Here is a 66417-nt window from a genome sequence, read left to right on the forward strand (position 1 = left end):
AGAATTGCTCAAATTAATTTTTTCGAATATCAACTTTCGGCAAAAGTTTGTTTGTTGTTATAGATTTCTTAGGCATATACCTTATTAAATATACCATGTCAAAAATATACCTAAGGGAACCCCACCCATTCTCGATTTTAATTTTTCAAGATTTTCAATGGGCTGGTAAATCAATACCAATGCTTGTTAATGTTTGTAACTTTGCACATATATATTTGAAGATTTAAAAGAGAAGAAACATAATTTACAAAAAAATGTGTAATTGTTTTGTTGTTGTTTTTGTAATTAAAGAGAATTCGTTATTTTTGACGGCGGGCATGATAACTGCTCACTGGAACATCGGAATCCGAAAATTCCAACGGTGTTAGAAAGAGTACATGTCTGGCTCTCGTATGAACTAGGATTATTGACTTCGCTCTAAAATTAAAAAAATGGTGGACCTTTGAAAAAATATTTTTGGAAAATCGCCGATTTTTGACCAAAAACCAAGTTAAAAAATAAGGAAGACCTTCACCGATTGGCTTTATCCTAGTTCACTCACAGAGAAACGTGTAAAAATTTGGAATCGATTGGGTTATTAGTTTTTGAGTTATCGTGCCTGCCATTCGCAAAAGAGAAAAACGCGTTTAAAGTTTGAGAAGCCCATTAGCCGTCGCTTGATGCTGACACAATAAATCGGCTATATCTTCAATAGTTCTTGAGATTTTCACTTGAAATTTTGGAGGGACATTCTTGAATTAGTGTAGATTCGCATTAAATCAAAAATTTTGACCCCGAGAATGGGGGGTGGGGGGTGTGGTCCCCTTAAATTCAGAATTTTGTGCGATTTGTTCGCTGGTATTCGAATATTACTTTTTTTAATGACCCCATATGAATACCTATTTGGGTACTACGAATGTGGTAAATAGTAACGTAAATTACATACATTTTCGACGTATAATACCCACCCAAATCCATTAGATTTTTGACAAAATAGCTATTTTCATTAATCAATTTGGAAATTGTGTACGCTTTACTGAAATTCATATCAAATTTCAAAAATTTCTTCTCAAAAAGTTTAGAATTTTTTATCAGTTCTACTAAGGAATAGTCAAAATAATATATATATTGTGTAAAAATAATATATATTCCTGAAAATAACTGTATGTGGTGATAATGTTGAAATAAATGACGTTAGCTACATTTATTACATTTTATACAGGTATATGACGTTTTCGACGTTTACATTTTTTGACCGTCGAAAACCTAAAAATTCGTCACACGGACCATCCCTGATTGTGTTATATAGTCAGCCCAGTCCTAGATTGAATCTCTGAATCTATTCTGAAATTTCGAAAAAAACAACCGAAACAGCCTGAATGAAAACCGGAATTTATTGAGCTGGATGCGATCGTTACATTGTTTACTAGTCTACTTCTCTACTTTAGTTTCCATAATTATCGTATATTGCGTGTTGACTTTGTCGTAATTTCGGAATTGTCTTCCAGAAACTCCGTGGAGTAACTAACGCATTGGTAACATCCTATGGTCGCAAAAAAGATAATTTACGGAGTGCGTGGAATTCCATCCATGAAATTCCATCTAAATGGTGGAACTTATTCGATTTTAAATAATAGATTAAAAATAAATTATATCTACGAAAGATTTCTGCCAACATCAAGTATTAGGACATTGTTTCTCTGTTTCCGAACCTGTAATTTTTTTGTTTATAAATTTGAACAACTTTTGATTACGGGAACATCCCATATTTAATTTGGAAAAGTCTCATTGCAATTGTAAAATATGTCTTCCCACTGCCAACGTAAGTAGTCGTTTAAATTGCAGAAGATTTCATTTTATTATCAAAACCGTTTCGTTTAATGTAAAAAATTTCAATTTCATAGTACATATTATTGTAACCAACATATTTCATCTATGTTCGGCATTTCCGAATCATAATTAATTTCGTTACGGAACAATTCTAATCCAAAATTTACCTGACACGGTCCGCAACCGTCTGCTGATATTATTAGTGCTTGCAATTATTAGTACGAAAATGTAAATTATCCGCAACACCGCTTCTGATTCCTTTGTTCCATTCCAGAATTGTGGCAATTAATAAATTATGAATATCAGTTTTAAAATTTGCATGAAGCGTATCTGAATCCGAGTTTATTTCAATATGATCGACGTTATGAAGGGTATGTTAATTGAACGGATACTTGTGCCAGGGATCCGTATAGGAAAGGGTTGTTGTGTGGATATTCTAAATGCGTGTCTATGTAGATAATGAAACACAACCCAGCGCGAGGAGGGGCATGGCATGAGGTCAAAAACTAAAATAAAATCGGATATGTTCCATTTCATGTCAATTGATCGCATCACTTGCTGTCTATATGTCTGTATACATGAATACGAAATACACATTTGCGTATGCGTGTATATGTCAACGCCCGGTATAACGAAGTTTTGAAAGTTTAAATTTTATTAGAAAAACAAAAATAGTAGTTCATATTTCAATGTATTTCTAACAAAAAACATAATAATTAATATAATAATAACATGTTCACCATTCGTTTTTGCACCATTCGTTATAAACAATATACAAATTTGGAAAACGTTCGTCATATGTGGACTAGTTTGTTCGTTCGTTATATCCCGAATTCGTTAAACTATGTAATCTTTATACCGAGCGCTGACTGTATGCTCATCTGATATTCCAATTGAGCAAATGCATGTCTTTCCCATCAAATGTGGTACATTGGAAACGATGCTCACTTACAATTTTGCCTTTTGACATTTTAGATAATTTGTTTTTGGGAAAAAAACGTATCGGTATTGCTAGTTTAAGCAATACAGATACGTTTAGCGCATTAAATTACCTGACTTTTGTATAAAATGCATTTAGAAAAATATATGAAATTTTTGTTAATAATTTCATATTTGTATATAATAAAAGGATATTTTGGTACTTTCGTACGCATAGTGGATATTAAGGCTGTCGTCTCTCTGGCCTATAATTGTACAACATAAATACAATTTTTTTCATTTATGGTGCGCCTTTTATGTCCAACTCAATATGTCTTTGTATTACTGCAATAAATACGAAAGAATTTCGATCATTCGAAAGAGAAAATTGTATATTTAATAATTCTATATTATTAAATATACAATAATAACGTTGTTGTAAAAGATATTTTGAGGTCATATCCTGTTTTGTTTGGTATTTCGCGATTAAAAAGTTGACAGCAAGTGAAGACTAAGGCATGAATTCGTCATTTGCCACGCGGTAAACACTATTTGTAGACCATGCAGTCAATAAAGACTTCGAATTCGCCTCCCGGTTAGCCTTATAGATAAACCATGTGTGTGTATTCTTTTGAATATCATGTCCATGGCCTAATAAATAAGGTCTACCGGGAGGCGAATTCGAAGTCTTCATTAACTGTCAAATATTTTTATTGGAACCAAAATATTCGTGCACACTATTATCATTACGTATTTTTGAAAGATATTTTGAGGTTTTATCCTGTTCTGGTTGGTATTTCATGATTAAAAAATTGACAGCAAGAGAACACTAAGTCATGAATTCACCTGACAGTTAACCTTATGAATAAATCTTGATCATGTCAAATAAATTCAAATTAAATCGAAAAACATATGGGAATTTTAAATTTTCTTCTAAATTTTTTTACAATTCAAATATACATGATTTTAGACACCATTGCTAATAATGGAAAAACTCTGCGAATTGTGTGAATATAAAAAATATTCTTTACATGAATAAGAGATATGAAGCATTATTATTGCTCTTTCAAAATTTCAAAATTTGACATATCCTTTATTTGCGAATGTTTTTCCTCCGTTACTCAGGCAACGTTTTTGATTTTTCAGTTTTTATTTTAGCAGTGTCTGTATTGCTAAGAACAAGACGAAAAAATGAAAAATATGGTCTTTCTAACACAATTAAAGAAACAAATACTTCGACTTTGATGTAGTGCAGTTCATCAATGTCCAAATGTCATTCAAACAACCAAATACGCATATATTGACAAAAATAAGCAAAAATAAGTGTTCTATAAACACGACTGCGCAAATTTGAAGGTTATGTGTTAAATCTACAAATTAGTGATGTGACTGTGCGCCGGAGATTGATCGAAAAAATGTAAATGCCAGAATAATGCCAACGCTAAGTTGAGTTTTGCAAAATCTCAAATAGGCTGGCCACTAGACAAGTGGCGTGACATATTATGGACATTTGAAACAAAAATTGTGTGGACAATGCCAAACCAACAACAAACACCCAACTATGGGATGTAGTTCATGAAGCACAGGCCAGCCCAGATACCAAAACAGCGAAGAAAGAATCTTATCAAATCTATTCGTGCCGTTGCAAGGCTGAACATTTTTGGTGTTATTTTTATTAGCATAGCTAACTTAAACTATTTTATTTTATTAGTACTTTTTTAATAAAAAAATGTATTTTTTTCCGAATAAAAGTATTTAAAATAATAAATAGATGTAAAACTATTTATTTGCGCAATTTAATTGGAAAAAATTAAGCTTTTCTAACCAATCTTACAGTTGAGTACTAACACCGCAACTGCACTACTATTTAGATGAACACAGCTGCATATAAACATTGAATGACAATTTTGAATACGAATGCAGCATTCATTATGCCGAGCCCTCTCCGCGAAAATGTTATATGCGACAAAAACAAAATGTTATTGTGTAACTTTTCATATAACAATTTTCAAATGTAATTGTACAGTGCCTCTCTACTTTTATAATAGGAAATTAAACTTTTAAATATATATATATATGGGCAATATTGCCAATTTTTTAACATAGCTGAAGCGGAGGTTCACCCCTTTATAACTCGGGAATTACTTAATTATATGAAAAAAGTGAATAGTTTTGGGTTAATTGGTCTGTCGTTGCAAACTGTTCATGATATTGACCTCCAAACTTTATTTTGGTGGAAGCTGTGTCTACTTTAATGTAAAAAAATGTGTAAAAACAGGTTGAGGCGAACCAGTTTTTTTATGTTCTCTATCGATTTGTGACTAAGCCACTCATTTCACGGTCTTCGTGTCAAAGTAAAACTAGAAGCCAACAAAATGGGGAGTACGCCCCTTATGTATCATTTTTCAAAATTTTAACTGCATATACCTTTAAATGATGCTGACATTTTGAAGCTCGATTTTGAGTGTTTTTTTAATTTTATTTCTAGCTTTAATACGCAAACAGGAATTTCTAAAAATCGATTATAAGATTATTGTAGTCGCAAATCTGCGTAATTTGATATGTATTTTGTGTATGTAGTATGCACAGCTTCAGAGTAATATTCATCCGATGGTAAAAAATTTTGTGCGATCGAATTTTTAAAAAAACTATTTTTCGGGCCAAATTTTTATATCTGTCAAATGTATGATATGGGTACCCGCGATCAATAAGGTTTTTTACGTTTCGGATGATATAAAATCTTCTTCGTGAAAATCCACCTACTAGAACGGCGGGAACTGGCCTTCCAAAAACACGAAATTTTGGTAAAAAATGTTTTTGAAAATATCGCGAATTTATTTGCGTTTTCTGTTGATCATTTCTGCTTCAATAAATGACCTCATACGGATTTTGATCTTTTTCGGAAAAAGAACTTTAAAAACTTCAGCCGAAAGAGAAATGTACCCAATTTATCTCAAAAATAGTGTGAGCTGGCACATCCATGGTTCTTAACGGACCACATTGAAATCGGTATAGATCGATGTATTTTTTTAGGGTGCACACCGAAATCGGATGCGCGTTTATGTCATATGGAGTATTCGGAAATTATTCGCGTTTTACGAGTTTTTGGGTACTTCAATGCAACATGTGGCACATCTTAGTCGTCAAATAAAATTTCGCAAAACATACATGGATTGGAAGATAAACTTCAGTACTTCCTTGAAACCGCATGCGCATCAAATGATTTTGATAATTACGCGATTTAGACGCAATTTAAAATGTATATTTCATAATATAGTTTTATTTTAAGATTTATTTCTACTTACAGAACCCCAAGATTTATGGGAAGGGTCTTGGTACAATCCGCAAGGTGTATACTTATACACATGAAGTGATTATTTTTATATATGGCAATTTTTCGCGAAATTCAGGTAAAATAGAAGAATAATCCCAACATTTTTTTTCTGAAATTTCTTTTATGAAATTAAAAAATAGATATGATGACATTAAATTTTCCAACCAAAAACAAATATTTTTCCTCAATATCTTGTTTTGTTGTCGCTGTGATTTACAAACCGCTCACGGACTTGTGTGTTTTTTGATATCATTTGATTCATCATGGTGTTTTGATTATGTCATTAATATAATGAAAATATTTACGTAATCTCCTATATTTTTATTATTTTTCTCATATTTTGCGAAGATGTGCAACTTTATCGTGATTATTATAATATATTCATATTCTTATGTTACGGAAGAAGATCTATATCAACGTTTTAGGTCAATATAATAAACGGCGTAATTTTAAGATTTTTTCTTATGCCCAAAATTAAAACCTCGATAAATATATATATATATATTTACTTTTTAATATGCATTTGCATTTCCTAATGCCAAATTATTTGATAATTTCATATGCAATTTTAAAGTTTTTGCTCAAATATGATAACGAACGATAACAAGCGTAATTTATCCGTTAGCATCAAAGCAGCAATATCAAAAAAATGGCGCTTAGAACATTTTCAAAGATAATAATAAACATTTGTGGGTAGGAACATCCAAACCGCATGGACGAAAATAGAATGAGGTGCGGCTCACAAGTTGCCACTGACACGAAAGGGTGATGCTCATTTTTTTTTTTTTTTTTTTTGGCACAGGAAATTATACGCACTTGAAAAGGGGTCGAGATGCGCCTAATTTGAATATTTAATGAGTGCCTTATTTATGAACCCTCAATTAAATCAAACAATTTTTGGATTATATTCAAAGAAAAAAACAAAAACTTTTGGTAGAAATGAAATAAACGTAGACCAAAGGCAGTGATACATCTATGAAATGAACAATCGCATTTGTTACAGCTGTTTAAGGAGTAAATGGACTTGAGGAGAACGTAAAATAATAAATTGCGTTCTCATTGAACAGCTATGTACACCTATTCTATATCTTTTTAGCAGAAAATCGAAATCGGAAATCAAGACCGCAGTTAAGTTTTTATTATTTTTTTTTTATTTTGGATTTACATATCAATGTGGAATTTTAGGTAACTTTTTATAACCTCCATCATGATTTTTGAAACACCTTATTGTAACTGTTTGTTCGAGGATTCCACACCCAGAATATCAAATTAGAGCCAATTCGTTAGAAAAACTTATTGAGCCATGTGTTTTCCTTTTGACTACCAAACAGTCGTAAGAAATTGTGGGACTATTCAGAACACAAATTGTTGACGAAAATTGAAATTGACGAACATTTCCTGATAACACATCAGAAAACCTCGGAAACATTGTGACATCAGAATCCTCGGCAAATATTGTTAGCTAGGCAGTTTTATCGTTATCTAATTTACAGATGGTTACGGTATTGCACTTTGGGCATAACATGGCATTGGGGTTTCAAGTTAAATGTAGCTCGAATTGGACAAATTAACGTCTGCGGGAAACGTTGCGTGTTTGGCACAAAAGATCAGCAGTTCCAGCAGCGGTTTCGACTGAATCCCTACAAATTTACCAATACAAGCTCAATGCATCCAGGATGCATATTCGATTTGTCCGGCAAACAAACAGACGTGCTGATTTTTTGTTGCTGCATTAGTCTTTGTTTTGTGCAAATTGGGAACACCACGAGAACCGGTGGTGGTTTTTGGCAACTTCAATTGTTTGAAAAAAAAAAATCTGCTTTTATTTGCTTATCCTCCCGATGACAGTAGCACTCCGTTTGTCGGACATGCTTACGTACATACATACATGTATTTGTATGTTCGGAAAACGGGGTGGGTATGGTAGTGTTTGTTTATTTCATTATTCCATTCCATTTGAGATTTATTGTATTTGTTGTAATTTTATTTTATAACAATATAAAGTCCACAAAAGTCAGTCAGGCATACTTCATGGGTTTCGATGGAGGGATTTGTAAACGCTGCAATTGGCAAATACATCTGAAGCAGCGCAGTAACGTCAAACAAAAGATTGAGGCCATTCGAAATCGAAAGTACTACGTCGTCGAAATAGATTCAGTTATCATATCCTTGCTTACGTTTTGGCCCACGCATCATCAAAACAACCCTCCTGAGCAATCATGTCTAGGACACACAAGCGCACCAGACAAACGGCCAACCGGCAGACGTACATATAACGTCTATGGCGACATGACAAGCAAACAATGAGTAGGGAGTCCGGCCTATTGTCCGTCAGACAAGGCGTAAAATTATTACTGGTCATGTAAATTATGACGAGCACAATCCGCAATCAATGTCCAATTTTAATTTCCAACATTGATTGCATAGTTTGTACCCCCTTCCGGACGGACATTTGCGTTTAAATCGAAATTACAAGTTAATCGCATTTGTGGAAAGTGGTCAACAACGTCCGGAACGCCAATGGCATTAGGTACGGACGGTGGATGAAGGACTCATCTACGTGGAGAGTTGCAGTCGACTTTAGTAGCAGCAATGTCAACATTTTAATTGCCCTAGGCGTTTATTGCCTGCCTATACGTACATGGTCAGTATATGCGGTGGTCAGTACGTTTTCGAATAGTCCAGCAGTTGCAGCTGTCAACAAGTCGATTTTAGAATATGGCATGTGCGTTGGCTTAGTACGCATAAGCCAGTTGCCTTGGCTGCGGTGACCACACAAAATTGATCGTGCGTTAATGGGCCAATATCCATCCAATGCTTACATTACCGCTGTGCCCCGCTATGCCTCACAAGCAATCGTGCTCTCAAAAATGACTCTTTTATTTCCAACTGTGAGAGGGGCGTTGTCACATATTTTTTAAAAGTATATCCGTGTGTATACTAATTTGACGCAACCATCCGTGCACTTAGGCATGCTCATTTTTTGGAACACATTGTGTCGATAAAAGGATTTGAAGCCATTGTCTTGTGTGGCTGTCGCTAAAACCATGTCTGTGGTTTGAAGTGTTGGCACTCCGTTTTAGGAAAACAGTTACGATCTTCGTTCCGTTGACATGAGAATAAAATATTGTTTTAGGGGTAAAATTGACTAATTTCCAATTGTTTTCCCTCTTTTTTTGTCCCAATGGTGATTTATTGCTACCCTATCCAGGACGATCCATAATAGATCAGGCTAATAAAAATAGGGTAGATATTTTTCGCAAAGGTTGTTACAACACCACGCTTTGTTGAGACTCGCTTCAAAAGTTATATTGCAGAGAAGAGCGATAAACATATAGACACAATTCCAGACCTGCTGATTCCACTAAGACCAGCTGATTGTCCGATCATCTGTTATTGAGATTTGAATTTCTATGAACAAAATTAACAAACAAAACCTTTGGGAATTTTCTACTATTGATTTGTTCGCTCAAGCTAAAATGTGAGCCTATATTGAAAACATTTTGCAAGGAATTCCAATATCGTCTTACGTTTGTACGTTGTTCAAGCCGAATGACTAATGAAATATTGTTTGCAAAATATAAAGAAACTTACAGATTGAATTTATTATCAGTATTAATATAAGAATTCGACCGGTCCGCACTTTGGTTGGAGTAAATAGTAAAAAATTATACAAATAGCATTGCCCGGGGCAATGCGGATACATCTTTTGATTTAGACATTGATCCCAATGGTGTAGTACAGATAAATCGACCCACCGTTCGCCGTTCCCGCATTCAGTCAAGGGAATTTATACCGGCAAACACACATCAATGTAAAGTAGGCATAAAAAGACTGTATTGAAAACATTATCTGCTACTAATTCGACAGGATCTAGCACATTCTCCGACAGCTGGCGCAACCGTCATCACCACAGCAAAGTCACAAGAATACATCATAATCAAGTACTCGATCCTGTGAACCTTCTATGCAAACATATTATCTACTGTACGCGACAAGCTCATCCTTAAAATCTCTTGTCACTGTGTGATTCTACTGCCCGCTGCGTCAATTCTAACCAGTTTCCACTCCCTCTTCAGACTCGCACTCGAAACAACACAAAAACACAATTAAAAATCGGGCCAATATTTTGCCGTTAATGTTATGTGACATATTCGCTTCGAAAAACAACAAACACGCTGTTTTTTAATGAAAAAACTGCATGCGTTCCGCACACCACAATAGGGGTGGATGTGGGATTCGACACAACAGCATCATCATAACAAAAACAAATACAAGAACAATTCGTGCTCAAATCGGAGATAATCGCGAAGCATTTTGACCCTGCGCTGGTAATAAAAATAAAAAAATGTAGACCTACAAAGGCGAAGCAGCAACAGAAACAGAAGGATTTTTACGAAACAGGACTGCACACATTTATGTGGTTGTTAATTTGAATGTGGACGTCCAAGTGTTGTTTTGACTGCCGTTTAATGTGTTGTACCAAGATTAAAATCTTAAAAAGAGTTTTTCCTCTAAATATGCAATCGTACATGGTTGTCGGTTTTGCAATTTAATACAAGAAACCTATGCGAATCCTAAGACTTAATTAGAAATTAGTTTTCTATCTGCAGGTACATTCGTTGACTGGAAATTTTGTAGGCGACCTTTTACCATCGGAAATACACGTTAGGCAACGGTATTTAAGCTACCCGACTATTTGCATACTGCATTCAGTGTGTTTTGGCAACAATACCGCATAGAGTTTTAGATGTTAGTTCTCCTGTTATCTTGCATAATAAAGAGGTCATTAAAACTCGGTTATTGTTATGCAATACGCTTTTGGTACCGCCTCATTGTCATGCAATCTAAATGTTGCAGATTATGAAACCAAAAATGAGAATTTCGTCACCATCATGCGGGTTAAGGCGATTTCCTGCTCACGCCCAATGAGTAGAATTGCTGCAAAACAATATAGACCACAATACCAACGTCCGTCCACTCTCTGACGAGTCCGAACAAACAACTCGAGGGTGAGCGAGTTCATCAAACAACCACTTCACAAATGAACAAAACACGGCACAAATCCTTTTGTTTCCAAAATACATTTTACAAACAACAAAAGGATTATAAGTACATTTGTATCGGTCACGTTTACAAGCCTTAGGCGTGGAGAGCTGAGGACGTGTGATCATACACCGGCAACAGTCGACCCACCCCTATAATGCAATGCCGTAACATTCGGAGTTTATGCGTCGCTTTATTCAGTTCTGTTCTGATCTGTGATGTTTAAGAGCAAAGGTCTGGCGGACAATGTCGTTCTCGTGTATCAACTCGCAATTCGATTTCTGTAACGTAACTAACAATTACGAAGCTTACGAAAGCTACGTTAATTTCAGCTAAATGTTGTTCCACTTGAGTGTTGACTGAATGACTGAATTTTTGTTGAAAACAGGACCGCATAGTTTTCATCTTAAAAATTTGTACATTGCACTATGGGCCATGAATTCATTTTTTTGTTTGTTCAACGTATGTATTACTCAAACACGCAAGGACCTTATTTTGAAAAATGTGTAAAAATATTAACATGAAACGACGGCCAATTAAACAGGCGGAACTGGTGATTACAATGAAGGAGAAAATTAATATAAATTTGAAGATTATCATCAAAAAATTCGTATGTAAATCATATAAGTACCTTTTCCCCAAATGTTTCTTTACGAAATGCACGCGAAGTTCTAAATACTGTACCATTCATTTTGGGATATCCAGCAGAGGTAAAATACTTACATTTGGCATGGTATATTAAAAATAACTTAAATGTTCTAAATATTGTTATACGCTACACAACTATGTTGTACGGGTATTATAGCTTTGTGAATATAATATATACATGCGGAGAAACTTAGAGCTCAGTGTAAGTTGCGAAGGGTGTCATATGGTCGGCCCCGTACGAATATACTGTTCCGCTCCCTAGTTTCCTATTATATGTGTGTACAATACACAAAATGTCGTGAAAACATTTTTTTGCATTCATATATATATATATATATATATATATATTTCATAAACCAAAGTTTCCCAAAAGTGACCGCACTAATTTCAGTCATTTTCGTACACGACATAACGCGATACATATACCGACATTCAATAATCAATGGCTATTTCTTCGCCCCTTACGAGTAGAACAACCTCGTTAACTAAACCCTACCTACACATCAACAAGGATCCCCGCAACAAAATGCAAGATTCTACCTATATTCGTGCGTAGTACATTTTAGTACTTTTGATACGAACTTCCGAAATCTTTGCTACATATGACATCCACGACGGCTTGACCCTTTTTACTTCTTCACAGTGAAAACCATTTCATTTTCTTTTTCATCATATATATCCAATGATGAACCCTTCAACATTAAAATGTCAAAATTTATTGTTTTTTATATACAGACGACATTCAATTGTGTGATTGCGACGCATTTGATCTACCTAAATCCGATTTATTTCGCAAATTATAAAATGAACATAGAGTCGGGGTTGTGCGGTTGTGCACAGGCCAAACAGAACGCAATACTCAACTAAAGGGTACAATTTACGACTGCTAATACTAATGTACAAGTAAGTCATGGAAAACCTCTCTGGGTAGTCAACCCTTCTGCAAACACTGTCCAATAAAATACATCATAATCTCCATCTCATAAGTGTCATTAAATCTTAAATGTCTAACATCTTTATTGTATTTACAAAGCAGCCCCGTAAAACAATTTAAGTATTTTTTTTTAAATCTCTTGAACCATTATATTTTATTTTCAGTTTCTCAAAAATGTTTGTGTATATGTAAAGATAATATTTTTCGAGAATGTCCTAAAAGAAAATCCTAACTGAACAACAAGATTTTTGATCTGGTGTCATTTATCAGGCTATCTATAGGTTATGGGCCTAATTAGGAAAATATTCCACGACTAAAGTACCACAAAAGATACAATACGGAATTATCACCATTTATAATTCAAATAATCTCAATATTCATACAGATTCTGTCAACACGGATAATTATTTTGTAGTATTTGTGGTGCCTCCCCTACAAACTAAAGCAACTGAAATTTCATAGATAATAAATGCGCTACAACCTTTTCAGAAATCAGGTACTTTATTCACTTTTAAGAAAACAAAAGCTAAATTAATTTTGAAATAAATAATAAGGCATGGAAAACAAAATTGAATTATTTGTTGCATAGACAAAAGCAAAAGCAACTCTAATGTACAAAGGATGAGCTCTAAAAATTTAGTCTTTTTTTACCTTCATATTTACTTTGATTTTGTTATTACAAACATGTTTCTGTTGGGTTTTAAAGCTAAATTGTTCGTGTAAAAGATAGAAGAGAACGCATGGATCATGTAAGTTCCTTTATTCTTAATAATTTCAGTTAATATCTTCCAAAATTTTCAGAATTTCACGTGCAAGGTGGTTCAACAACATCACAGGGAATAGATATTTATAACATACATATATACAGTTTTGAAATAAAATTCCCTTTCGGTACATAACCGACTTCTAGTAATATGGCTGAATATTTTATATGAGTGTATACAGGCGTGGAACACATGTTTATATACGAATGTAACGTTTTATAGGGGAGGGGATTGGTAAGAAAGTTTGGTATTTAACAAAAAATCCCAAATACAGTCAATTCAATAGAAAAACGTTTCCAAATTGCCCAAAATTCCGAAATTTAGAGGATACCATTACATTGGAACTAGCTGTGCAAATTAACCTATATTGATAATGGTAATCCAAAATACAAAATTACAGCCAATTCGGTTGAAAAACGAACCCAAACGAAGGTCCGGAGGGCAACAACGACTTGTTCAGAATATATAAAGCTTTTCGAAGGATGACCGAAATTTGGAAATGGCGATTTCCCGATTGAATGACAACACAGAAACACATAAAACCTCTTTTAAATCAAATCCTGTTCAACCCTTTATAGATGGAACATATTTTGAAGCCGAGTCGAGAAGATCGACTCAGTTGAAAACTGATTGTTGAGACGTTTGTGTTTATGTTATACCGCACAACTTCTTGAATTCACTTTCTTTCTTTCATTCTTTCTTTCTTACTTTCTTTCTTTCTTTCTTTATTTTATAAAAATAGTCAATCTTTAATCTTATATTAAAAGATATAAAAAAACATCAATGAAACAATCCCATGGAAAGCGCATCTCTGCATCCGAACTATGCGAATGTGGCTTCTAATTCGAACTAGGCGAAAATATGATTGGCCTCCCTTCCCATTGGCCTCCGAAGCAATGTTATCGAACTTTTGTAAAATGTCATTATATATATTTACTCCGCGAGTCCTATTTTAGAGAGTAGACAGTTTTATTCTCTTCTGCAATAATACTGAGAAAAGTAAACTGACAGCATCCAGTAAGATTTTGCAAAATATTCCGCAGTTTCGCATAAAATGCTTGAATTTTTTATTTAGTAGAGAATAAATTTAATAAAATAATTTTTTTTTTTTTGACATTGGTCAAATTCATGGCATAACTATACAAGGTAGTTTCATTTGAGAAGTTGATAATTGCAACCCTTCTTAATATGGAATTCATATATAAAGCCCGACCTAAATTCAGTGCTTTGCGTACTAAAATACCCACCTTCTCACCTATAAAGGTATTACCCAAATACGCAAGGACCTTATTTACTTGTGTGTCAATTGAAAACGGCGAAAATGGATGAAAACATTTTCTTAATTAATCCAAAAATGTTTACATTTATAGAAAAACGATTTTTTCAATGACTGGAATTCTTCGTTTCGTTTTTCACCACAAAAGTAGAACACATGTATTTATATGAATGTTACCGAAATACGTCGACGTACGAATTTTCAAAGTTGAAAAAATTCAACTATGACAAAACGTAGTTTTGTTTTTTTATTTTGTTGAAAAAAATAAACAAAACATAAAAAAATATAATTTTTTCAATAAGAATATGAAATATTTCAACATATTTTTTTAAATTTCTTAATTTTATTTCGCGATTTTGTTTAGTTCGCTAAGAGAAATGGGTTCGACGTATTTGGGTAATACGGCCGTACAAAACATTTTGCCATAGTGGGGAAGTTGAATATTTTTGTACGCTTCGTTGAATTTTAGGTAACGTTGTAAATTTTTATACCCAATGCCATGGTATAACCACATGGAAATTTGTTGTTGTAAGTTATGCTAGTGTCAACGTAATTTGACAGAAAAATGTAAACAAACAAACAAATTATCGACAAATATTTATTTTGAAAATGAAATATTTTCGAATCCTCAAAATTAAATTTTAAGAACATAAATAAAAATCTATCAAATTTATATTTCTATCGCTTCCATATCTTTCCTATAATTTAGCCATTGCCACTTATATGTGTAACACATATGAACATGCAGGGAATTGCGAGTTATTCCATGAAGAAAGATTTGCTTCCTTAAACCTTGGTTTTAATTAGCGTACAAATCAAGAAAAAAATGTGCGGAAACTCAAACAAAAATTCTCCAAATTTTTATATGTGACAGTATGTGATATTTGAATTGAGAAAATATAAAAATGTATTAAAAACAACAAAATTTAAAAAAAATGGAAAACATGAATGAAAAGTAAATAGCTTTGGGTTTTTACTATATTCAGGGGAAAGAGAATATTTTTTTCTATTTAAATTCATAGGTACTACACACAAATATGTTGAGATTTCGACATGAAAAAGAAATGACATGAATTAAGAATGGTGTTGTATGGACGGGTTAATTTATATAGGTAATTCTGAGAGCGATCTACGTTCGTCAGAACATGGTATAAACGCGAGCAATTCTGCCTAGCCTTTTAATGCCATGTTCTGAGGGGCATTCGAACAACGTAGTTCGCTCTCAGAATCACGTACATGAATTAACCCGTTCATACAACACTATTCTTAATTCATGTCATCAGATTTTTTTTATTTCAAACATTTTGTTTCTTGTTTTACACCAAAATTGTAATATATTTGCGTGAATCACATATGGATCTAAATAGAAAAAGTAATTCTCTTTCTCCTGACTATAATATCAACCCCTATCTCTTTACTTTTAATTCATGTTTTCCATTTTTCTGAAAATATTGTTGTTTTCAATACATTTTTATATTTTCTCAAATCAAATGTCACATTTAAAAATTTGGAGAATTTTTGTTTGGGTTTCCCCACTTTTGTTTCTCGTTTTGTACGCTAATTAGAAATGCATATTGCATTATGTAGACAACAAAATTTACATCCTTCTGCATATATAAAAACTAGAATTTTATTACTTTTCATTCATTATTTTCAATTTTACTGAAAAAGTTTGAAAATTTTAAAAATACATGCTGTCAAAATTAATTTATTTTCGATAAATTCTCTCAATTGTTAGAGATGGGACAAAATTCTTGGTGATTCAGAGAGTGATTCGAATTGAACAACGTACAAAAGTCGGTGTTCGCTCAGACAACTTTGTATGGGGAACTAAGTAATTACTTCATTATTAAGGGTCGAACAACGAATGAGAGTGCGAACAACGCTCGTCTGTACATGGCATAAAGTTGAAAATCGATTTTGAACAGGTTCGACAAAATCAAAAGATGGAAAAGTCGACTTTTCAGTCGAAGCCAAAAATCGAAAAGTCTAAACCGATTTTTGGGTCAGAGGCAAAAAACGAAAAATATAAAGGTCGAATTTTGCCCTCTCCTACGTATTCCTAATATCGAGTACGCACACAGAATTAATGTGTATGTTTCAGAACTTGCAAAAACCAAGTTCCAAATATCAACTTTTGCCCTCTCCTACGTATTCCTAATATCGAGTACGCACACAGAATTAATGTGTATGTTTCAGAACTTGCAAAAACCAATTTCCAAATATCAACTCTGCAGACTAAGACAAAAGTTGTACTTGGAACAAAAATTCTATTTGGAAATTGTTGTTTATTTCCCACATTTAAATGCCACCACACACATTTTTACTAAACAACTAATTTGTTTTTTACATGATTTGAAATATATTTTAATATTTTAACAAATTTATTTTTGTATATGTAGTATAGTGTAAATATGCCGGTACTAAAAATTGCAACTATGCAAAAGTATCATTAGCTGTCAAGTTGCATCTGACTCTTTCTTCTTAAATTAGTGATCGATGTAAGCACACGTTGTAATAAAAAATATACATTTAATTTTCTAAATAAATAAATGAATTACATATCATATTAATTGGCGACGAGGATCAAATGCAGGAAGAGGAGAGAGCATCTGTACCAGAAACAAAAAGGATGGCTACAAAATTTGGCGATTTGTGTTCTTTTAATGTCGCTGCCGGTAAATGGCAGGTTTATGAGGAACAAATGCAGTTTTTCTTCATGGCCAATGGGATGGTCGATGATAAAGTGAAAAAGGCTATATTTTTGTCATCGTGCAGAACAGAGACATATGCTCTGTTCAAGTCGATTGCGACACCAGAAAACATCATTGATACATCTTTCACGTTCGAAAAAGCAGTAACGCTATTGAGAAAACATTTTTGCCCACATGCAAATATAATAATCCAGCGATTTCAGTTTTACAGAAGAGACCAGCTTGAAGGTGAATCGATTCCAGAGTATTTAGCAGCTCTTCGAAAATTATGTCAAAGCTGTGATTTTAAAGATTTGGACGAAATGCTGAGAGACAGATTGGTTTGTGGAATGAGAGACACGAATGTTCAGAAAAGGCTGTTACCTAACGAAAAGCTGACATTAGAAATTGCGGAGAATGAAGCAATAGCCACTGAAGAAGCACAGAAAAGTTTAACAACACTGAAATGTAGTAACAACGTACAAGCTGTAAACTTAATACATAGCAAAATCGCAAAAGATACAATCAAATGTTTTAGATGTCATGGTAGACACTCTGCTGATAAATGCCGGTTCAAAAACGAAGAATGTTATTTCTGTAAGAAAATGGGACACATTGAGAGAGCATGCATAACCAAAACAAAAAAGCAAAAGTCACAAAATCAACAAAAACATAATCGCCGCTCAAACGTCAATCAGGTTTCGGATCAAAAAGGAGACAACGAGGAGTATATTTTGTGTGTCTCTTGTCAAAACACATCATCTTTTATACGAGAGGTAAAAATATATGACCGCGGCGTGAAGATGGAAATTGATTCCGGGGCCAGTCATTCTATTATGAGCCAGAGAAAATTAATCGAATATTTCGGAAAGATGCCGCTCGAAGAAAGTGATATAGACTTACGTCATGGGGTAATGATAGAAAGCTGTCTATAATTGGAAAAATTCTGGTTCCAGTATGTACATCGGAATTTATGGGTAAATTGTGGTTGCTGGTTGTATCAGGGAATGACCTGTCATTGATTGGAAGAAATTGGTTTCATGAATTAGGAATTCAAATAGTGAGCAGTTGTAACCGGATCGATGTCAATATTCCAGAACAAATTGAAATGTACAGCGAAGTATTTAGTGGGGGTCTAGGCGACTATAAAGGAGACAAAGTAAAACTCAACGTAATGGAAGGTGGTAAGCCAAAGTTGTATAGATTTCGTCCGGTGCCATTTGCCCTAAAACCCAGAATAGAGAAGGCTCTACAACAAATGATTGACGACAACATCATTCAACCAGTAAAGTACAGCGAGTGGGCAACACCCATCGTTCCAGTGGTGAAACCAGATGGTAGTATTAGAATATGCGGGGATTACAAGTGTACGGTAAATCAAATTCTGTGTAATGAGACGTACCCCCTTCCGACCAACACTGAAGTTTTTGCAACACTTTCTAACTGTAAGTGGTTTTCAAGGCTAGATCTCGACAGAGTTTATACCTAAGTAAAAGTTGATGAGGAATCTACAAAAATTTTAACATTGAATACTCACAAGGGATTATTTGTAGTAACCAGATTACCTTTCGGAATATCAACAGCACCAAGCATTTTTCAAAGGCTAATGGAAAGTATATTAGGCGATGTTCAAGGAGTAGTTGTTTATTTAGACGTTATTCTGATTGGAGGGCCAACAATGGAAGAAATGTGGAGACGTACAAGAGAAACACTTCAGCGCATACGAGATGCAGGCCTCAAATTGAAGAAAACAAAATGTGTATTTGCAGTGCCAGAAATAACGTTTTTAGGCTTTGTGATAAATCATGTGAAAAAGTAAAGGCAGTTTCGAACGCACCCAAGCCGACAAATAAGCAACAACTCCAGGCCTTCTTAGGATTACTTAATTTTTATGACCGATTTTTCAAGAACAAAGCAGATTTAATGGAGCCATTATACAGATTGCTAAAGAAGGATGTTTGTTTTAAATGGGGTAGCGAGCAGAAGTCCAGTTTTATGAAAGCCAAAGAAATTTTAAAGTCTGAAAAGGTATTGGTACACTACTTGCCAGACTTGCCACTTATATCATCGGGAGATGCATCACCATATGGAGTTGGAGCCGTTCTCGCTCATATGATGCCAGATGGAAGAGAGGCACCAATAGCATTTGGTTCGAGGACACTGCAGCCAGCAGAAAAAAATTATTCTCAGCTCGACAAAGAAGCGCTCGCCATTATTTTTGGGATAAAGAAATTTCATCAATATTTGTGTGGTCGAAATTTTACAATTTATACGGATCATAAACCACTACTAGGGCTTTTAAATCCTAAAAAACCAATTCCACAGCACATATCACCCAGGTTGTTAAGATGGTCGTTGATGTTGGGAGCGTATCAATACGAAATTAAATATAGAGAGGGATATAAAAATCAAAACGCAGATGCCCTTAGTAGGTTGCCATTGGTGGTTGATAAAGGTGTTCCAGTGAATTTAAACGTATTATACCACATTGAAGGTGAGGAACAGTTTTTAATAACATCGAAGGAGATTGCGAGAGCAACAAGAACCGATCCAGTAATATCCAAAGTCATGTTTACGCCACAAGAATAACTGAAGCCGCTATGGGGAAGCCGAGTAATAATTCCAAAAAAACTTCGTGGGAAAATGTTGACAATGTTGACAGTTACTTCTGGTGGCCGGGAGTAGATAAAGATATTGAGACCTTAGCAAGAGGATGTGAAAAGTGTTGCCAATATAGCAAGAATCCTCCAGCAGCAGAGCCGAAACAATGGCCAGCTACTCGAATGCCAGGGTCCAGATTACACGTAGATTATGCAGGTCCATTTTTGGGAACAAATTTTTTAATTGTGGTTGATTCTCATTCAAAATGGGTCGAGGTAAAGATTACGAATTCAATCACATCAAGTAAAACAATTGAAATGTTACGTGATATATTTTCGACACATGGCATACCTGACACAGTAGTTACGGACCACACCAAACAACAACAACATGACGCCTTCCGAAATGTTGATGGGGAGGAGGATAAAGACATTAATGGATCACATACATCCAGCCAATTCAAAAATGGAACAAACCGTACCACAGACGACAGTAAGGAAATTTAGAACAGGTTATAACGTTTGGTACAGGAATTATGGTAATGGGGAAAAAAATGGTTGCCAGGAACTGTCCAGTCTACCGGTTCGAGGAATTATGAAATTATAGATGGAAATAATATGCAGTCAAGGCACATAGACCAGCTGCGTAGCCGATTACCCGAAACAACAACAACACCTTTGACAACAACTGATTCTATTGGACAACAAGGAAATACACCAGATGAGACCGAACAACATGCAGTTCCAGACAGTTTGCCACTTGAAAATACAACAACTATAATAGACACTACACCAACAACATTCCAAGGTCCCGAGCAAACACCAAACCGAAATCGTCCAGTACGCACAAGGAAAGCTCCTCAGAGATATGGTGACTACGTGATGGGGGAGGAACTGTAGTATAGTGTAAATATGCCGGTACTAAAAATTGCAACTATGCAAAAGTATCATTAGCTGTCAAGTTGCATCTGACTCTTTCTTCTTAAATTAGTGATCGATGTAAGCACACGTTGTAATAAAAAATATACATTTAATTTTCTAAATAAATAAATGAATTACATATGAAATAATCATATTAGTATAAAAAAATCGTTTCTTTATTTTTGTTAGTCCTGATTTATATTAGGCGAGTTTACTTGCGGCAATTATTATCGTTCCCTTTTGAACTTGCCCCATGCGTCTATACAAGGCAATTCGGTTTCGAAAATATTCCTTTTTTATTTGATGTCAATAGTTTTTTCACATTTAAATAAATATAAAATGTCAACAAATACGAAATACACAAAACGAATTGCCAGAAAATTGTCGGTACGAGCAATTTTTTTCCATTTCTATTCCCCTTGCCCCTCTCTCCTACAGTCAAAGACTTGCCGCAAGTAAACTCGCCTAATATAAATTGGGAATTATTACATGGTACCATGTTGTATACTATAGGTTTTTATTGATCAAAATCAAAATAACATAGTCCCAATTTAGATTAGGCGAGTTTACATGCGGCCAGTTTTTGTTTGCTGGAGAGAGGGCCAAGGGGAATAGAAATGGAAAAAATTGTTCGTACAATTTCTGGCAATTCGTTTTGTGTATTTTGTTTGTAGTGTCAGTAATTTAAAATACCAATCCAAAACATTTTCGAACATAAAAAAACATGCACAAAATACAAAAAAAAACAATAGTTTTGAAAACGAATTGCCTTGTATAGACGCATGAAGCAATTTCAAAAGAGAACGATAAAAATTGCGGCAAGTTAACTCGCCTACTCTGAATCAGGACATACAATCGAAATCGCAAGGTGTATTTAATAAGGTGTAAGTGACAATCATATGGTTTTAAACTTTTTTCATATTTGTTTGTGAAGCAAATTGTCAAACGCAATTTTGAAATAAAATTTGAATTATTGTTATTAAATTTAAAATGTCCTATTTTATTAATAAAAACGAAAATGATGTCCGTAACAAAAGAATTTGCTGGTAGAACGGTTTATTTTTAGTATCTCAAAGGACAATAAGGAACAAATTTGGGGGAAATATACGATATTACCCCTTTTATAATAATAATAACAGAGTTACGAGACGAAATTCTGACTTTAATACGTCAGAAGACCGGACACCAACAATATCTTCACAATTTAAAAGAGGATTCTATTGCGCAGTCTGTGTCGAAATCAGTTCAACCACTTCAAATTTTCTATTCAGAAGAAAAACTTTGGAATCGCATGTGTTGCATGGACTTTTGGCGATAAAACGATGTCAGCATCCAGATAAACATGTTTATTTTTACCATATCAATGAAAACTGTTTCATTCCAATCATTAAAAAAAAATAATGTCCACTAACAATTTATAAAAATGCATATTTCATGCGAACGGCATTAAAACCATCGCACCATTTCTTATAACTCTATTTATCTGGAAAAAATTAGATCATATTTACGATGTTCATCAGATAGTTTAGAAATTTTTAAGTTGATACTTTTGATATCTTCGACAACAATTTCAGTTTTACCACTGGCCAATGCATCCAAATATTCTTCATTTTGTTAAACGACAACGTTTATGAATATTCATAATTCATTCAGAGGGGCATACGTAAAACGACACTGTATTTTATTCTAATAAACGCAACTTATACCGGTATGTACCAATAGGCGGCATCTGTTTTATACAATTTCAAATAACTAAAAAAACCTATAACTATGTATGAAAAATACCTTGAATAATCTTCAATAACACTGCGATCTATCTCTGTATAAAATTTAATCGAGCTAAGTACATTTATTCAGTCAAAATTTGGCAATTGGTCAATGAGGTTTCTCAACACTAGCGATAATTCATGTTTCTTAAGAAAAAAAATAGTGGGCATGTCGATTTTAAAATACTTGTAACCATGGTACAATAACACAAGGTAGGGCATCTTGAGGTGAATAACAAAAAAGCAACTATGCACGTGTGGCCTCTTCTGTCAAAAATAAAATAAATGTACACAACAAATGTTTGTGTTTATTTGACATTTTTTCAACACAAAACTAAAAACGCGAAAAATGAATGAAAGGTTATGATTTCTTCCCAAAATCCAGTAGGAAATACCATAAAATGTTTGTTTCATCCATAATAAAGCAATTACTTCCAGACGAACTTGATCAAAAAGTCATTTTCATTTCAATTAAACTTGAATATATTTCAATTTATTTTGAATTTATTTGACATAGTGTTCAAAACAACACACACATATACACAAAATATGTATTTTGATTTGATGGAACAAGCACCATGAGAAAAAAATTGTAATCAGTTGGTAACTGTGCCCTACCTTGTAATAATTATACCATGCTTGTAACTATATTAAAAATACTTTTCACAAGGATCTTTTTCGTAATTGTAAAGAAAATAAAGGAAAACACTTTGGAATTTAAAATCCTGAAAAAAATATTGGTAATTATGATATTTATATCGATGGCGCCCTTAGGAACAAAAAATTTTAAGGTTTTCCTATAGTCGGCATATGGGTGAATAATAAGCACCTTTCGATAATTTTGGCTCAAAATTGGAAAAATTTTAAATAAGTGCTCTAAATAACGATTAATTTATAAAAAATCAGTTTTTAGTGGTTTTACATAATAGAAGACATGGTTTTAATCTTAAATTCTTTTAACCTATGAAATTAATTTTTTAGCCATGTCGAGAATTGGATAAAAGGTTCCCGAAGTTTTATAATTGTAATATTTTAATAAATTAAATTATTTTATATAATTTTTTTAAAACAACACTGATGGAAACGTCCGATAATAATAATTTATTAATGAAAATAGCATACAAATTAATTAAAATGTATGTCATTTACGTCAGAAACAGTGACGTAAATGACATACATTTCCGACGTATAATACATACGTCGGAAACCTACCCAAATCCAGTAGGTTTTTTACAAAATAGCTATTTCCATTAATTAATTCGGAAATTACTCATGCTTTACTCAAATCCATATAAAATTTTAAAATATTGTTCTCAAAAAAAATTATAAATGTTTATCAGTTCTAGTAAGGAATAGCCAGATATATGTAAAAATAATATATATTCCTGAAAATAACTGTATATGCTGATAATATTGAAATAAATGATGTTTACTACATTTATTACATTTTATACAGGTATATGACGTTTACACCTTTTTGACAGTCGAAAATCTAAAAATTCGTCACACGGACCATCCCTGATGCCGATTGGAACATGACATGCTGACAATTGGCACAAAAACATTATTTTACCAAATATCAATTAATCTACTTTAATAAAACATTTTATTGCATCGATGAGTAAACACAATTTGGAAACATATGAACCTAAATACAATATAGTGAACAATATGCCCTCGGAATGGTGAAACGTTTAAAACGAAAGTGCCGACTATTGGTGCACTTACCCTATGTATATACTTTGTGGGACCTACGGTGAATATTTCGAGGTGTTACAAACGGAAAGGCATATTTAATATACACTACACCTTATGGTGGGGGGGTACAAAAAAAGAGAATGAAAACCAGGGTCTATTCCCATACTGCAAGTATTTAAAAATCAGAAATCATTGACTGCATTGAAATATTCTCTGGCACAACTAAAACAAACATGAAAAGGATTAAACTGTCGATTCACACAGAGTAGCTCGTTATCATTATTCGCTTAAAAGATATGACCATGTTAGCGCTAATGTTAAACAATTCCTTGGTTGTACTTTTTGGAGATTTATAGACTGTAGATTATTAATGCTGTTTTATAATGTTACTAAAGACCAAACTCCTGATTTTTTACTACAAATGTGTCCATTTTGTCGGTCAAGCAGAACCAACCAATTAATTGTTCCAAGAGCTATCGGTCAGATGAATAAATCATTTTAGGTTCGAATTGCCAGAACTTTCAATAACCTCCCGCATTCATTGCAGCAATTTTCATTATCAAATGGCACATGTAAATTAAAAATTATAGACCGCTTCGGTTCTACTTAATTATTTCTACTCTATAAAGATCATTTTTAATCAACCCTTTCCCCAATACCTTCGAAAACGAAAATCGGGTATGCTTAAATTGATTTTATGTCTAAAATATCTAAACAAATTCTAATTTTATTTACCAATATTTTTGAGTAGTTCTCAATTGTTCTGCCTTAATGAAAGTATGTAAACTTTTTTACACACAAAAATTTTAATTCTCATATTTTATACTATTTTGTTAATTACTATATACTGGACATGTGATATTAATACACTTGAGTACTTAGTAACTTGTCAAACATTCAAAAATACTATTATTATTAGAATAAAACTTATTAATATATCATTAAGAAATCATTGTTACATGGAGTACTATAGTTTGCAATTAAATTGAAATCGGTCTTAATGGCTTCAAATTTCACTTTTTGGAATAAATAAATATGAAATCATTGTTAGAAATATACCTAATACCACGATTTTATCCATCCCAGCAATTAATAAATGATTTTCAACGAATGTTACCCATGGTAATCAACAAATGTGTAACTTTCTTGCTGAAAAACGTCGAATTCAATATACGAGCCTAATATGACTATAAAATGTGAACTTAATAACGAAATACATGGAACAAATTTTTACTGCACGTTAAAAAATAAACCATGGCCTATATTTTTAGATAGCTATACAAATGACACTTTATTATATTAGTAGCTAAGGGTTACTTCTTATCTTCGAATGAGGCAAATGAAAGGCTGGATCCTCTCAGTATGTTTTCGCTAGACTTTGGCTCAGTAACAGTAGCTGGGGAACGCGCGATATCGAATGCCCGGTTATCCTCCAATACAATTGTTGTATTCGGATAATGATCCAATTGCACGAACAAATACCGGTATTCCATCTTGCCTTTGTTATTCTGAAAGCACATTTGACGTAACTAAAAACTCTTTAAAATTGAGCTTTACCCAGACTAACCTCTCTACTTTCCAAGTGAACAGTTCCTTTATTTCGTAGACCCTGTACATAGAATTTCATCCGAATATGCGGTACTCCATTCCTTTCAAATGCTGTGTGCATAACATGCTGCCGCCTTCCGCGCCTTGATTCTTCTCCGTAACCTTTTATAGGTGCCCCGATAGCATCTTGCACTCGGTAATCCTAGAGAGGGGGAAACTCGAGTAGAACCAAGAATCATACGTACATATATTTGTTCACGATTACCTCCTTTACTCTTTGCAAAGCATCAGAATATATATTATTTGGGCTAGAACTTGAGAACAATTCTCGGAATATAGCCCAAAACATAACGGCCGTCACACCAATCCCGGCCAAAATAACGGCAGTATAGCTTGCCGTCTTTGTGGTTTCTTTAATTTTTTCTCCCAGTGGTCGAACATCAGTCGACACTTGCGAAGACCTATTATCTTGGCTGCCTACCTGCAGGCTGTTGTTATCATTGCTGGATTCCCGTACTTTTTGTTGGTACGAACATCTAATTATTTTATTGAAACTGATAATGCGTCTAACATTTTGGGTGTTACGTAGAAAAATTATTTGTGACATTTTTTATTTAATTGTATCGCTCCGCAACTAAAGTTATGTCGTTCAAAAAACAAACCGTGAAAAGAACGATCGGAACTATTTCCAGCTCATTCGTTTAACTATTTCCTTTGGTTCACCTACATATGTATATGTATTAACGCATTTACATACACCCTTTATATAAAGTGGATTTACGAAATCCTGAAAATAAATTAAGAATGCATAATGGCGATAATTTCTGCTATTCAGAAAAGTTATTATAAGCATAAAAAGTTGTGACCCTTCGATAATGCCAGATGACTTCACCCGATCTGTCAAAATGCTTTCAATTTTGACTAAATCGCGTGAAAACGTAAAGAATATCGACGCATGGTACAATAATTCAAGGTAGGGCACCTTGGTGAATAACAAAAATGCAACTATGCACGTGTGGTTTCTTCTGTCAAAAATAAAATAAATATTCGCAACAAGTGTTTGTGTTTATTTGACATTTTTTTAACACAAAACTAAAAACGCGAAAAATGAATGAAAGGTTATAATTTTTTCCCCAAAATCCAGTATGGAATCACATAAAATGTTTGTTTCATCCATAACAATGTAATTACTTCCAGGCGAACGTGTTAAAAACATAATTTTCATTTCAATTAAATTTGAATATATTCAAATTTATTTTGACATAGTATTCAAAACAATATACAAAATATGTATTTTGAATTGATGGAACAAGCCACTTTGAGAAAAAATTGTAATCAGTTGGTAGCTGTGCCCTACCTTATAATAATTATGCCATGCGTCGACGTACGAATTTTCAAAGTTGAAAAAATTCAACAATGGCAGAACGTATTTTTGTTTTTTATTTGTTGAAAAAAAGAAAAAAATAAAGGTAGGACACCTTGGTGAATAACAAAAATGCAACTATGCACGTGTGGTTTCTTCTGCCAAAAATAAAATATATATTCGCAACAAGTGTTTGTGTTTATTTGACATTTTTTCAACGCAAAACTAAAAACGCCAAAAATGAATGAAATGTTATTATTTTTTCCCCAAAATCCAGTATGGAATCCCAATGTTTGTTTCATCCACAACAAAGTAATTACTTCCAGGCGAACGTGTTAAAAACATAATTTTAATTTCAATTAAATTTGAATATATTCAAATTTATTTTGACATAGCATTCAAAACAATACACAAAATATGTATTTTGAATTGATGGAACAAGCCACTTTGAGAAAAAAAATTGTAATCAGTTGGTAGCTGTGCCCTACCTTGTAATAATTATACCATGCGTCGACGTAGGAATTTTCAAAGTTGAAAAAATTCAACAATGGCAGAACGTATTTTTGTGAATATTTCATTTGTGAATATGAAATATGAATTTTTCAATAAGAATATGAAATAATTGGACATATTCGATTTTGTTTAGCTCGCTAAGAGATATAGACTCGACGTATTTTTAAGAAGAAAAATATGTTTTGTGAATGAATCAATATGTAAATCACATCCCCAACTCGATTTTGAAAAGAAAACTTGGCATTCCATTAATTTTTCGCGTTTTTGGTAAAATGTTAAATGGATGGATAAATCGACATGTATTCTCATATGCAACCAAAATAATCACCCGTTTCTCATATTTTAATAGAATGCCAACAATTTTTTAATAATTGAAGAATAGAAAAAATACTTGATTGTTCCACAAAAGTATTCTTGCATCGAATACGTCTAGCACTTAATACTCATAATGTGAATGACATCTAATTCAGAACCATTATATATTTAAATATCTAAACAAACATAACCTATTATCATAAGTCTTGTAAATATATTCTTGTATATCTATTCTAACTATCTATATTGTTAATTTCCGTGCGCACAAGGTCTTAGTTACTCGGCGCCTTTTCCATATTTTATAAAATATTATGTAAATAAATAAATCAGTCGTTCTGAAATTAACTTAAATTGTTTGAAGGAAACAAATTAAACGGAAATGCATATACAAGTGGTGAGCACAAACGTCAAAGATTATACCCTACAAAATCTTTGAGTGCAAGAATAGTCGCATTTTAAACGTTTCAGCATTCCAAGTGCATTTGTATTTAGGTTCATCAGTTTCGAAATTTTGTTTACTCTTTACTGCCATAAACATTTGTCGATTTTTCTAATCGATTTTTCGAGTATAAATCTATTATATCTATTCTCATGTGAAAATATTGAAAAATGTTATGTTTCATAATTTGAAGTTGTTAAGAAATCGGATATAAAATAACAAATTTTATATATTTCATGCTTTATACATTGCATATTGCTTTATATCTCCGTTAAAAATAAAATATTCATATTTCTGCATTGATGAAAAAGTTACTCTACCTATTTGACAACAAAATACAAGCATGATAATTCTTCCTGAGTAAATTTTACCAGTAAGATTTTTTTCAATACTCAGTACACAAATGCCAAAATGTCTCTCTTAACATACTCTCATTTACTGAACTTTTAAGTTATTAAACAACGATCAGTAATAATTTGTAAAAATTGTTACAAATTATTGGAATATCAAACATACCTACACATTCGGCGAATATGACTTTTTTTACAAAACTGTAACAATTTTTAACTAATACTAATATATATATATATATATATATATATATATAAAAGAGCTTAGTGTTAAGTGAGTGAGTGACTGACAGATCATCGCCCAGACGAAATGGCTAAAACTAGAAGCTTGAAATTTTGAGCGAGGGTTGCTGTTGGTGTGTAGGCGTGAGATAAGACTGGGTTTTTGGGAATTCGAACTAGAACGGTACGAAAAGTACTAAAATGTACCAAATATGGTACCCTTTGTATTAGGCGAACGGGAAGAGACAGAATTCTGAAATTTGGCATGTGGGTCACTGATGGAAAGTTAGAAAGATGCACAAAAGGGTTTTTGGAAATTCGACCTTTAAGGGTACTAATTGTATATGGGCAATATTGCCAATTTTTTAACATAGCTGAAGCGGAGGTTCACACCTTTATAACTCGGAAACTACTTAAGTATATGAAAAAAAGTGAATAGTTTTGGGTTAATTGATTTGTCGTTGCAAACCGTTCATGATATTGACCTCCAAACTTTATTTTGGTGGAAGCTGTGTCTACTTTAATGTAAAAAAATGTGTAAAAACAGGTTGAGGCGAACCAGTTCTCTATCGATTTGTGACTAAGCCACGCATTGCACGGTCTTCGTGTCAAAATAAAACTAGAAGCCAACAAAATGGGGACTACGCCCCTTATGTATCATTTTTCAAAATTTTAACTGCATCTACCTTTAAATGATGCTGACATTTTGAAGCTCGATTTTTAGTGTTTTTTTAATTTTACTTCTAGCTTTAATACGCAAACAGGAATTTCTAAAAATCGATTATAAGATCATTGTAGTCGCAAATCTGCGTAATTTGATATGTATTTTGTGTATGTAGTATGCACAGCTTCAGAGTAATACTCATCCGAAGGTGCGAATTTTGTGCGATCAAATTTCTAAAAAAACCTATTTTTCGGGCCAAATTTTTAGATCTGTCAACTGAATGATATGGGTACCCGCGATCAATAAGGTTTTTTACGTTTCGGATGATGTAAAATCTTCTTCGTGAAAATCCATCTACTAGAACGGCGGGAACTGGCCTTCCAAAAACACGAAATTTGGCAAAACATTTTTTTGAAAATATCGCGGATTTATTTGCGTTTTCTGTGTATCATTTCCGCTTCAATAAATGGCCTCATACGGATTTTGATCTTTTTCGAAAAGAGAACTTTAAAAACTTCAGCCGAAAGAGAGAAAGCAATTTATCTCAAAAATAGATTGTGCTGGCACATCCATGGTTCTTAATGGACCACATTCAAATGGTATAGATCGATGCATTTTTTTAAGGTGCACACCGAAATCGGATGCGCGTTAATGGCATAAGGAGTTTTCGGAAATTATTCGCGTTTTACGATTTTTTGGGTACTTCAATGTAACGTGCGGCACATCTTAGCCGTCAAATGAAATTTCGCAAAATATATATGGATTGGAAGATAAACTTCAGTACTTCCTGGAAACCGCATGCGCATCAAATGATTTTGAGAATTACGCTATTTAGACGCATTTTAAAATGTATATTTCATAATATTATTTTATTCTAAGATTTATTCCTATTTATAGAATTCTAAGACTTATCGGAAGGGTCTTGATATAATCCGCGAGGCGTATACTTATACACAAAAAGTGATTATTATATATGTCAATTTTTCGGCGAAATTCGGGTAAAATAGCAGAATAACCCCAACATTTTTTTCTGAAATTTCTTGTATAAAATAAAAAAAATAAATATGATGACATTATTTTTTCGAACCAAAAACAAATATTTTTCCTCAATATCTTGTGTGATTTTGATATCATTTGATTCATCATGGTGTTTAGATTATGTAGATATTTTTAAAGTAATTTTTAGGTGTGTGTATGTCATTAATATAATGAAAATATTTATGTAATCTGCTATATTTTTTATTTTTCTCATACTTCGCGAAGATGTGCAACTTTTTCGCGATTGTTATAATATATTCATATTCCTATTTTACGGAGGAAGATATATATCAACGTTTTTGGTCAATATAATAAACGGCGTTCAGAACATTTTTCTCTATGTGTGTACCAAAAATCATTGATGTGCCACAAAAACAAAAAAGCTGATTTTTTGAACATGGAATAGTTCTCAATTTTTCTACCTAAACTAAAGTATGTCATTTTTTTTTATAATATACAAATTTAAATTTTTTTTTATACAATGCTGTTTATTACTAAATATTGAATATGTGATATTAATACACTTACTTGAGTAGTTAGCCACTTGCCAAATATTGAAATATATTATTATTTTTAGAATAATACCTTCTAAGATATCATTAAGAAATCTTGTTAAATGGAGTAGTATAGTTTGCAATTTAAATGAAATCGGCCTTAATGGCTTCAAATTGCATTTTTGGAATAAATAAATATTAAAAAATTGGCAATATTTCCCATATATATTGAACATACATATATAGCTAGAATCTTGAAATTTTATATGGAATACACGTTGGGAAGTGGTGTTGATGTATGGAAGTGATGTAAGAAAATCGTACTTATGTGTATAAAAAGTACAAAATTGTACTAAATTTGGTACTATTTGCATTTAAAAATCGGAATTATTGGAGTACAGGATTGAACAGACGGAGCTGGAGTCTTCAAATTAGTACTAAACTGCACTAGATTTAGTACAATTAGAATTTGGAAGAACGGAGAGAGGTGGAAACCTAAAATTTGGAATAATGGTTGCTGTTGCAATATAGAATTGAGATATGGAAGCATAGTACTTATGTATACTAAAAGTTACTATATTTGGTCCAACTTGATTATTTGAGAAGGGATAGAGCTGGACTCCAGAAGGATTGTCGTAGGTTAGGAAATTCTTAATTATAGAAGCAAAAGGTACTAAATGGTACCAAATAGTTTGAAATGTTTAATTAATATTGCTGTTGGAGTTGAGGATGAATATGTCGGAAGTTTTGATAGAGATTGAAAACTTACATTTGAAATGTAAATTACAGAATTAAGGTAATATTGGAATTTCGTACGTATGGATACGAAAAGCACTAAATGGTACTAAATATGGTACAATTCGTTTTGTGTGAGCGGGAATCCTAAAATTTGAAATTAAAATTAAGGTTGGAGTGTTGGATGAGACATGGAGGTAGTTTTGAACATGCGTAACTATATGTACTAAATGGTATTATGTTTAGTACAATTTAGATTTGAGTGAAGGATAGAGATGGAAAACTTATATTTTATTTTTTTATTATTTATTTTAAAATAAAATTACTGTTCGAGTACAGGATTGAGACAGTGTTGGAATTCGAACTCTTAAGTACTTAATGGAATTGAGTATGTTTTAGAAACTCGTACTTAATTCTACGAAAAGTAATACATTGTACTAAATTTAATACAATTTGGATGCTGGTGAACGGATAGAGCTGGAATTTTTAAACGTGGACTTAAAGTTATTATTGGAGTACATGACTAAGATAGTTTTTGGAAATTCATACTTATTGGTGCAAAACACAATATTTGGTACAACTCCAATCCTGAAAGTTGCAACTTAGGCTGCTGTGGGAGTGTAGGATTAATATAGGTTTGAAATATGGATACGAAAAGTACAGAATGGTACCAAATCTGGTACAATTTGGTTTTTGGGGAACAGACAAAGCGGAAATGTTTAAATTTTGACTTACAATTACTATTTGAAAGCAGGTTTGGAATATTGAGATAAGTTTAGAATATGGGTATGAAAAGTACAGAATGGTACCAATTTTGGTACAATTTTGACTAATTGGAATTCTGATCTATTTTTAATGGAAATAAGAAAGATATTTCGGATAATAGTCCTTATGTGTATGAAGAGTACTAAATGATAATAAACATGATATTATAAAGTATTTTATTCCCTTTCCGCATACGAAGTAGCGGGCATTTTACTAGTTTATTATATACTAATTTAATACTATACTTCTTTATGGAGCCAAACAAGTAAAATTAATATACCTTAATTAACCTAATAAATTTACTTAGATAAATTTCACACAGAGTAGTTTACAATATTATTGAAGAGGACTGGTACATGCCGACATTAGGAGCACTTTCCCTAGGACTGTTTTAGTTATTCCAAATTATTTATAGAACAGATGCCGACTATTGGTACATGTCGGCCTTAGGCGTACTTACCATATGTAAAATATCAAATTTGACATACAATAAAAATATCGTATATGCGAAAACTGACACCACGTATCGCTAATTTTCAGCCAGACCGCTGTAAATCAAAAATCGTGATTTTTGCGTTAATGAACAGACTTGTTCCCTATACCAGACTTCAGGTTGTATAAACAATAATATAATTTTGATTGAGAAGCTGTAGAAGTTCCTTTGTTTCTTGTATTGTGTGATTCAATTAAACTCTGCAAATCGATTGGCATGGAGGAATCGAGTAACAACAGCTTTAGCTATTGCAACCTATGTTGGTTATCAATTAAACTGTTATCTTAAAACTGCATTATTCTCACAATTTGTCTTTCCATGTTTTGGGGATAAGGAAACCGACCAAACTTAACCACTTTCTGCCTTGTTACCCATTAAATGTTACCGCTTTGAATTTATTTAAACCCGTATGACAGCAGAATATGCCACAAAAAAAATTAGTAATTAGTGATGGTCTGCAATTGTTTTAATAAATTTAAATGATAAAAGATCCTCATTCTTGATTAGTCTAAATAATCCATTATATATATTTGCTTACCCTAGGGTGCATTTCGCTATAATTTGGACAAGAAACACCGCTCGCATTTAACCAGCACTTCACAAAACCAAAATAATTCCGAGGAAAGCCAAAATAACAGTTGAGAAAACTTTTACGCGAAAATGCAAACCGAAACTCGGAAATCTGAACTACATTGGATGACACAACACTTTCTGATTTAACTATTATAACGCGGGATAATTTACACAACAAGACATTTAACTATTCTTTTTTTCTCGGTTTATTCGTTACTTCTATCTTGTTGCTGTAGATAGAAGAATTATTTGGCCACAAAACGCCACACAAAAAATTTAACTATTCTTACACAAACCATTAAATCTTTGCAAACTTGATTACCGTTATTTAGTGATGCTTTGTAAACCAAAGGCGATGATCTTAGACTACGCCGGTGATTACAGAATAATTGACTTCGAAGTACTTAATGATCGTACGACATTGTATACGACACGAAATAATTGTACAACAACGAATCGAATAACACTCACCTAAGTCAAAATAGTGTCAGTTCGTCTTCGGGTGGTTCACAAGAAAGAAGCATTAACCCGGTAAAAAGTTCTAATATAAATGCCATTTAAGGGACACCGAGAATGGGGGGTCCCCTTAAGTATAATATTTTTCAAAAAGTAGAGATAGTCGTATGTGCCGTGCGACTCATTTAAAGAAAAAATTTGAGCCATCCGTCACGTTATGTGTTATTGAGAATGCAACAACCACGATAACACTAACACTAAGCAGAATGCTCGCGTTGAGCCATCCGTCGCGTTATATTTTCGATAACATATAACGCGACGGATGGCTCAACGCGAGCATTTTGCTTAGCCCATGGTCTATAAATAAGGTCACCAAGGGAGACCAGCTGATTATCGATACCTCTCAAGTTTGCTGTCAAAATGCATTATTGTGAATTGACTTCCATTATGAAAACGTAAACATTATGAAAACGTAAACAAAGTCGAAATTTTTGACATTAGACTTGATAAAAAACAGCTGTTTAGCGATTTCGATTTCGATTGCTTGGTGACCTTATTAATAGATCTTGGCTTAAGGGCTAAGCAGAATGCTCGCGTTGAGCCATCCGTCGCGTTATATGTTATCGAAAATACAACAACCACAAGGAAACGATAACACAAACGCTCGAAGTTGATATGCGCTGCGCTTCGGAGTTAAATATATTTTAACTTTTTGCGTGCGTTAACGCGATAACAAAAAACGCATACAACACGCATAACATTCTGTTTTTTTTTAAAAGTTTTACCCAAAAATTCATAAGCGTTAGAAAAAGTATTATCGTTTCCTTGAGGATGTTGTACTTTCGATAACACATAACGCGACGGATGGCTCAACGCGAACATTCTGCTTAGTCCTTCAGACTTTTTCCAATTTTGTCGAACCTTCAAAATCGATTTTGACTTTTACTGACTTATCGATAAAAAAAAGTTCTGGAATATGAATTTTTTGGACAAATTAGGGATTGCGATGATAAACCAAGTATTTATAAAAAATCGAAAGTCGACTTTTCGATTTCCTCGAAGATCAAAAGTCGACTTCGACCTTTCCAAGATCTATTAATAAGGTCACCAAGATAGCAATCGAAATCGGAAAACAGCTGTTTTTTCTCAAGTCTAATGTCAACAATTTCGACTTTGTTTACGTTTTCATAATGGAAGTCAATTCACAATAATGCATTTTGACAGCAAACTTGAGAGGTATCGATAATCAGCTGGTCTCCCTTGGTGACCTTATTTATAGGCCATGGACCTTTCAATACAAAAAGTCGAAAGTCGATTTACCTATCCCTAACCGAAAGTCAATCTGGATATCCCTTTTTTGGAGGTGGCACAAGCAAATGGTCCAATAACCAAGCCAAATGTTTAAACTTATTTTCTCAAGTTATGTGTAATGTTGCCTAAAACGCCGAAAAGTGGGTTCTGGAAATTTGTCAAAGGCAGCGCCAAGACACTTTTTGTTATTGAAGCAGTTTGTTTCGCTGCATCTTATGCCGTGTATTATCGTATGAATACAAATCGAGGTGTGTATATTTATATAACTGATACTTGACTATCTCGAAAGTTGGGCATTCATTGCCAGAAAACTCCGTGGTGCACCATTCTATTTGGATTTTAGTTTTTGTCGCCAATTTCCCATCAGATGTAAATTTCTGTTTTAACAAAGAAACTATTATGTGACGTTGTGACTTAAGGAATGACTCACCTCCAGTGATGCGAAATGCCGACTTATTTGTAAAAAATATTTCAGTCTTTCCAAATATACTACTACGGTGGTAAGACATATGATAAATATCCGCCTACTCTATTTTAAAATGTACTTGTCAGGTTATAATGTTTTTTAAAAAATTGAGTCTTTCTCTAAAAGAACATTCAAATAATTTTTTATAATAGAATAAAAAGAGATTGCATCCATTACTTTCTTTCCAGACTTCCGACAACACATAAATGAAAAATATCCTTTCGTATTAGACTATTATTACAAGGTTGGTGAAATAATTGGAAACAGCAACTTGCGCGAAATCGACGCTACAGTCTGGAGATCTGAACAAAGAAAGGATAACTAAAAATAGCTATAACATCCAACAACACCAATAAATATTAAATAACTAGATCTGAAAAGTGTAGAGTGTAAATGGCTTCTAACCCTTATGTGAAATCATTAATATGGTTAGTGGCTTTTGGCGGCATTGGTTATGGGCTTTTGCGACTAACTGAACCATCAGAGGAAAAACTAGCTAAAATACGTTCCACAACGGCTGGTGTCCACTTAAGTGAAGACGAACAGAAGAAGATACTGTTTTTAAGAAAATTGCAATCTGCAGCTACCGAAAACGCTCAAGTATATTTAAAAAATAGGGACGATAATTAAATAATAATTATTGCTCATTTAAGTCGGAACACCTCTGAACTAATGAATAGTGCACGATTCTCGTTACCCAACATGGAAAAGGAAATTTTAGATGGTGCCACAACCTCGAAGAAAGATCAAATATTAGAACGCCTGAACAAACGAAATAAGGAGCGGCAAAATTACTTGGATGTAAAATTAGAACAACGTCATAAGGAGTGTTCAGATGCAGAAGGCGCAGATTACTTCTCACAGGCCTTTGCCGATAAAGTGAAGGAAATCGAGGCACGCATAAAAAATCTAAGCGAAACGTCGGCAAAGAAGAATCAAGGCGAAAACTCAAGCATTGATTTAGCTCGACATTTCACAGAAATAACAATGGAAATACAGGAGTTGCAACGATACCTCACCAATTCAACAATGTTTCTAACGGATTTTAAGATCAAGGCGTGTCAAAGTATTGTTAATGACCTATCGCAGACATGCGAAGAAGCAAGAATTAAACTTTTGCCAAAAAAGAAATTTGGATTTAGTGGACGCAAAGTGACACCCAAACCATCTCTGAATCCCAAACTAGCCAAATCGGACAATGTAGATGGTATTGCAAACAACGAACACCTAAATACTATTACTGGTAGCAAAGTTAGCTGGACATTGAGCAATAAGGCTAATGAGTATATTTGCCTCAAAGGCGAAGACGTTCACAGTAAAGATATAACTATTGCAAATTTGAAAAATTGTTTCGTAGAACTGCAAGGGTCGGCCGGTTCAGTCCAAATATCTCACTGCACCAACAGTACTTTTCTTTGCGGCCCAATTGCTCGGTCTTTGTTTGCTGATTTTTGTACAAACAGCACACTAACTGTCGCGTGCCAGCAAATGCGCCTACACTCGTCAGTACAATGTCAAATATATTTACACGTCACCTGTCGAGCCATCATTGAGGACTGCAATAGAATAGAAGTGGGCCCCTACAACTATGACTATTCCGGCATTGACGATGATTTTAATCAGGCAAACATAAAGAAAGATGTTAACAATTATGCAGATATAGCTGATTTTAATTGGCTGTCATCTGAAGTTCCATCTCCCAACTGGCATTTGATCAAGGATTCCCATTCCGTCAATTGGAATCAGAAACGACAAGATTTTTTGTCGCGGGACGCAGACAATGCCACATTATAGTCCAGAACAATACACAAACAAACTATTCGCAACCTATTTGAATTATGTTCGTGTGCATAGCCCTGTACTGCGTGTTACTTTGTATTTCCAAATTCAAATCACCCTCTTGCGTTATAACTTATACTTTGCCGCAGTTCTTTGCTAGTAATGCCTCTTACACATCTCTCAACATTCACGATCTTTAACCAAACAAACGTTAACACCCACAAGGATGTAAAACACCACTATAATTTTACTTTACATTATTCACTAACAAATATATATGATTATTTTCAAAATAATGAATAAATAAATTCTTCTGAACAAAAAATATCTTGTGAATTCCGAGAAATCAAATATAAAAGTCGACTTGAGCACAAGACACAAAAAAGTAAGGAAGCAATCTACCATGTCTAGTGCGTTTCCACGACTGTCTGTCACCTCAGTCCATTGTGTAAAAGCAATAGGGCTACTACAACAACTACGTCAACTTTGCTCATGTAAATTTGTTTAGAACTAAAACTATTCAGTTCCAATAATCGAGCCAAAATTATTTGGCGGACCGAATTATAGTTTTTTCTCACAACTCAAACCCCCCATATACGTATGTATAATGAGTTAATAGATTTGTCCGATAAAAAAACAAAAATGGGCACAGCGTACTGAATTAAGTACAGATTGTCATATGTGAAATTTTGTAGAAAATAGATTATATATATCTCAAGATATATTTTATGTCGTCATTTAAAAAATAGATTTTTTTCATAAGGAAGTTGTACAATATTGAACTCTATCTTTGGAAATTTGGAAGCAACTGGCTCATGCATTAGTAATGCCTATCGTTCATTTTATATTGTATTGGTTGCGATTTATAGGAAGGTTTAATTATTCTTTAATCGCCTGATTCGTTTTGTTTATTCGCTAAATATTTGGTAGCATGCGTCGCCATATATATTTTTATGATACGTCAACGACTATACGAATTGATGTTTGCTCTTTGACCACTTGGTACGCCATGAAAATAAAAGTAGAAACAAAAATTCAAAAATTGCTTTTGTATTTTATTAGGTACTTTGTACTTAACAAAGAAATCTCAAGATTAAACGATGAACTCTTTATTTTCTGAGATAAAAATAAAGAAAACAAAACAAAAGTTGAAGAATAAGAATATCCCTCATACTCGCATCATTTCTAAGCAACTCTGCTGCTGCTCTCTTCGATTTTCTTTTGAATTTCTTCCCCCTTGTCACTATTTATACCTCTCTCTTCTAAGAACTCTGCAACTTTGCTTACAAAAGTTGCATGTGTAAAACCAGACTTACTGAAAAAAATGGACTGAGTAAATTTTTCACAAGGTGTTTTTGAAACAATATGTTGAAGTTGAAGAATAAGAATATCCCTCTTACTCGCATCATTTCTAAGCAACTCTGCTGCTGCGCTCTTCGATTTTCTTTTGAATTTCTTCCCCCTTGTCACTATTTATACCTCTCTCTTCTAAGAACTCTGCAACTTTGCTTAAAAAAGTTGCATGTGTAAACCCAGACTTACTGAAAAAAATGGACTGAGTAAATTTTTCACAAGGTGTTTTTGAAACAATATGTACATGATGATTTTTTACAACCTCGTATCCCTGTATCATATTTTAATGAGTTTTTACCTACGATTAGATAATCGGGTATGTTCTGGAACACACGGTATGTGTGTCTCCTCAGAAGTTACCTCCTGATCTGCTTCTCACGTGAATTGAAATTTTTATTTGTTGATTGATTTAAGAGGAACCTTTGATAACCTTATCTTGTTCGAGCTTATTTCAAATCAGCTATTTGTGTCAAGCGAGAAATTCATTTGAAAAAATGCAACACAAACCTTTTATCTTAATTTTGTGGTTTTAAACAAATTGTACGCAATAATAACATATGAATCCATCACTACGTGAATTTTTTATTTTATTAATAATATTCTTTTATATAGCAAATCATGAATGCACCCGACTCTCACTATCAAATTTGTATGTGTAAATAATTCCCTTCAAAAATGTGAAAAGTGTGTTACAGAAATGGTGTTCGATACACTTCTACCGTTGAGGTGAATACCAGAACATGCCCGGAAATTTCATTTATAAAGTTTTTTACAGAAACTGATTTGTTGTCAGCCGGCGAAATTAATAAGTCATTTCTTAGTGGATTTATGGCATTTAAAATATGAGCGTTTTTCTGTACCTGTGCAAGTTCAATGGTCATTAGTGAGTTATTCAATTTGTTGTTGTAGTTTTTATAGACATTTGTAATATCCATTACAAATTTATTTATTAAGACATTGCTTTGGTTTCATTACAATACAAACACATACATACATAATATTTCACTTTCATCAAGACGCAAAATGAGGACATTTGATATTGATCCCGATTTTGATTGCTTTCGGATATTTAATTCATACTCACTCACACTAAGGATGACGAAAGATATAACACAAATTCGGATTATTTGTTATATAAATGTTAAAGAAATTAAAACTGAACTGAAAGAGTAATATTATTTTTTTGCTGGCGTCGTCTCGTTTAATTCCAAACTTTCAATGTGAGTAAATGTGACGGGTAACAATATGTGACTAAATGTAAATAAATAAAACTTATTGAATAGGGACTGCAAGCACACACAATTATTTTACAATTTAAAACTAATCTATAATGAAATATATTCGCATTCCAATAGGAACCGCTTCTTCTTAAAAAGTATATACCTCCCATAGATACGGAAAATGGGTTCTCAGACGGAGTGGCAATTCTATGGAATATCTCCTACATTACATATATCACTTGTGTCTCCCACATAAGAGAAATTCATAAACTATGAATAAATGCTGAGACCACCCAAACTTATACGTCATGACTTAGAAGGGGTGTATCATAATAGCGTAACGAGGACGATGATGAAAAACTCGTACATGGACAAAGCCAGCACATGGGATGTCCTCTACCAAAAACATCCGCGAGAAGGTAAATTTTACGCCTGTTAGGTCTGTACGACCCCTTCTGTTGGGCCTGTTCCACTGCTGTCTCGTCATGCAAAATGGCGTGCATTTGGTCCACCATTATAGCCAAAACGAATAGACCAAATAGAGCTGACTCCAGCAACAAAATGACACTGTGCAATCTGAAAAAGTACGTTTAATTCGTAAATATTATATACACACACAAATACACACGTAAAGTACAAAGGAAAATATCATATAATTCGCCGATAACCGAAATATTATATGGTGTTTAAGCCAAGATTCAAATTATACCAATAATTTTATACAATATAATTGAAAAAGTTAATTAATCCATAATTGGATTTGTTAATTAAATCTAATTTTGAGTAGTTGAATACTGAAGATAAATTTCTGTAATTACTTAATATTTTACATTAATGTTTTTGTAAGTCAATTCAGAGTAGTTCTTATTCAAATGATTTTTATCTATTACTTTTAATGAATAATTATGGAGCTTGAACAAATGTAACATGAAAAGAAATACTAGTGTTTAAAATTTATATTTTTAATTTGGTCTAAGTTTATTTTGTAGTATACTGGCCATATAAGGCTTTTTGGCTTGGCTTTGAAATGAATAAAATTAATAATAATAATAATTATTTACCTTACCCCTAAGGTTCATAAAACGATGTAGAGCTACAAATAATTACAGAGGGATTGGGAAACACCTAAATTAGATTCCAATAAAAATAATTGAACACGCCTAACCCATTCGAATGCTATAACGAAATTACTATGATTATATAATTTTTATACTTTGGCTGGCAAAAGTTGGTCCACTCGATAAAAGTCTACAATGTGTGGCAGATGAAAAGGGCGGCCACACAAAATATTAAAACTATGAAAATGTAATATTATTTTAATATAAACGTAATTTTACGAAAGTGAAAAAAGTTAATTGACAATGTTAATAGTACGTTTACATTTAACCGGATTTCGTTAACCCAGTGGTCAATTCCTTTGCATTTATGTCAAATAAATCCTCAAAAAGTAAGTTAACCCGGTAAAAAGTTCCAATGTATATGCCGTTTAAAAATTTAATATTTTGGGTTTTTGTTATATTTTTTTATGTTTTGAAACTGAAATTTTCCATTTCTTTTGCATTCTATGCCTGTATAAATATGGACAATATTGCCAGTTTTTAGCTGTTTTAATAACCACGATAACATGATAGAATAACTTTTTTTAATTATTTATATATATTAAGCTATTTCTGCTCGATCTAGTAGAATCTTAGTTGCAGTCAGAATTTTTGTTTGTACATGGATTGGAAGATAATCTACATCTCTAAATCTAAATTTATGCGTATGCGTACGAATTTATTCACCTGAGAAGTTAAATACATGTATTTCAATGAATGTTACCCAAATACGCATTGCGTATCAAAATATAAAGTTGAACATTTTCAACATTAACAATGTGTATTTTTTTTTTTTTTTTTAACAGAATTTCAGTCATTGACAAATTTGTGTTTCTATAAAAGTAAACATTTTCGATCAATTAAAAAATCCATTTTCGCCGTTTTAAATTGGCACAGATGTAAATAAAGTTCTTGTGTATTTTGGTAATACGGACGTCTAACAAACCCTATAAAGGTGAGAAGGTGAAATTTCAGAATCCCAGCTCAATCGCTTCACACCAAATTGTACCAATTATAGTACGATACACATTACTAACTAAAATCAAAACTACGTACGTATCGGGATCCTACACTTCGACGGTTATGTTAATTTTGAATTTCAGAAATCCGGCTCCACCCCCACGTCCAAATTAAAATTGTACAAAATTTTGTACCGTTTATACATAGTTTTTAGTACTCACATCTACCACAGATTTATAAAATAAAAACAGCATGGTACCATGGTTATTGAACTACGTGTACTTTTTAGGTTATTGTCCGCAGCGTTAAAAATTCTTAATCACCATTATTACGGTTGGCGTAGTCGTGTCCAAAATTGTGCACTGCCGTATTTATATTACAAATCGGTATTCTTAAAGCCACTACAGTATTTCAAAAACATGTACGGATTAATTGTTACATTCGAATTTGTTTTATTGAATTTCTCAATATCCATAAGAATTCAACTTGCCGGGATTTGATTTGAGAACAAACTTTTCCAATACAATATAGAACAGAGTTCTAAAAATACAAGTTTTGCTTCAATTTTTTAACAGAGTAAAGAAAAAATCTATTACAAAATTTGGCGTAGTCGGAATTTTTTCATAATTCCGACCAAGCACGACAACGCCTACCGTAATAAGAGCAAATATAAAATAAAAATTTGCATTATCATGGGTTGGAAAATTAGACAATCTTGCTAATTTTCTGTAAGAAACATGGGCTGGACAATTGGACAATCTCTCAAACTACCGAAAATCCGATGGTATTTTCATATGGGGCGTACTCCTGTGTAAATATTCGAGCTACATTTAAAATATTGCGAGCTTGTTTGACTCGGACATATCTACATTCTAATTAATGCATAGGCATTAGATTAATGTTTGTCCCTGCAGTTCTTGGAATAATAATGTACGTTACTTACAGTCTTGTTTGTGCTTCTAGAGTATCTGATTCGCAATCTGCACAAGGGTAAATCCATGAGCCAACCACCAATGCGATGGAGTACAATGCCAACATTCCCACATATACAAGAAACTGAAGAAAGAACTTTTGGTTACGTTCGCCAACACAATTGTTTATCCATGGGCAATGATGATCCATTCGTCGAATGCATCGCTTGCAAATGCGGCAATGGTGTGCTCGCGGCGGCCTACATGAATTTAAGATAGGTCTGAGAACCATTTTTTATGTGTCATGTATTCCATTACCTGTAAGTCTCGCATCTCGTACAAACTGTCCAGTCATTATGACTGTTGCCGTTGTTCTTTCCCACAGTATGTAAGTCAGAGAAATCCAAACGATTGACCGGTAAGGGCACTGTCCCCGGGTCTGACAAAACCGCCTTTAAGTGGGACAGCGCAAGCAAAAAAACTACTGTATTGAAGAAAATGACGTGTATCGGACCCCATATACTGTCGGAAATAAGAAGTTGTACATTTCACATGAAAACTGTCCAATGCAATTCCAACATACCTCGTCTGCATCGTCTGGAGAATTATCCACCGCATCACTACATAGTCCGCATAAACCACCATTAAATATGTTATGATTAAACAAGCAATTCCACAAGGATCCTTTACAAACCGCATCGCTGTTGTCTCTCGCACTGTAAGTGTGCTGATGTACAGAGGAATATAGAGCCGAATATAGTAAAGTTCACGGCGTACTTATATTCACCATAAATTGCTTATTTAGATAGAAAATGAACATTTACAACATAAATAGTTTTTTTTTGTTTCTTGTTTTCGTCTGAGCACAAAGCAGCCTCTCTACGATATTTTCCTGAGCCTGAGCAGTAACATACTAAATGCATCATCCCTGTTGTTGTCGACATCTGAAAACATAGGCACGTTATTTTTATGACGGCGAACAATATAAAGGGCTAAACAGAATGTTCGCGTTGGGCGTTTTTTGTTATCGCGTTAACGCACGCAAAAAGTTCAAATATATTTAACTCCGAAGCGCAGCGCACAACAACTTCGAGCGTTTGTGTTATCGTTTCCTTGTGGTTGTTGTATTTTCGATAACACATAACGCAACGTATGGCTCAACGCGAGCATTCTGCTTAGCCCTTAATTTGGAAATGCATACAAGGATTTCAGGCATGCCTGACGCGCCAGCAATTCAACTGATTACAATTTTTTTCAAGGTGGCTTGTTCCATCAAATCAAAATACATATTTTGTGTATGTATGTGTATTGTTTTGAATACTATGTCAAATAAATTCAAAATAAATTGGAATATATTCAAGATTAATATAAAAGAAAATCATGTTTTTAACACGTTCGTCTGGAAGTAATTACTTTGTTATGGATGAAACAAACATTTTATGGTACTCCCTACTGAATTTTGGAAAGAAATCAAAACCTTTCATTCACTTTTCACGTTTTTAGTTTTGTGTTGAAAAAATGTCAAATATACACAAACACTTGTTGCGTATATTTATTTGCATAGTTGTTTTTTTGTTATTCACCTCAAGCTGCCCTACCTTGTATTATTGTACCATGAGGTAGGGTAGCTTTTCTCAGAAAGGAGAAAATATACCTCTACCATAAAATGTTTGTTTCATCCATAACAAAGTAATTACTTCCAGACGAACGTGTTAAAAACATAATTTTCTTTTCTAATAATCTTGAATATATTCCATTTTATTTTGAATTTATTTGACATAGTATTCAAAACAATACACATACATAATCAAAATATGTATTTTGATTTGATGGAACAAGCCACCTTGAGAAAAAATTGTAATCAGTTGGTAGCTGTACCCTACCTTGTAATAATTATACCATGCATGTGTTCTACTTTTGTGGTGAAAAACGTCGAACGAACTAGTTGAATTTTAGGTAAGGCTGTTATATGTTTAGCTATATTTTTCCATACGAATAATTTAGTTCAATTAATTTTAATTTATTTGTATATAATTTGTCATCGGAGCATATTGTATTAAGGGCTAAGCAGAATGCTAGCGTTGAGCCATCCGTTGCGTTATGTGTTATCGAAAATACAACAACCACAAGGAGACGATAACACAAACGCTCGAATTTGTTGTGCGCTGCACTTCGGAGTTAAATATATTTGAACTTTTTGTGTGCGTTAACGCGATAACAAAAAACGCTCAACGCGAACATTCTGTTTAGCCCTTTATATTTTGGCCGAAAGGCCTACGTTTGTGTTATCGTTTCCTTCTTTGTGTTATCGTTTCCTTGTGGTTGTTGTATTTTCGATAACATATAACGTGACGGATGGGTCAACGCGAGCATTCTGCTGTCCGCTTTGAGAGTTTTTTTTTTTCGTTATCGCGTTAACGCACGCAAATGTTAACATTTATTTAACACACTATGTTAACATTTATTTAACTCCGAAGAGCAACGCACATCAACTACGAGCGTTTTTGTTATCGTTTCCTTGTAGTTGTTTTATTTTCGATAACACAACGCAACGGATGTCTCCACTTTCTGCTTGCCCTTGAGCAACGTTAAATTTTGTTCATATGCTATTTAGCTTCGGGATACGTAGTTGAGCGCAAAAGTAGACTTTTAGGCTTTTCGAGTTTTGACTCTGACCAAAAACTCGATTTTTACTTTTCGTTTTTTTTGAAATAAATTAAATTAAAATGTCGACTTTTCCATCTTTCGATTTTGTCAAATCTGTTCAAAATTGATTTTCGACTTTAACCGACTAAACCAAAAATGACGTAAAATGTGATTTTTTATGTGAATTGTTATCAACAGATATTATAAAGTTCTGGGATGTGTAATTTTTGAGTAATTTGGGATTAGAACAATTAACCAAGTATATATGAAAAAAATCGAAAGTCGACTTTGTGATTTCCTCAAAATCAAAAGTCGACTTCGACTTTTCAATACAAAAAGTCGATTAATCGATTATTCCAAAGTCGATTTACTCATCCCTATGTTCAATGACTGGGAAAATTCAGAAAATTCATGTATGTGTGTTCGTGTGAGTGGATGTGTTGTAAACAATTCGGTCGGTTCTCATTTAGTCTCCATCCCACCCCATTCGTGTGAGTGGATGTGTTGTGAACAATTCGGTCGGTTCTCATTTAGTCTCCATCCCACCTCATTCGTAATTTTCGTTATATCACTTTGAGTTCATCTTTATCGACCATTTTGTCTTCTCCTCCCATTCGTTAGCTGGTGGAACGTTTTTCAATTTTTCTTTATTCAGATATATTTCTTTGTTAGTCATTAGTCATAATTGCAATTTGCAAAAAAGAGGAAAATTTTTAATTTGGACGACGGAAAACTACGTATCAGTTTATACGATAATCGTTTAGAAATTTGTAACAAGAACTTCTACATTTTGCCATCATTGCTAAAAAATAATATAATTCCACAATCGGGAATTTGTTCTGTCGCCAATATATTGGAGAACTTTGCTCTTAAAAGTCGAAGAAAATAAAATGGGAATATTTGGACAATCTTCCGGATTCGATGCCGATGTTGGTAAGTGAAAGGACACACCGATAAATTATAATGCAGCTAATTGGATTTATTGTTGTGCATCTTGTTTTCTTTGGATTCATGAACAATGTCATTTTTTTTTAAATATGCCGACCGATTTGTCGCTTTTGTGGAGCCATCGTGCATCGACGCATTGTCGTCGTTATTAAATATAGCCTGACTTCAAAATTCAGTAATGTTATACAAACGAAATATTGATCTGGAAACAAACGAATTTTACCGGGATTTAGGTCGGGTTTCCATTTTCTGTATTCATATCGAATGCAGGTTTACGAATAAAATAAAAATGAGTCTATTACAATACGGCATTTTTAAAGTCGGACACAATTTTGCATGGCGGGACCACAGTGCCATACTATATACACTTTCTATAACATTTAATTTCAGAAAAAGCCACCAGTGAATCAAATACCAATGAAAACTGGTCTCTTATTCTGGATGTTTGTGACAAGACATCTTCGAACAGCCGCAATGCCAAGGAATGTTTAAAGGCCATCATGAAGAGAATGGGTCACAATGACCCACATGTCGTAATGCAAGCCATCACACTATTAGATGCATGCGTAAGCAATTGCGGAAAGCCATTTCATTTGGAGATAGCTTCTCGAGAGTTTCAAAACGAATTCCAGAGGTTATTGGGGAAGGCGCAGCCGAAAGTAGCTGCAGTAAGTTTGAATTAATTTGTTTATAGCAATCAAACAAAATTGTAGATTTTTTATGTCTAGAGAATGTGCCAAGTATTAAAAGGATGGGCCGAGGGAGATTTTAAGAGCGATCCTGAGTTAAATCTGATACCATCATTATACAATAAATTGCGACAAGAGAATTACGATTTTAGCAGTTCAAACGAAAAACCCATGAAATCGACCCCCAAACTAGCGCCTGGCAAAGAAATTGCCTCAACCAGTCAGCAAGAGGAAGACGACTTGGCTAAAGCTATAGAACTATCCTTAAAAGAAGTTAAAAGCAGTCCAAAAAATATTGCGACCTCCTCAGGCGGTAATTCATCCAGCTACGTAAGTACTTTTACTTCTGTAATTTGTTAGTTGAACCTTTTTATGGCTAGGCAATATTTACCATGTACATTTCGTCACCATAAATGCAAACAGTCGTAACTGTAGAAAAATTCGAAATTGACTATTTGTTCGATTTACAAAACTACATGTTCGAACTAATATTTATATATCAAACGTCAAAAACAGCGACTTTATTGAAGATTTGAAGAAAACATGCCATATGCCTTTCGGTATCTTAGATTACAGCGCACAGTGTCACGACCGCGGCCAAAAATGGTCAAAACCAAGTACCACGGAGGACAAATTTTTTGATGAGGATTGATAGAAAACATTCCAATTAGAATAAATATGACATTTTATATCGATATGTCGAGTAGTTTTGTCTCTACAAAGGTCCAAATCTGATAATTATTTATAAACTGATTTTTTGCCACATTTTCGAAAAATGGGTGTGTTTTTCTGATGCTCAAATATTTGAATATTCAAATTAATGGTTATTATAAAAGTGTTTATTGCTGAGGATGTAAAAACTACGATTCGCTTTAATTTGTACGTATATAGATATCATATGGTGTATACAGTCGTCCACACTTGTAGTACTTAGTTCATAAAATTTTTAAAACAAATTTTGAAATTAGTGGAGCAGAAAAAAAGTTTAGCTCTAATTTTTTTTATTTGAGTGGTGAAAAGTGTGTTATTTAGGGAATAAATAAATTTAGAGGTCGCACATGAATTACCTTTGTGGAAAGTTCATACAGAAAAATATTAGTTCATGGCATGGGATATGCGAAGTGCAGTACAATACCTTTTGAGCGACAAGATGCTAACAAGTCATGCCAGCAAATAATTAGTAGCAGCCCGAACTTTTGTTAAAGCCGAGTTAAATATATTACAATCCGACCTTGTAATATCCTTAAACAGCCATAAGGTAAAGGCCCGATATTATAACGTGAATGATACTAAATCGTACATTTGGGAAGACAACATTATATATATATATATATATATATATATGATGCTTTCATAATATATCGAAGAAAGTTGTAATATCTGGGTTAAAAGTTTGTGTGTATATTGAAAATTATTTTTTACAAATAAAATCTTCTTAAACTTTAGAAAAAAAAAAATATCGTCTCCTCCAAAAAATTTTTGGAAGCTGGCAGGGGTATGTACTATCATATTCAGATGAAATATTTTGCCTTATTTTGCCTTTTTTAGAAAAAAAATGTAACTTTAAGTTGAGTGTTGTAAATTTTTTTTGAATGATAAAAAATTAATTTATTAGTTACTAAAGGATATCAAATATTTATTATATTATAATAAAAATAACAAAAAAAAAAACTACTACTACCACTACTTAATTTAGCTGCATATAATAATTTTATAGTACAGAAAGTTACATTTTTAGGGACTTTTGGTATGGTAGGAACCTGAAATATGCGCCAACAACTAAATTACAACGCCTATTACTACCTTCGCCCAAATTTGATGTAATTTGGACGAAGACATGAAAATTTTCATGGAATTTGGATGAATATAAACAATTTATAGGTCCAAAAAGCGGATTTTTCAAGACCCTTTGTATGGGAGGTATATCAAATCTTGGTCCAATCTACCCAGTTGTTGGTCCGTTGCTTTATAGGCATAAGTAAATGTAAATTGCCAATTTTCATTGAATTTGGTTGAATATTAATGATTATATAGCCCAAAATAGTAAAATTTTCAAGACCCTTTGTATGGGAGGTATATCAAATCTTGGTCCGATCTACCAGTTTTTGGTCAGTTGCTTTAGAGGCCTAATTAAATGTAAATTGCCAATTTTCATGAATTTGTTTGAATATTAAAGATTTTATAGGCCAAAAAGGGTGACATTCTCAAGACCCATTATATGGGAGGTATACGAAATCTTGCTCTTTAGCTCAGTTGCTCTTTAGCTCATGTACCAAATTTCATTAACTTACGATAACTCCTTCTATTTTTGGCCGCTCTTTATATGAACTCGCGACATAGTGCAGCGTATTGTTCAAAATTTCATCTCAACTGGACAAATGTTGCTTATTTGGTGCACAACATATATAGAAAAAAATATTAAAATCTGATTCTTTGTGAACAAAGCATCATTCTAGGCTCAGTTTGATACGAAATAGATTTTAACAAAACTTAATTCTCATTATTATAGACTCCATAATGTAGTACGTTGCGCAAAAGACGAAAATTATAATATACCCAAGGTGTATTTAATAAGGTGTATGCATCAGATACAACAACAAATATTTTACAAAAACAACATTGTTGTTATAGAAATTAAATTGTCATGCTGACAATCAGTTTTTGACAAAAATAAACAAAAACAATTATTAATTTATTTTTGTCAAGAAATATTCTTTGAGGAATAATTAATGAATTTGTGTATTCTTGGGTTATTGGCGTTTTTGGTCAGTGAAAAATAAAGTTTAAAACCTGGTCGCGATTAATTTTAAGTTTTGTTTATATTATTTTGTGATGTTGTTTATATTAGGTTCGTTCACGTACTTTTTGATAGTAAATCTAGTAAAAGAGCGAACTATCAAAAATTACTCTCACATACAAGATTTGCGCAAAAAGTAAATGAACGAAAAATAGTTAAAACATGAAGAAACATCAAAATCAAAAATTTCATCAATTAAGGACAAAAAAAAGACTACAGAAACCTAATGCACACAAAGAAACAAAAAGTTAAACGGCGTCCATTGTGTGATTTTGATAATATTAATATTTATTGTTTATTTTTTATCTGTATAATTTAGATGAAAACATTATCGAATATTTGGAAGTGGAGTTTCCGACGACTTCAAGTCCGGAAAGGCTTACATGGACGCTCACATAATGTTAATGTTTAGGGGCTCCACTCATTACCGTAAGTAGCCCTCCTTGTGCTGACTACAGTGATATACATTTCATGTGGGGAAATACATACTTCCCGAGACATTGGGCTTGAAATTTCGGAACATATTTTGTTTAAAACAACACTTTTTCAATTGCCACCAAGGCAATATGGGTATCATTATAAAGGTTATATGCGGTACTTATATGGACAAGCGCATACTTGGCTACGCAATTCAAATTCTTTTTTTTTAATTGTATATACATTATGAAGATATATTCTTCATCTAGTTTTAAAGCACAAACAATAATCTTTAAAATGATACTCATATTACCTTGCTGGAAATAGTCAAACGGCTGATTAAAACAATATACTCTCCGAACTTTCAAGGCCCATATCTCGGGAAGTATGCATTTCTTCCCATAAAATATATATCACTGTAATCAGTTCACGGAGGACTACTTACTGTAAAAATGTCAAAGCGATCCAAGTGGATCCCCTAAACTTGACTTAAGCCCAAGATATTTTGGGCCAATGTACACACATTGGTTAGTACGATTAACCAAAAAAACTTGATGATGCACGTTCCCAACTCAGGTCTTCTTTCTATAGTATCTTCATCTGAATCTTCTGCCAGCCATTCATCTTCACTATCCTCCAAAAGAGAATAAAAAATCTGTTTGTCCATTTTTTAATTTCTTATTTGGTTTTTTTTTTAAGCAAATGTGTGTGCGTCTGGGCGTGTATCCTTTTTGTTGAATCAGTTCACGGAGGACTACTTACTGTAAAAATGTCAAAGCGATCCAAGTGGATCCCCTAAACTTGACTTAAGCCCAAGATATTTTGGGCCAATGTACACACATTGGTTAGTACGATTAACCAAAAAAACTTGATGATGCACGTTCCCAACTCAGGTCTTCTTTCTATAGTATCTTCATCTGAATCTTCTGCCAGCCTTTCATCTTCACTATCCTCCAAAAGAGAATAAAAAATCTGTTTGTCCATTTTTTAATTTCTTATTTGGTTTTTTTTAAGCAAATGTGTGTGCGTCTGGGCGTGTATCCTTTTTGTTGAAGCGCTAATGCCATGTACAGACGAGCGTTGTTCGCTCTCTCATTCGTTGTTCGACCCTTAATTATGAAGGAATTACTTAGTTCCCCATACAAAATTGTCTGAGCGAACACCGACTTTTGTACGTTGTTCAATTCAAATCACTCTCTGAATAACCAATAAATTTGTCCCATCCCTAACAATTGAGAGTATTTATCGAAAATAAATTAATTTTGACAGTTTGAAAATATTTATGAAATTTTCAAACTTTTTCAGTAAAATTGAAAATCATGAATGAAAAGTAAAAAATTGTATAGTTTTTATATATGCAGCAGGATGTAAATTTTGTTTTCTACATAATGCAATATGCATTTCTTTTCCCTTGGTTCTAATTAGCGTACAAAACAAGAAACAAATGTGGGGCAACTCAAACAAAAAATTCTCCAAATTTTTATTTGTGACAGTATGTGACATTTGAATTGAGAAAATATAAAAATGTATTAAAAACAACAACATTTTCAGAAAAAATGGAAAACATGAATGAAAAGTAAATAGATATGGGTTCATACTATAGTCAGGAGAAAGAGAATTATTTTTTTCTATTTAGATCCCTATGTAATTCACTAAAATATGTTACATTTTTGGTGTAAAACAAGAAACAAAAAGTTTGAAATAAAAAACTCTGATGATATGAATTATGAATAGTGTTGTATGAACGGGTTAATTCATGTACGTAATTCTGAGAGCAAACTACGTTGTTCGGATGCCCGTCAGAACATGACATAACTTTCATGTGCTTTATTTCGGACTGTATATCTCTGGCAATCAAATGTCAAATTCATAATTTACTACATTTACTATTTCGTGCTAGGACAAATTGGTCTTGCAGAAAATAGGATAGGAAAATAGGATTGCTTTTAACTCTCTTAAATTTAACTTCAAATTTTCCTACTTTTCGGCGTAAGGGAACGCTTTTCTAGCAAAAATTGCAAAACTAGTACAATGTTGTACTATATTGCAGGTTTGGGAACATAGCTATTGTGAATTACAATCTATTTTTCTATGGAGTAGTGTCTTTCAATTTTGTTGCCTTCTTAAAGAAAATTGAGAGACATAAATCCCCGGCCAAAGACTAAATCATGGAAATTGTGTTGACCGTATAAAATCTTTCCATAGGCGTATTTAACCTTCGCCGAGAATTGTAACAAGCACCAATGGACCGATTCCAGTAGGCTAACATAATCTCCTCCATTTTATGAGTATCAGGAATTTATAGATAGATTTCCACACATAACGTAAAATATGTGGACCATTCGACGAACGGGGTTATAACTGATTAAAGCTTAGGTTTCCTATCCGTCCACCTCATGAATGTAGATTTCTTGAATTTTTATTATTAAAAAAGACTAAATTTAAGGGCCATTTTTGAAATCGAAATGTAATATTTAAAATGTTTTTGACACTTTACAAACAATAAAGAAAAAAGTTTAAAACTATATGATTGTCACTTACACCTTATTAAATACACCTTGAATATACCCTTAAAAAGAAAATACAAATAAAAGGGGTTTTCAAATAATAAATACGGTTCTATAGTGCATTTAAACTTTGTAAAACAATTCCAGACACTCAATTTTTTAGATATTATAACGTTTTCTGCTTCTCCTGTAAAAAAAATATAAATAAATAATAGTGTAGTATATGGTGGCGACTTGTACTTTATTCATGCATGTTTGTGTACTTAGTTCATTAAATAATAAGTTTAGTGCCATTTGTATCATGATTCGACTTTGTTCTTCCCTAACTATTATTTTTCTTTAGCCTTCTTTATATCCATCGGTATCGAATACTGCTGCGTCATTTTCAATTAATACGGGGGAACCCCGGAAAGTTCGAGCACTGTATGACTTTGAAGCAGCTGAGGAGAATGAACTGACTTTTGCTGCAGGTGACATCATACACGTACTCGATGATTCCGATCCCAACTGGTGGAAGGGCTTTAATCAACGCGGAGAAGGTTTATTCCCTTCGAATTTCGTTACTGCAGATCTGTCAGTGGATCCTGAACAATTGGAAATAAATCAACATCACAAAATGAAAAAAAGTTCACAATTTGAAGAAGATACTAAGGAACTGCAATGTAAGACTGAGGCCGCGGCAGCTGCTGCTGCATCGCAGAAGATTGAAATTGACGAGAAAAAAATTGATCGTTTGTTGCATTTGATAAATGAAGCGAATCCTGAGGACCCTTCTCAAGATACGGAAGAGATGTTACGTTTGGAGCAGGAAGTTCATCAGATGGGTCCATTAATTGATGCAGAGTTAGAGAGGGTTGACCGAAAGCATGCCCAACTATCGCAACTTTCTAGCGATCTGGTGGACGCTATAAATTTGTATCACTCATTAATGAGGGACGATCGAAATGTGATGGGATCTCCTTACGGCGTGAATACTATGACTAGTGTCCCAGTGATGCCAAACTATCATAATATGCCCCAACAGGGCTACAATGTTTTATTTGGCTCTAATGCTGCATATAACATCGGAGCATATAACAGCGGACCTCACAGTTTACAGAACAGTCTGCCGTCGATGAATTTTCCGCCATCTTCTGCTAGTTACCAATCAATGCGAATACCGATGTCGTACCAAAACAATCAATCGAACACTCCATCATCCCAACACCAAGATCCAAATATACAATCAAATTCGCAAATTATGTCTCAACAGACGTTATCGTTACCACAGAATCATTCCCAGCAACAAATCTATATGACATCCAATGGTCAAATTCAAGGGCCAGCTGCAAATATTTCTACCCCGGCAGACACACACCAGCATCAACGTTACCAGTTACCACAGCAATTCGCGATGCAGACACAGTCTCCTTCAATCACTAATGCAATGCAAACAAACCCACAGGTCCCACCCACACAGTCCACTCAAAACCAACTCCAGTCTCACTTTATTTCTCCCCAACATAACACTTTGCAACAACAAACACCACAGTCATATGCAAACAGTTCTTCCTCTCAACTTCTATCAGACACTCCACCTGTATACAGCCACCAAACCCCACTCACAAATGCTCCACCGCAAACTACATTCGTAGGCAATCAACATTTACCACCAGCCCTCGACGATCAATTCGGCCAACTGCAACACCAAATAGCTAACATGACAGTTACACCGCAATCATATCAGACAAATGTTCAACAAAACATTCCAGTATACAATCAACAGCGGTAAAACAGCCGAACTAAATTGGATACATCTTACCAAGCAGCAATATGGATATGAGTCATTAGTGTTGTCTTTGTCATTGGCACTGAAGTGATCCAACTCATACCGTTTCCAATGTATATGATTGTGTTGTTACAACGCTAGAGAGCTATTTGGTAAAGTGTTTGTTTCTCCTTCGTTTCGGTCGCACCAACATTTAATTGGGAGAAACTTCCATATTCTTTTTTATCGTATTCAATATTAAATAACCATGCTTACATTCATAATTAATAGTTATATTTCTTTAATGAAAATATGTTATTAAAACTATTGTCATATAATATATATATATTAATAAATTAGAAAAACGTTAATAATATACAGTCAATTTCCATTATAAGACTTGTGCAATAAATCTCAATATTGCATATACAGTCAAATTCACATTGTTGAAATCGAAAACGTCACACATCTCTATAAAGTAAGAAGACTTGAGCAGAAAACTAAAATCCTTAAATGCCGGATTATTATATATTTGCAAAAACAGTGTTATTTCTACAACTTGTAAATATAAGTTGTAACAATCATGGTTAAATATTAAGAACAATGTGCAGCTTCAGAGAATATATTTTGTTTAACTTTTTGAAAGTATGCCATTCGACATAATACAATTTTATGAAATTTATTTTTCATTTTATTTGCAATTGATAGTCATGATTTAGATTAGGCGAGTTTACTTGCGGCAATCCTAGTTCTCTTTTGAACGTGCTTCATGCGTCTATACAAGGCAATTCGGTTGCAAACATATATTTTCTAAATTGATTTATTTTTTTTTTTTTTCTGAAATGACACTACAAACAAAATACACAAAACGAATTGCCAGAAAATTGTCGGTACGAGCAATTTTTTCCGTTTCTATTCCCCTTGCCCCTCTCTCCCACAAAGACTTGCCGCAAGTAAACTCGCCTAATCTAAATTGGGACATATATAAGTTACAAATTACACAAGGGTTGTCATTATAAATTTCTCAAATGAAACTGCCTTCAATAATTATGCCATGATAGGGGCTTTAAATGAATTTATGTTATGTTTTCATTGGAGGTGCTATTTTTTTTTTGATCGACCTCATTTATAGAAAAACTCCTTTTAACGCAATATTCTTAAATTACAAAACTTTTTGCTATCATTACATTATAGATAGCAATTGATAATATTTTAACTTGGCATAATTATACAAGCATGGCATAATTACAGAAGGTGGTCTCATTTGAGAATTTTATGATGGCAACCCTTTTTAATTTGGAACTCATATATTAAATAATATGAATATTTTAAATAATATGAAAAATAAATTCCATAAAATTTTATGTTTGTGATTGACGTCAAGGTTTATTATAAGGTTAACAGGCTGGCGAATTCATGCCTTAGTCTTCTCTTGCTGTCAACATTTTAATCGCGAAATGCCAACCAGAACAGGATAAAAACTCAAAATATTTTTCAGGAAAACGTAATGATAGTAATGTGCACAATTATATTGGTTCGAATAAAAATATGTGTTGTTTATTTATTCTTCAAACATTATATTTGACATTGAATGAAGTCTTCGAATTCACCTTGATTAAAGGGCCCCATACACTATACATCATGCCGTACAGCATTTATCATAGTATGTGTTATTTTTTGAAAGTTGATTTATGTATGTGTGACACACACAATGCATGAAGAAAATCATAACAACGTTACCTAAAATCCGACGGGGCGTACAAAAATATTCAACTTCCCCACTATGGCAAAATGTTATGTACGGCCGTATTACCCAAATACGTCGAATCCATATCTTCAAGCAAATAATACAAACCGCAACACAAAATAAATAAGGACCCAACAACAAGTTTAATTAAAAAGAACAATGAACTAGTGGAAGAGTTATACAAGAATAACATAATTTGTGCAGTAGAGAGACGAAAACTTAAATCAGACGTGGCCACCGCACCAAGACTATATGGACTTCCCAAAATACACAAAGAAAATTATCCATTACGGCCGATATGTTCCTCCATAAACTCACCTTCCATACAACTTTGCAAATACATGGTTAGAATACTCAAGAACTTGACAATTAACTCAAAATACAACGTAAGGGACTCAATTGGCTTTAAAAAGAAGATAACCAATTTAACTGTCGGTGAGAATGACAAAATGGTATCGTTTGATGTGATATCACTGTTCCCGAGCATACCAGTAGACCTAGGAATAAAAATAATAGAAGAAAAATGGGACGAAATACGAGAATACACTAATATGACAAAGGGCTTATTTTTCAGTATTCTTACGTTTTGCATTAAGGACAACCGCTACTTCACGTATAATGACAAGGTTTACAAACAGAAAAAAGGACTGCCAATGGGTTCACCAGCTTCTCCAATTGTAGCTGATATAGTGATGGAGAAACTTCTTGACACCTGTATGGAACAACTAAAGACGAAACCTACACTAGTAACCAAATATGTTGACGATCTTTTTGTGATACTGGGGGAAGATGCAATAACAGATACCTTGACTATTTTAAGCAGCTACAACAACAATATAAAGTTCACAATGGAGAAAGAGAACAACGGATGCTTACCGTATTTGGACACGTTGGTGTATCAAAATAAGGGTAAATTAGAACTAGACTGGTACCAAAAACCCACGGCATCGGGGAGGATCATAAACTTCTTTTCAAAACACCCAAAGCAGATAATAATGAACACGGCAAACAACTTAGCAAACAGAATTTTAAAAATAAGCGATGAAAAGTTCAACGAAACCAACAAAATTAAAATTAGAGAAATTCTATCAAATAACAATTTTCCAGCCAACGTAATCAACAGAATACTAAATAATCAGACACTACGAAGGAAACAGCCACGAACTGAGGAGGAAAGAACTTACAAATCAATGATTTATATCCCAATAATTTCAGAAAGATTTCAGAATGCAAATTTATTTGATAAAGAAAAATATAAGGTGGCCCAAAAAACAAATAATACGCTAAAAACGTTATTTTCCAACACGAAAAGCAAGATACAAAAATTGGAAAAACACAATGTTATCTATAAAATAGAATGTGATGGAAACGATGAAGAAAAATGTAAACAGGTGTATGTTGGAACCATAAAAAATAAATTAAAAACCAGATTATCGGCACACAAATCAGACATTAAATTAAGGAATCAGAATAATACACAAAAAACAGCACTTGCAGAACACTGTAAGAACAACAACCATAGACCAAACATTGATAAAGTACAAATACTTCAAACAGAAAACAATTACAATAGGAGACTTACATTGGAAATGCTACACATAAACAACCTATCAACAACAAAGAGAATTAATGTTAAGAGCGACACAGACAACGCAGCTTACTGTTACAGACACCTTACACAGAAAGAGAGATCGTGCAATAAACTAAAATAAACTCAGTGCAATATTTACATCCGACGACGATAGTGAAGTCTATCATAGTTTTAAGTAAACTTGACACTAGTTTATTTGTAAGCGATTTTGTCACTTCATTCTGTATAATTAATGTCATTAATTTCAAAATTGTTTGTAGATTATCCTGAAGATGCAATTTAAAACAATTGCGAAATATTGATCCTAAAAAATAAAAAAGACCTCAAGCTCGAAAAAAAATATATTGTTTTATTATATAAGAATCAAAAGGTCGAACAAAACAACACAGAACAAAATTGAAAATCTATTAAATTAATCCACATATTTTTAGTTTCCATTCGAAATTTCAAATTTCTTGAATGTTTTGTTTTTATTTTCAACAAAAGAAAAAATGAAAAATACGTTCTGTCAAAGTTGAAAATTTTCAACTTGAAATTTTGTACGTTCGACGTATTTCGGTAACATTCATATAAATACATGTATTCTACTTTTGTGGTGAAAAACGTCGAACGAGCTAGTTGAATTTTAGGTAAGGCTGTAATAGTTTTGATTTTGAAAATGAGACCCTATCAGTCTGGTGAATAATATTCATTTTGAAAGTCGTCAGTAAATAATTTTGTGTACAAAAATAATAGAATTGTGACGGAATAAAAAAACAACTGAATTTACGACTCAAAATGCAATTTTTGGGACAAACATCGATTTTTTGGAATAGTGATTGAGGAGTTTGCCATACACTAGTCAATCTCACATATACCAAAAGGGGTTCATCGGCATGACGGCATGATTTATAGTGTATGGGGCCCTTAAAACCTTGATTGACACATTTTCAATAAATTAAACTAAATTAAACTGTCCGCAGTATCGCGTTGGTTATGTAATAATAACCTAGTAAAAAATGTTACAAAGACAAAAGCAATGGGATATGGTTCTTTATGTCGCCTCAATAGTATAGATATACGTGCTAATGGATTAATTATTGAGTTCGTTGATCGCATAAAATGCTTAGGAGTTATTGTTGATAGCAAACTTGATTTTTCTGCTCATATTGATGCTCTACACCCTAGAGCAATGAATATTCTTCGGAAATTATACTCAACTGAATTCTATATGCCACTATTTGTAAGGAGAAATCTTGCTTATTCCATGTTAATATCGCTTATTTCTTATGGTATAGAAGTTGTATCTGGCACCACACATGAGCATTTTAAGAAAATAGAAAAATTCTTCAATATGGTTGTAAGGTACGTTGTAAGATACGATCAGACCACATTTCAGCTTATGCGATTGATTTTCTAGGAGCACCGTTTTCAGTTTTCGTAAAAAAAAGAGTTATTTCATTTCTATATAAATCTGTCACTTTAGATCTTCCCGGTGTCCTGCGTGATCGACTTGTTTTCTCTAGATCTACCAGGAACACTCAGTTAATTTTCCCGCGCTATTCCACTTGTTTATATGAAAGATCTTTTATTATTCGTTCGTCACGTTTGTGGAATCATCTTCCTGTTGAACTACGACATTTTTCTTTTTCGCGCAGTGTATTTCAACGCAAGTTTGAAGATTTTGCTGTTAGTTACATGCTGGACTAATGTCTTTTTTAATTTGTTTGGTAGATGCGACTTTATTCGGTTCTTTTGCTTAGATATTACCAACAATAGTCTTTACTGCTTTATTTTTACATGGCTGGGGAGCCTTTTTTGCTTTGTAGTTTGTTAATTAAAATCCATATATTATGTTAGTATATGAACTGTTTAGTTTTAAAATGAATTTAAAAATGCTTTAAAGTTTGTTACTTAGAATTCATAATTTATATTAAGATATGTATTGTATAGCTATAAGATACGTTTTATAATGTGAAGTACACTTTGTAGTTTTGGCATGTTGCGATATTTATTGGCCAGATGGCTTTTTCGTGGCAATAAAATAAATAAATATATTTTCTAAAGCTGAACATTGCTCTCAAGATTTAACAATGGTTGTTACATCTTATAAGTTTTAGAAGCAGGAAACTTCAAAATATTTACAAATATAAATTATGAAGCTATTTTCATTTAAATTTTGAAAGCTGAATTCTGTCAAAGGCTAATTTATGAAAAAATTGGAAATATATGACTGCATGAGACTACCTTGTATAATAATACCATGTTATAGATGAGTTCCAAATTATTGATAGATGAGTTTTAAATTAAAATAGATTGCCATGGTTTTATCTAGAATTTGAACAGAAAACAGTACACGATTTCAAGAAAAGAAGATGGTTTTCTTCAGTAAGAATACGTCAACACATTACACTGCTATTATTTTGACCGCAGCTGTACTTCTGACTATTCATTAATAGTCCCTATTATATTGTTATTTGTTTTAAGACAAACCATTTTGAATGGTTTTCACTAACGTGGGTATAATTTCCATATTTACATATAGGTATTATACGTCGGAAAGGTATGAGATTTATGCCACTGTTTTAAGCGGAGCATCTCTTATCGGAAGTCATTAAGCGTTGGCAAAATAGTTCACAGGAGTGTAGAATAAGATATATTTAAAATATCGTAGTGTTTTAGATCAGTTTATCAGTGCCAGTGGAGTCAGTCTCGTAATTCGATCTTGTGCATTTTTTTGGTTTATTACCCACTGTGCCGTAAGGCAATATTTAAAAAATAAACCTAACTTATCCGCTTTGTATGTTACATCTTCCAGTCTGACTCCGTCTTCGAAGAACTTTTTTTCATCGTGCACATTTTTAAATTGGATATTGAATTTTAGATTATAAAATTTCTCTAAGCTCCCAGTTGTTCAAAAAATATCAAATGTCTGCTGATATATAGTTATATAACTAGTTACTTGGAGATCTAGTTACTTTATACCCCAAAAAGGGACACAAAATTGACTGTTGGATTTATTTGTCGATTGAAAAAGTTGTCTAGGTATTTCATTCGAATTCAGTAGTTACTGGTAATGCAAAGGGTAATAAATCGAGTATGAATACAAAACAGAACAATTGTTTTGTCATTATGTTTAGACATTATAGAAATTTTCGGAATTTTAAAAGCAAAAATCGAATAGAAATGTGTTTTCAAATAAAATACAGATGATAAATCGGAGGTAAATTTTTTGTAACTCAATATAGACCAATGTAATCCTTCTACGGGCTTCATTTCCAGATTTCAGAAGTCCCACAGATTGACAGATTCTTCAAATTAAATATATTCCTAAAGGAGTATTGACATGCCTTCTGTGAACATTTAATAGCGATACACGATGATGTGTCGCTCATTTTTGTACGCATCACTAAATGCTCAAGGGGTATACAGCCGATTTTCTATAGGTAAGTTTTCTATAACAAAAACTGTTTCTAAATCGTCTATTTCAGATAAATCTATTTAGCCAGGGAAACATATTTGAAAAGCACTCGGCCGTCAAAAGTATCGTGAACTAGGGACTTAAACAAAATCAAAAAATATATATATATACAAATTGTTTGACAAATATTTTTGTAGAGAATTTGTAATTTTTCAAACTGTTATACATTTCTAATTTTCTATACATAAGTAACTAGTCAAATATAAACCATTTTTTACTACCGAAATGACTGTATATTGGTAATGCAGGCATTGAAAATTGACTTCCCCAATGACATACCCATGTTAAATTCACCATAGGGCATGAAAGGTAACTAGTGGTAGTTACAGGTAATTAGTAAAATAACCAGTTCATAACCAGTTACTCGAACTACTGGGCTTTTTTAAGGCAAACGCAAACATATATTTTTTTTTTTCAATTAAGAAATATGTTTTTTTTCAACGTTACAGCCTTACCTAAAATTCAACTAGCTCGTTCGACGTTTTTCATCACAAAAGTAGAACACATGTATTTATATGAATTTTACCGAAATACGTCGAACGTACAAAATTTCAAGTTGAACAATTTCAACTTTGACAGAACGTATTTTTAATTTTTTTCTTTTGTTGAAAACAAAAACAAAACATTCTGGAAATTTGAAATTTCGAATGGAAACTAAAAATATGTGGATTAATTTAATAAATTTTCAATTTTGTTTTGTGGTTTTTGTTTTTCGCTTGAAGATATGGATTCGACGTATTTGGGTAATACGGCCGTACACAACATAATGACATAGTGGGGAAGTTGAATATTTTTGTACGCCCCGTCGGATTTTAGGTAACGTTGTTACATAAAATTCAACGAGGCGTACAAAAATATTCAACATCCCCTCTATGGCAAAATGTTTGTACGGCCGTATTACCCAAATACGTCGAATCGATATTTCTTAGCGATCTAAACAAAATCGAGAAATTATAAAATATATTCAATTGTTTCACATTCTTATTGAAATTTTCATATTTTCTTTTTGTTTCATTTTTATTTTCAACAAAAGAAAAAAAATTACGTTCTGCCATTGTTGAATTTGTTCAACATTGAAAATTCGTACGTCGACGTATTTCGGTAACATTCATATAAATACATGTGTTTAGCTTTTGTGGTGAATAACGTCGAACGCCCTAGTTGAATTTTAGGTAGTGCTCTTTGGAAGTAATTTCGATTTCAATTAACCGATTTTTCATTTAAGTTGGGTTTAATTTAAGGGGACCCCCCATTCTCAGGGTCAAATTTTTTTAAATTTAATTCGAATCTACACTAATTCAAGAATGTCCCTATAAAATTTCAAGTGAAAATCTCAAGAACTCTTGAAGACTTATCAAACTTTAAACTCTTTTTTCTCTAAACAGTGGTTTTGCGAATGGCGGGCACGATAACTCAAAAACTAATAATGCAATCGATTCTAAATGGCTTTGTTCGCTATATACGTAGTTGCTTATAACAATTGTGGAAATCTTCGATTTCTCTTTCTTGTACATATAAATCACTTAAAGAGTTAAAAAATGTTTAACACCGCCGTTATTAATGTTTGCCTCAAAACAGGGCAAATTACCTACAGTGCATCGACCCCGAAATGAAATCGCCTCAAAATTGACACGACTATGACAACCATGATAAGGACGAATATCTGAATAATAGGCCAGTATATCAATAAAATCATGAAGTGTTTATATTGCAAAACGGGGTTCGGTTTTAATTGTGCTTTTACAGGATTATTCTTATTATAATTTTTGTACCGAGCTTCAAAATAAATTTCTATACGTGATAGAAAGAAAAAATTAATAAGAATGAATGGACGAAATAATAAGTTAATTATGAAAATCATTTATTTTATTACATTCGATTATTCGTATTCGAATTGGGTCCCTGGATATGTAAGGTGAAACATTGGATGAAGACCATACCAGGAAGAATGCCACCATCAAGAACATTTTTAATACGACGAAGTGGAACTTTTTTGTAAATGATTCTGTTATTTGGCTGCCCTAGTCCTATCTGATCAGTTCCGGGGAATATAACATATAACATTCACCATGTCAACGGAAATTACCCGACATAAATGTAATGGATCTCCTTAGCGAGAACAACAATGGGACAATTGATTGTTGTCCTTTTAAGCCTAAAGTGGATTTTTCAATTTTTTTATATCAATGCATTTTGGACCAATCTCAATTCTTAATTTTACCATCATTCTCTTCAGGACAATAAATCAATAAGCTTTTAGTTTATGTTTCTTTAATACTGTTGGCACAGTGGAGAACTAATTAGTCTTTATAAAAAACAATATTTATAACAAATCCCAAATGTACTTATTATTTGCAAGCAAATTTAGTACTTTTTTTACAGAAGTGACACAAAAGCAAAATATTGTGACACTTTTTTCGCATTTTTGCCCATGATTACAGACAGAAACGCCTCTTGTATTAACACAAAATGGTGTGAAGCATTGGATCTGCGACTTTGGTGTTTTTAATTTTTTGACCATAATTGTGCAAAAATTGACAAATATTATCATTGGTGGTATAGAAGAATTATTATTAGTAATAAAGACACCTAGCTAACAAACCAGGAATAATAAAGGCATCAAATAACAGGCAATACTAACAACAAAATAAAATGATTTTATTGTTTAGAGTTTGTAATGGATGTGAAGAACTAGAAGCCAACAAAAAGTTAGTTTACTTAATGATTTTAAACCAGTACTTTCCGAGGTAATGTGACAATTTGTTCTATAGTTACAGCCGTTCGTGCTACATTCACAACACAAAGAAGATGGGAAAACCCCACATTTTGTATCGCCACATCCTCTTGATATAATAATTTTGCCGAGATTTTTGGCTGTAATATAGAGTAGAAAATAAAATTAATTTTGAAAGTACTACTCTTAATAAAACGCACGGTCAGGTTCTTCTTTAACGAAGCATTTGCCGGCTTTACATTCTTGCAGAAATTTAGTTTCGCCCTTTTTAATGCCTTCACATTCGGCTTTGCTGCATGTGTAGCAATTTATTCCTGGAAGTTTTATAATTAGCAAATGAGTCTTCAATAATGATTTGTGATCGATATTACCGATTTTTTCTCCCTTTACATCTGCAGTTACAATCTTGAGAATTGAAATAACAATTACAAAAATGTGTATTTTCATTGCGCCAACAATAAAACAAAAAAATTCTATGTATATCTTGAGGTTTATTTATAAGGTCAGCGGTTAGGCCAGCTGAAGTCTTCTTTGTCAAATTCTGTCAAATGAATTGTTTGGAGAATAAACAAAATTATTTTTATTGGAAACAAAATTTACATGGACAAAACTATCATTACCTCTTTTTGAAACATATTTTGAGTTTTCTTTTTTAAAAAAAGCAAAAATTTCAAAATAGGCATTGTCAATGTTGAACATTTTCAACTTTATATTTTGACACCCTTACAACGTTTCCTAAAATCCGACGGAGCGTACAAAAATATTCAACTTCCTCACTATGGCAAAATGTTGTGTACGGCCGTATTACCCAAATACGTTGAATCCCTATCTTCAGGCAAATAATACAAACCGCAAAACAAATTTGATTTTTTTTTTAATTAATCCACATATTTTTTGTTTCCATTCGAAATTTCAAATTTCCTGAATGTTTTGTTTTTATTTTCAACAAAAGAAAAAAATGAAAAATACGTTCTGTCAAAGTTGAAATTGTTCAACTTGAAAATTTGTACGTTCGACGTATTTCGGTAACATTCATATAAATACATGTGTTCTACTTTCGTGGTGAAAAACGTCGAACGAGCTAGTTGAATTTTAGGTAAGGCTGATAGTGGGGAAGTTGACAAAAAGAGCGTACAAAAATATTCAACTTCCTCACTTTGGCAAAATGTTGTGTACGGCCGTATTACCCAAATACGTTGAATCCCTGTCTTCAGGCAAATAATACAAACCGCAAAACAAATTTGATTTTTTTTTAATTAATCCACATATTTTTTGTTTCCATTCGAAATTTCAAATTTCCTGAATGTTTTGTTTTTATTTTCAACAAAAGAAAAAAAATTAAAAATACGTTCTGTCAAAGTTGAAATTGTTCAACTTGAAAATTTGTACGTTCGACGTATTTCGGTAACATTCATATAAATACATGTGTTCTACTTTCGTGGTGAAAAACGTCGAACGAGCTAGTTGAATTTTAGGTAAGGCTGATAGTGGGGAAGTTGACAAAAAGAAACGTCAACAATTTTTAAATAAAAAACACAACGAAGCGTACACTATGAAAAAATGTATTGATAAGATTATGCATGAATATTTTTATTTGAATAAAAATATTTTTGACAGTTAATTAAGACTTTGAATTCGCATCCCAAAATGGGCTAGATAGTC

General features: G+C 33.1%; 6 protein-coding genes across 6 annotated transcripts; 4 read left to right on the forward strand and 2 right to left on the reverse strand.

Moving 5' to 3' along the window:
- Positions 1 to 25720: 25720 nt before the first annotated feature.
- LOC133326136 (mitochondrial import inner membrane translocase subunit Tim21) lies at positions 25721 to 26562 on the reverse strand. Its single transcript, XM_061534817.1, has 3 exons — positions 26221 to 26562; positions 25960 to 26157; positions 25721 to 25915 (listed from the first exon to the last, which is right to left on the reverse strand). The coding sequence occupies exons 1-3, from the start codon at positions 26560 to 26562 to the stop codon at positions 25721 to 25723; spliced, it is 735 nt and encodes a 244-aa protein (XP_061390801.1).
- Positions 26563 to 35799: 9237 nt separating this feature from the next.
- On the forward strand, positions 35800 to 36477 carry LOC133326143 (protein CEBPZOS). Its single transcript, XM_061534825.1, has 2 exons — positions 35800 to 35934; positions 36341 to 36477. Exons 1-2 carry the CDS (start codon positions 35805 to 35807, stop codon positions 36475 to 36477), a joined length of 267 nt encoding a protein of 88 aa, XP_061390809.1. The 5' UTR covers positions 35800 to 35804.
- A 42-nt stretch (positions 36478 to 36519) lies between these two features.
- LOC133326154 (uncharacterized) lies at positions 36520 to 36782 on the forward strand. Its single transcript, XM_061534837.1, has one exon. The coding sequence runs from the start codon at positions 36546 to 36548 to the stop codon at positions 36780 to 36782; it is 237 nt and encodes a 78-aa protein (XP_061390821.1). The 5' UTR covers positions 36520 to 36545.
- A 72-nt stretch (positions 36783 to 36854) lies between these two features.
- LOC133326165 (tubulin-specific chaperone C) lies at positions 36855 to 37946 on the forward strand. Its single transcript, XM_061534846.1, has one exon. The coding sequence runs from the start codon at positions 36855 to 36857 to the stop codon at positions 37944 to 37946; it is 1092 nt and encodes a 363-aa protein (XP_061390830.1).
- A 2835-nt stretch (positions 37947 to 40781) lies between these two features.
- Positions 40782 to 44171, reverse strand: LOC133326115 (palmitoyltransferase ZDHHC3). Its single transcript, XM_061534793.1, has 4 exons — positions 44056 to 44171; positions 43791 to 43994; positions 43505 to 43732; positions 40782 to 41080 (listed from the first exon to the last, which is right to left on the reverse strand). The coding sequence occupies exons 1-4, from the start codon at positions 44169 to 44171 to the stop codon at positions 40804 to 40806; spliced, it is 825 nt and encodes a 274-aa protein (XP_061390777.1). The 3' UTR covers positions 40782 to 40803.
- A 2830-nt stretch (positions 44172 to 47001) lies between these two features.
- Positions 47002 to 55247, forward strand: LOC133326174 (signal transducing adapter molecule 1). Its single transcript, XM_061534855.1, has 4 exons — positions 47002 to 47051; positions 47457 to 47734; positions 47795 to 48085; positions 53820 to 55247. The coding sequence occupies exons 1-4, from the start codon at positions 47009 to 47011 to the stop codon at positions 55245 to 55247; spliced, it is 2040 nt and encodes a 679-aa protein (XP_061390839.1). The 5' UTR covers positions 47002 to 47008.
- The last annotated feature ends 11170 nt before the right edge of the window (positions 55248 to 66417 follow it).

This window comes from Musca vetustissima, unplaced genomic scaffold (assembly GCF_032173495.1).
Source record: "Musca vetustissima isolate MV318-11 ecotype Yass unplaced genomic scaffold, APGP_CSIRO_Mvet_v1 utg29936, whole genome shotgun sequence".
NCBI classification, from domain to species: domain Eukaryota; kingdom Metazoa; phylum Arthropoda; class Insecta; order Diptera; family Muscidae; genus Musca; species Musca vetustissima.

Coding starts and splice junctions, on each gene's coding strand:
- LOC133326143 (XM_061534825.1), top strand. CDS start 35,805: ATGTTGCCTAAAACGCCGAAAAGTGGGTTCTGGAAATTTGTCAAAGGC. Junction 35,935..36,340: donor TCGTATGAATACAAATCGAG/GTGTGTATATTT, acceptor CTTTCTTTCCAG/ACTTCCGACAACACATAAAT.
- LOC133326165 (XM_061534846.1), top strand. CDS start 36,855: ATGGAAAAGGAAATTTTAGATGGTGCCACAACCTCGAAGAAAGATCAA.
- LOC133326136 (XM_061534817.1), bottom strand. CDS start 26,562: ATGTCACAAATAATTTTTCTACGTAACACCCAAAATGTTAGACGCATT. Junction 26,158..26,220: donor CTTTGCAAAGAGTAAAGGAG/GTAATCGTGAAC, acceptor CCCCCTCTCTAG/GATTACCGAGTGCAAGATGC. Junction 25,916..25,959: donor GAGAGGTTAGTCTGGGTAAA/GCTCAATTTTAA, acceptor ATGTGCTTTCAG/AATAACAAAGGCAAGATGGA.
- LOC133326154 (XM_061534837.1), top strand. CDS start 36,546: ATGGCTTCTAACCCTTATGTGAAATCATTAATATGGTTAGTGGCTTTT.
- LOC133326174 (XM_061534855.1), top strand. CDS start 47,009: ATGGGAATATTTGGACAATCTTCCGGATTCGATGCCGATGTTG. Junction 47,052..47,456: donor CGGATTCGATGCCGATGTTG/GTAAGTGAAAGG, acceptor ATTTAATTTCAG/AAAAAGCCACCAGTGAATCA. Junction 47,735..47,794: donor CGCAGCCGAAAGTAGCTGCA/GTAAGTTTGAAT, acceptor TTTTATGTCTAG/AGAATGTGCCAAGTATTAAA.
- LOC133326115 (XM_061534793.1), bottom strand. CDS start 44,171: ATGCGGTTTGTAAAGGATCCTTGTGGAATTGCTTGTTTAATCATAACA. Junction 43,733..43,790: donor ACGAGATGCGAGACTTACAG/GTAATGGAATAC, acceptor AAATTCATGTAG/GCCGCCGCGAGCACACCATT. Junction 41,081..43,504: donor CTAGAAGCACAAACAAGACT/GTAAGTAACGTA, acceptor GTACTTTTTCAG/ATTGCACAGTGTCATTTTGT.